At 44.0% G+C, this 72,089-nt stretch overlaps 1 protein-coding gene across 1 annotated transcript; it reads right to left on the reverse strand.

Annotated features, from left to right (window-relative positions):
* Positions 1-3,386: 3,386 nt before the first annotated feature.
* Positions 3,387-49,683, reverse strand: Aco1 (aconitase 1). The gene is made up of 21 exons (XM_005078868.4): positions 49,528-49,683; positions 34,088-34,206; positions 33,165-33,333; positions 30,537-30,674; positions 26,114-26,183; positions 25,811-25,994; positions 25,237-25,376; positions 22,952-23,123; positions 21,773-21,873; positions 20,812-20,928; positions 19,594-19,753; positions 18,203-18,338; positions 17,438-17,522; positions 16,581-16,737; positions 14,654-14,778; positions 12,810-12,914; positions 11,637-11,779; positions 10,219-10,366; positions 7,015-7,137; positions 5,475-5,660; positions 3,387-4,174 (listed from the first exon to the last, which is right to left on the reverse strand). The coding sequence occupies exons 2-21, from the start codon at positions 34,182-34,184 to the stop codon at positions 4,061-4,063; spliced, it is 2,670 nt and encodes an 889-aa protein (XP_005078925.2). The 5' UTR covers positions 34,185-34,206; positions 49,528-49,683; the 3' UTR covers positions 3,387-4,060.
* Positions 49,684-72,089: the final 22,406 nt, after the last annotated feature.

Here is a 72,089-nt window from a genome sequence, read left to right on the forward strand (position 1 = left end):
ACAGAGGATACATTTAGATAGACTTAAAAGGGCCACATTCCAGAGTCAAAGCCATAAGAAACTTCCCTCACAACCAGTGTCTTAGTCCACACAGGCTGTTACAACAAAATCTCACAGCCTGGCTAGCTTAAGCATAGAAATTTCTGGAGCCTGAGAAGACCAAGGATCAAACACCTTCTCCTCCCAAACTGCCAGTCAAGAATATTGTTCCTAGAACAGCTGTTCTTCTAAAATGAAGAACGGATAAAGGCTTTCCCCACATACGATGAAGAGCCATCTCCAACAGACCTGTCACGGGAAACGCCACAGGCAGCACTTCAATCTGAAGTTACAAACGAGAAAAGACAGAAAAGCACAAAACTCACAGGGGAAGAAGGTATACACCCAATTGAGAACACTGCTGTGTAGAATGTAACACCCAATGGAGCACATTGATGTCTGGCATGTGACACCCAATGGAGCACTCTGCTGTCTGGCATGTGACACCCAATGGAGCACTCTGCTGTCTGGTATATAAACCCTTTACTACCATTTACTTCCACTCTAAAGGTTTAAAGACAACACTATTAAAATGTCAAACTGTCACAACCATTTGTTAAGAGATGCACAATATAAAAACATGTCAAGGATGGCATTAAAATACAAAACTTGGGAGGAAGTTTTTATATGTGACCAGAGTGTCACTCATTTTTAAGACAGCCTGCAGTGTCGCATGACCCGTGAAGGCCTCTTGGTGAGCACAACTCCAGGTATCTGGAGGCCTTTTAGAAATGTGCAAAGAGCGTATACATATCATATTCCTCAACAGCTAATGAGTCAAAGGAGAAATTAAGGAAATTAAATTCCATGCAGTGGAAGAATTAAAGCTATTAACCTGTCTGTCCTAACCCCATGATCTGCAGATTCAATGCAATCCTATGAAATTCCTAATGCTATTTTTTTCCCAATCATGTTTTTCAAGATGTAAAAGCAACCTTATTACGTATATAAAACCAAAAGACTCCCTCCAGTCAAAGGCATACTGAGCATAAAAACAACACTGGAGTTACTACTGTTATCTAACTTCAAAAGATATTACAAAGACATAGATAGCAATGAAAATAGCAGGGGGCTAACATAAAAACATATGGGAAACCCAATGTATAACCCAATGGAAAAGAACAGAACCACCCCCAATAATAAACCTCAACAAGGAAGCCAAGAACACACATTGAGAAGAGTTGTCTCTTTAATAAATGCTGTTGGAAAAAATGGATGGCTACTTGCAAAAGAATGAAGTTGGACCCTTATCTTACACACACACACACACACACACACACACACACACACACACACACACACACACAACAACAACTAAAAATAGATTGAAGACATAAGCATAAGATCTCACTCCATAAAAATATTAGATTAAACACATAGGGGGAATGCCATGGCATTGGTTATAGTAACAATTTTTCTGGTCATAACTTCAAAGACAACAGCAACAAAAATGAAAACAGGACCATAAAACTGCTTCAAACTAAAAGTTTTATAGCCAAGGAAATAGCAAGGGTCAGATTAACTACAAAATAGGAGAATATATTTGATAAATAGCTACTATCTAGAATATGTGGCATTAAAATTCAACAACAAAATGAAATAATTGAAATAAAAATGGGCAAAAGATTTGGGCATTTTTCAAAAGAGGCCACAAAAATGACTAACATGTATACGGAAAGACTCAACATCATTAGTCATCAGGGAGCTGCAAAGAAAGCCCTGAGTTAGCACTTCCAACCCATTAGTATGGTCACTACCAACAAGATGAGAGGTTAGTGCTGGCAAGAGCGTGGAGGATTGGGATGTGTGTACACACCTGGAGGCCATGTCCACGTGAAGACACTGTGGCGCCCTCTAGAAACTCAAGAAGAACACTATTATGACCCAGAAATTCCTCTTCTAGTTATGCATCCAAAGGAGTTAAACCAGTATGTTGAAGAGACACCTGTGCCAATATTCATTTCAGCATTATCCACAAAAGCTAAGATATGAAATCTGCTATTGTCTAGTGTCTATCCATGGCTGGATCAATAAGTAAATAGGTGCATGTGTGTACATGCAAATATACTATCTGTGGCAATATGGGTGAACCTTATGGACACTACACTAAATGAAAAAGTCACACACAAAAGAAAAATAACTGCCCAACCTCACTATGTCTATCGTTATATGCATGCAGCAGTAATTACAAGGGGCTGAGACGAGCATCAAAATAAAAGGAAGCAGTGAAGAGTCGGCTATGGAAGACATGGGCGAAAGTATTGTAAGCCATATATGACGCCATGGAAGGACTTCATTCAGGAGGGAGGAGCTTAGGAGCTCTGTGGTACAGCAAGGTGACTGCTGCTAATACCTGTAACACATATTCTTTCAAAAATATATTCTTGGAAGTATTCTCACCACAAAAAGTAACTATAAAAAGTTAGTCACTCTACAATGCTTACATATTTTAAAAAGTCATGTACAAAGTAAATATAATTTTTACTTTTCATTAAAAAAAATACTTAAAGAGACACAAGGCAGCCCCTGCCACAATGGAAATTTTAATCCCTAACAGAGGCGCTGGCTGGTCTCAGGGTTCAGGTAACACCCTGAGCTCTAGTTCTCATATGAGGAGGAAGCTAGGCTTACAGTGTGAGAGCCAAGGGAGTGGCAGCAAACCAGCCTCCAGGGAGAAAAGAAGGTGTGTGTGTGCGCGTGTGTGCGCGAAAGATGGATGATTTATAGTCTGTGGCATTTGTTACGGCAGCAGAACAAGGCATGCCATGAAATAATTCCAGTTATGAAAATGAGTGGACAGATCTTAGGTCACCAAGATCTGTTGCTGTGACCAGGGTAGAAGGACCTTTCTTGTCCTCTGCTCAAACAGACAGCTCACACACTGGCTCCTGGAGGTCCCCTCTGTCTGTTGTTCAGATACAGTGATAGAAACAGCAGACAGGAAGGCCTTTCAGCTGACACACTGGCTCCTGGAGGTCCCCTCTGTCTGTTGTTCTGATGCAGTGATAGAAACAGCAGACAGGAAGGCCTTTCAGCTCACACACTGGCTCCTGGAGGTCCCCTCTGTCTGTTGTTCAGATACAGTGATAAAAACAGCAGACAGGGCCTTTCAGCTGACACACTGGCTCCTGGAGGTCCCCTCTGTCTGTTGTTCTGATGCAGTGATAGAAACAGCAGACAGGAAGGCCTTTCAGCTGACACACTGGCTCCTGGAGGTCCCCTCTGTCTGTTGTTCTGATGCAGTGATAGAAACAGCAGACATGAAGGCCTTTCAGGGCTCACATGGCTTTCAGCATCACAGCACTGTGGTCACATTCCCAACAGAACTCAATTCCAAAGGCAACACATTTTCATGAAAATATATTTAATCTTATCCAAATTAGAAATCCCGTCTCTCTCCCAGTTACTGTCAAACAAAGGCGCCCTCTCAACAAATGTTGAAAATGGTAAAAGGTGATCTCTCTCATGCTGATTGGAAGGTACATAAATCACATACTTTTGATGGTTGACCTATCCACCAGGTCTTGGCTCATCTAGAAGGAGAGGATGACGTCACTGCTATGATTTGAACATAATGAAGTTCTTGCTATGTCAGTTAACACTGGTGTAATGTACAGAGGAACAGGTTCTCTGCGGAAGGTTTCACTGAGCAGAGAACAGAGAAGAACAATACAAAGGGTAAGAGACCTGTTTGAGAATATTGGTTAGTGTTCAGTTGAAGATTAGTCAGGGTGAAAATCAATGTCCAATGATCAGTATCTTAAAGACAAGGTAGTTTTCTTCTTGGTATTACCGACCTTCCCATGATTCTAGATTTTAAATTATAGAAAAACATGAAGAGATTAACAATCAAGAATGTAGAAACTCCTGGCTGTGTCTCCAGGAATGGCAGTGCCCCCTTGCTCATCTTGGCAGCCCCTCCCTAGAGGTAGAGGTGACTGCGTTACCAGGCCTCCGCCAGCTGGGGCCTGGTACCTCGTTGGGTCTAGCACCAACGGTGGGTCTCCTGAGAGGCCAGTACCTACTGGGCCATCTTGCGGATCATGTAGTTCAGGATGCCTCCATTATGGAAGTAAGTGAGTTCTACGTCAGTGTCGAACCTCATCACGGCCTGGAAGGTCTTCCCAGTGTCCAGCTACAAAGACAAAGAGGCACAGAGTTGCTGAATCAGGAGACTCCACTTGGCTGCCCACGAGCCTCAGTTAGAGTGTGGCCCACATGGCAGCAGGACCAGCAGCATAGGACGGGTCTTTTCTACACTCAGCCAGACCTACTGCATCAGCATGCGCATTTCAACAAGACCCCCGGGGATTCATGTGCCCACTGAAAGTTGACAAGCTGCAGAATTAATGCTGTGGGTGAGAGGCCCTGGGAACAAGGCGGCCTCCCAGGACAGCTGCGGTGAGCCACACTGTGAGGCTTTCTCCTAGTCTTTTCTGGATGTGCTCTGGGCAGCAGGGACCACTGAGGTTGCTCCTTTGGTAGCTCATCCAGCTGCTCACTGGGCTCATCCTGGGACCCCAGCAGCTGCCTCTGTAGTGCTAAGTCCCCCTGGGACTCTGGGGCTGGGCACTCTATTTTTGCCTCCACTAAGGATGTGTTATCACCTCTGTTAGTTTCTTCCTGCTGCTGTGTAAACTGCTGAGACAAAGCGCCTTAGAGAAGGAAGGGTTTGTGGCTCCAGGGGGGGAAGGCATCAGGGTGGAAGGCATGACAGCAGATGGCAGGAGGCTGAGGAGCAGGAAGCTGAGAGCTCACCTCCTCACCCACAGTGGAAAGCAGAGGGCGGGAATTGTGATGGTGACTCTGCACTCTCAAACCCGGCCCCAGTGACACACCTCCTCAAGGCCACAACTGAACCCCCCCCCCCCCCCACATCACCACCACCACTGGTTACCAAGAGTTCAAGGGCTGGAGACTAAGGGACATTTCTCCCTTAAAACACAACCCTGGGGCTAGTTAAAGGATGAGGTTTGCGGAAGGAGTGCACGAAGGATCTGCTGATCATATTTTCATTAAAAAAAAAAAAAGGAAAATTTTGGATACCAGGAAAGTATCACCTCTGAACTTTCATCACTATTCTTCAGGGTGAAAGAGACTGAGAGAAGGGGGCTGGTTGGGGACAGGAGTTCAAAACGGACTGATAAACACTATGAATTAAGACAAATATGATGCCAGGTGGTGGCGGCGCACGACTTTAATCCCGGAGGCAGTGGATCTATGAGTTTGAGGCCAGCCTGGTTTACAGAGTGAGTGCCAGGATAGGCTCCAAAGCTACAGAGAAACCCTGTCTCAAAAAAAAAAAAATCAGCAGGTATTACCGTATGCCGTGAGGAAGGTGGACAGTACCAGTAGGCTTCATATCTAGTGTCACCCCCAGTTAACTCCCCTCCCTCCACTAATTTCTTCCTCCTGCCTGCAGAAGCTCTGCTTACCTTTATTTGAACCTTCATGCGCGGCTTAAGGTTTTCAGGAATGTTGATAGTATACCGTTCTTGCCCCGTGAGTCCCAGAGAGTCTGCAGTTTCACCGGGGAGATACTCAAGGGGGATCACCCCCATTCCGACCAGGTTACTGCGGTGAATTCGCTCGTAGCTCTCTGCCAGGACAGCTTTGATCCCCTGATGTGCCAAAAGAGAAGTTTGGAGACAGCTCCATTTTTTTCTTTAGGAGATACACAAAAACTTACAAATTCTTCAGAAATTCTCACAGCCAGATTCTAAGTACCTGCTAGTCACTTTCACCTAAAACGCCGTCTTCTACTCACAATTAACTTGGTAGTGGGTCTGATCTGATTGCCCACGACCCACCAGCGATCTGTCAGCATCACTTGCCTTCTAGCCTGCTGGCGAGAGCGCTCAGCGGGTAAAGGTGTTTGCCATCAAGACTTAGGTCCCACAAGGCTAGAATCAGCACAAGTCATCCTTCCTCTCACTGTGGCTGCATGTGCTCTCATGTGCATGCACCTGTGTATACTCCGCTCCGGTGACATACTAAATACATAGGATTTCGAATAAAAGCGCCTGCTCTTGCTTTAACCCACTTCTAAAGGAGCCCAGCTCCTTACTGCCCCCTTACGGTTTGCAGTGCACTCCTTACATCCGCCGAGGACAACAGTCTTAATAAACCATGTGTCGGAACCTGGAGTCATGTGAGAGTTCTGAGTGCCTGTGAACACTCCAAGAAACCAGAGTCTTGTGACCTCAGTTTCTTTAAAACATGGAATTGCTCTCGGAATGTGTTCTGTGCTCCTCCCCGGTGTAGCAGATAAGAGTGAGTTTATTTCAGATTACTCATTATTGCTTGCTGTTGTTATTCAAGTCAATTAAATGTTTAAATTATCCTTTATAATCTCTATGGTTTTGCCACATACAGCTTGTCTTTGTGACTGTACACAGCTTGAACTCATGTGATCTTTCTTACCACAGTATAAATTGTCTGAGGCTCTGAATAAAGTTGGCTATTGCGTGAGGCTTCAGTCCCCCTCATTTATTGGCTTATTCTCCCAGGTTCACTGCCTCTAGAGGGTGACAATTATGAAAGCCATGCAATTTTTTCTACATATTAAAAAAAAGATAGCTGAATATATATTTCTGAATGTGCTAGCCCTCACAGGCTTTCCTCCAAAGCTAACTACAGATACCTACAGAGCTGATGGCTGCCAGTCTCGGGAGCCAGCTCTCCTTTGAATTGATGCCCTTTGAGCAGAAGGAGAAGCAGGCTGGGTGAGTATCACAGACTTCCTTCAAAGTTAACTACAGATACCCACAGAGTCGATGGTGCCAGTCTCGGGAGCCAGCTCTCCTTGGACTGTTTCCCTTTGAGCGGAAGGAGTCTAGATCCAGACAAGCAGGCTGGGTGAATATCACAGGCTTTGCACAATCTGCTCTCCCCTAATGTTTTAGACACAAAGCCACAGCATTTCTTCCCAAGCACCTTCCCCGCTCCCACAGGAAGCCTCTGCCCCATACACACCAGCAGGAAGGGGCCCTTGGCTGCCCAGTCTCGGGAGCTGCCCGAACCGTACTCTTTGCCAGCCAGAACAATCAGGGGAAGTCCAGCTTGCTGGTACCGCTCAGCAGCATCGAACACGTCAAGCTGAGGAAGAAGAAACACAGTTAAATCGATGAAAAACTAAAATTCTGGCCATGGGCTTGGTCTGTAAGTCCCCAGTTAACTCTTCTGCTCATTTCCACCAAATTGAACTTACTTCTGACTCAAATGTAACTGCTGTGCAGTTTTATAAATTCAAATCCTAGGGCATCAGATGAAAAAAGGGAACTACATTCCATTTTCTTTTCCTTCTCTTGCACTGAGTAACCATTTGAAACTTAAAAGATAAAGCACCATGAAGTCTGGGTTCTGGCCCAATACTAGAGGCCCAGTAGAGGTAGTAAAACGGGAGATGGTATGTTTAGAAATGATATCAAATGCAGTCTCCTTGCCCCTCTAATGTGCAGGCCAAGACAGAGGCAGCAGCAGTATGCATGGAACATGAAGCAACAGGCCAGGCAGGGTCAGCTAATTTAATAAACGAAAAACATCTTCCACAAACAAATTTGCTTCTCACAAGATATTCTGCTGAGCTGAGAATTCCCCAGACATCCGATAGCTGGATCACTGGTGACTGAAGAACAATTATTTGTCCACAGATAAGCAGATCAGAAAATAAAGGTCCTAAAAGGGAGTTAATTGAAGGAGCTCAACAAGACGTTAGTTAAGCTCTAAAATGGTCTTTAACTAAACATGTTTATATGCTGGTGGGTGGGTGGTGGGGCTGGGGGTCATTTCATTTGTTACCACCTGAATCTGGAAAGTTTCTATGTCTTGGTTAGTCAGAACTCATGGATATGGAAACTGCTACACTACAGGAAGTGCCTTCCCTTGCCCAAGCCAACAGGCTGGATCAGAAGCAGATAACCTACCTGCCACCACAGTGCTTGCTAGCTATGTGAATTAGCAGAGTTTGTGTCTCGAAAAGTGCTTTCAAGATTGTAGCGCTCAGAATCCCCCAGGGAAGCAGCTCCAGTTACTGTAGTTCCTGTGTTTGTACGGCTTTTCCTAATTTCTATTTTTCTTAATTTCAAATGTTATGACTTGGCAATCATGTGGCTAGTGTTCACTGGGCCTTTTCAAAGCATATTCCTTGTGTTGTTTAAGTAATTTGGTAATTTCCTTTCTGTCTCTCTCTTAAAAGATGTATTTAATTTGTGTGTATGGGCCCAAATGTATGTATACCATCTTCGTAGAGCTGCCTGTGGCAGCCAAGAGGCTTCAGGTCCCAGGAACTGCTGTTGCAGGTGGCGGTGAGCAGCCTGATGGGGGCGCTGGGAACACCCTCTGCAGCAGCCAGCCTCAGACTGCTGAGCCTTCTCTCCAGCTCCCATTTTGTTTGGAGGTCCTCCCAGGAATCAGATGCTACGCTGTGTGAGTTCAGTCCCTCTTCTATATTCCCAGAGGTTTTCCAAAGAGATTAGCCTTGCCTTTGAATATTTTAATGCTTTCTTCGTCTTTTTCTTTAATGAACAAAGATCTTGGCTTGTGATTGTTATTGCTACAAAAACTTGTTTTGTGGTGATGATTGTTTTCCTTCCTTCCTTCCTTCCTTCCTTCCTTCCTTCCTTCTTTCCTTCCTTCCTCCCTCCCTCCCTCCCTCCCTCCCTTCTCTCCCTGGTTTATTGATGGTTCTGCATGTCATGCAGACACCACCCAGAAGTGGACAGCTACAGCACTAGTACCCCTTTTGAGACAACCATGAAAAACACCAGGGAAGGGAAAATCTTCACAGTACATATAGTCATACCGTTTGGTAGGAGAAATGGCCAAATGTGCAATTGTTCACTGATTCATGGGCAGTAGCCAATGGACTGGCTGGATGGTCAGGGACTTGGAAAGGACATGATGAAAATTGGTGAGAAAGACATCAGGGAAGAAGTATGTGAATAGATCTCTCCAAAATGGGCAAAGTATGTGAAGATACTTGTGTCCATACGAATGTTCATCAAAAGGTAACCTCATCTGAGAAAGATTTCAGTAATTAAGTAGACAGCATGACCTGTTTTGTGGATAGTCAGTCTCTTTCCTCAGCTATCCCTGTCAATGCCCAGTGGGCCCATGAACAAATGGCCACAATGGCAGAGATGGGATTATTTTGTGTCAAGTTGGCCTGGGCTGGATCCGTGTGAGCACAAATGTGTGCATCTCTGTACTTATATGTGTTTGTTGTGATTTTTCTTCTCTTTGTTTGCTTTTTGAGACAGGGTTTCTCTGTGTGCCCCTGGCTGTCCTGGAACTAACTCTGTAGACCAGGCTGTCCTGGAACTCACAGATCTGCCTGTCTCTGCCTCCCAAGTGCAGGGACTAAAGGTGCTACCAATGCTTGGCCTCTTTGTGTGTTTTGTTCTATTCTGATGTGCTTGTTTTGTGGATCTGGATGGGAGGGGCACTGGGAATTCAGAAGTTGTTGTTGGGGAATTGTAATCAGGATATGCTGTATGAAAAACAATCTATTTTAATTAAAGAAAAGAAAAAAGAAGGCAGCTGGCAGGCCATACTCCTTGGGGATCTGCAAATGTGCTACTGTCCCAGATCTTACTGTCCATCCCATTTTGTTTTAAGCCTTGAGCCACGTATGGCTGGTGTTATTTCTAGGTCAAAAATTTGTAGGAAGTCCCAGAGAGGTAAATAACTGGTACTAGGACCCCAACTCAGGAGGCTCTGAGTACAGAGTCTACCTCACACACCCACATCCAGGAATAAACAACTCCAGCATACACACTAGCCTCAAAAAACTCCTTCAGCACTGGGCAGACCTCAAAGGGCCACCATGGTTTTTCCTTTTGCTTCAGATGCAGTAGATTAAAACAAATACCAGTGGGGACATACCACAGATCTTGATAAATACCCTGAATAATCTGGAATTTAGTCTTCAAGTACTTATAGTATATATGAAATTACACTGAGAGATTTCTTTGAGCACAACTTCCATGAAAGGAGACTTAGTTGAACCACGGTACCCAACTACTAAGCAACAAGAGGCTGTAATCTCCATCATGATAAATGGCACACCAATGGACGCCTAGCAAGAACTGTAGTTAGTCAGATAGGCTGCAGCTGTGAAGAGCCAGGCTCCTAAGTCTGACAGACAGTGGTTTTTAAAGGAAGAGAGGCTGTACTCACACTTTCTCCTGAAGGAAAATGTACAGTCTGAGGTGCCTGTTTGTTCAGAAACTTGTTCAGTAAGCGAATGTTTGCAAATGTTCCCCGTGCCATGATGGCGTCATTTCCTCGGCGGGAGCCATAAGAGTTGAATTCTCGTGGCGTCAGGCTAGTAACAGAAGCAGGCAGAGCTCTTTACTGATGTGAGTAAAGAAAACGTAGCTTACACACAGACGAGAAAATGCCATAAACCCAACATGTTACTGAATCTGCCAGCTACTGCCAAAGCTTCAACTGGAGAGCCGGGGGCGGAGAAGGGCAGGAATCAGCACTCTCCAGGGCCAACTCAAGAGTCTTTCAGATCTGGATAGAAAATTAGAAGAATTCTACAAGGCGTTTATCCTCTTAACTCAGCAGGAAGCTCACACAGCTCCATGTAAGATGAAACAGGGAGGCCAGTCAGATGGATCGGAGAATGGAGACAACTAAATATGTTCCATAAACTAACCATAAGTAGGCCTGAATTTGTCCCTGAATAATCAGGGCCTCAAGGCAAAAGGAAGCAACACAGTGGCAAATAACACACAACTTTCCAGAGGAAAGAATCACGGCAGGGCTAGAGGCACAAGAGCAATGTCTGTTCCTGTATCTTATGCGTGAGAACCAATGGGAGGAACTTTGTGATGCCGAGGACAGCTTGTTCCAACAGGCACAGTAGCCAGTTCACTGGCCTGCTATTTACAATAGCGGGGTGAATGTTAACACTACTAAATAATTAGACCTATATGCCTCAGAACCTCTGAAATCCTATTCAAAACGTTTCAGGTTTGTGCATTGGGAGTAGGGGGACATTATATGCTTGCACTCATTTTCCGAAAGAGCTCCTATGTCAAGCCAATCACCCCCTGAGAAAATTTGCTCTGCTTCTCAAGTTTGCTCCAAGTCCTCTCTCCAAGGGAACTGATTCAAAAGGGTGGACAGAAATGAGGAATTTTTGAGTCTCATCAGACCTGGGGCCCCAACCCATCGTCTGTACTCAGCTGGCAGCGGGCGATGCTGATGTGCCTCCGACACTGGCATGAATGGGGCTGAGTGGGGAGTGAGGCACAGTCTGGGGGCGGCTCTGTCCACACTGTGTCAGCAGGGCACGGTAATGAATGCCCGGTTATACCACTGCTGGGCCTCACACAGGCTCTGCCGTGCACTGGGACAGGGCTGACACCGAGCCTAGGGCATACATTTGCTTAGGAAGCTGTCACTCCTGGACACTTGTGATTCATGAGCTCTCCTACGGTGCTAACTAGGCAACAAAAGCAGGAAAAGAAACTCAGTAAAGAAAGAAAACAGTGTGATCCCAAAGGCATCGTGCGAAAAGAAATGCCAGATTCACCGTGTTTCCTCCCTCTGGCTCCAAGTCTTTCTGTCTCACCCACACTTACCCTCTGTTGGTCAAGTAGCGAGCAGCAGGACTGTTTCTTGCAATGTTCCCCGCCGGAGAGATGTGGTCTGTTGTCACGGAATCTCCTAAGTTTAGTAGCACATAGGCGTCCACTATAGACTTGGGTGGCTGGAGACCTAAAGTCTACAGAAGAATACACAAGCTAGCATTTGCCAGGTTTTCCAGACAGATCACCAGGTGAGCTCAACCAGGTGGAGCAGACTGAGAGCTCTGCATCAATGCATGGACACTTCTAGTTTACCGGCTTACAGCCACGATGCTGACGATTAGAGTAAGTAAACATTCGCATCTGAACCTTGGAGAGAAGGTCAAGTGCCGGCACCGACCCTCAAAGGCCATGGGAATGCAGCTGCAAGGACATCCTTCTGCAGCTGCATGCATTTCTTTAGATGTCAAGGACGGCTGGGATTCTGACTTCTCCTCCCACCCTCTCCACAGCAATCCAGCATGCAGTATAAGATTTAAATAAATATGGCAAGTCCTGGATATTCTCCTGGACCAGTCCCGCAGACCTTAGCTGGTCTTCATCTAGGTGGTGTCTACTCACTGGAATGTCTCTGCACAGTCACACAGAACCTCTGGCCAGAGAAACAGTGCCCTCCCACAACATCCCCGGCATTATCTGCTTGAGGATGCAAAGATTTGACTGTGATGGGCAGCCAGCACAAGGCTGTGGGGTAAGATTGTACAAGGAAAAACAGCTTTCAAAGCACTTATGTTAAAAATAAAAAGCCAGGGGCTGGATCGACGGCTCAGAGGTCAGGAGCACCAACCGGTCTTCAATTTCCAAATGGTGGCTCACAACTGTGTAAACTCAGACACCTTCTACACTCCCTCACACACACTGTACACACGTGGTACACAGACACACATGCAAGCAAACTACTCATACACAATTAAAACAAAAACATGTTAGCCAGTAAGACAGCTCCAGATAAGTGTTCTTGCCACCAACACCAAGCCTGGTAACCTGAGTCTGGTCCTGGACCTCACTGTGGAGGGAGAGGACTCAGCAAAAATTGTCTTCTGTATTCTGACGTCCACACCTGCGTCATGGCACACCTGTGCCCATGCTCACACACGAACATCACAGATGCACAACAATAAATACAATTTAAAAATACATGACACCAAGCACAGTGAAATATCATACCAAGTTTTCGAAGAACGGCGGTGACTTAATGTATGTAGACTTGGGGTCCCAGGCGTACAGCTTCTCTGATGGGGCTGCTAGAGCGTTCCAGCTTTTGTTTACCGTCTCAAATAAAAAGGGGATCAGTCACATTCCAGGCCAGGAAAAACTTGGTACACAATGCAAAACATCCAAAAGAGGGCTACTAAAAGCCACTTTGATTCTAAGCCACACACTAAGCGGTTCCTGGTTTGTTTGTCTTGCTGAGTGACGGGACTCTTAAGCAAGCCCTGGCAGACAGGCAGGACCCTAACCCTGCAGGCAGCCCCTCCATGAAGACGCCACCTTCTTACTGTTGCTCTGATGGTAACTATCTACCATGATCAACCGTGAAGGAGCCGTGGAGGCAGTGCTGAGGGAAGCCTCCAGCTAAGGGCCAGGGGGAATTGGGGACCTCAGTCCAATCCCCAGGGTGGCTCTCAGCAGATGATGTCACCCCAGATGGGATGACTTTTGCTTGTGCAGGCCAAGGCTCCCACTGGCTCTGCACACATAGAAACAAAATGCTTTTGCTTTTAACTTGCTAAGTTTTAGTTACATATATTCCAATATATGGGTATATATATATACATATTCTTTTTTATGATGTCATATACAGGAACACAATGTCCTAGGGCATACCCCCCATTACCCTCTCATGTCCCCCTCCAACTCTGACTGCATTCCCTTCTTCCAACCTAATCTCCCTTCTTTTTCATGCCTTTTTATCTCTGCTGAGTTTAATTAGCATTGCTTGTGTGAACATGGATCAGGTGATTTACTTATCACTGGATACCTTACCACTGACTTCACTATCAAAGGAAACGACTCCTCTTCCTCAAGCAACCATTAATTATTGCCAATTGCTCCTCAGGAAGGGATGGAGCCTTGTGAGTCCCACCCCAGTCCATGATGGGGCCAATAGATAATGAATATATATATTTATTCCAGGTCACACGGATGCTAGATAGCAAAATGACAGTCACTGTGTATTTAAGTTGGCTTGAATTTTTTTCATGGATCCCTTAACTTGATCTTTGCAGAAACATACTCAATCAGATGGCTGACAAAGCTTCTAGATACTATTTCCCAGTGAGTAGCTTGTGGAGGGGGCAGTGAGAGAATTCTGTGCCGTGACCCCTGTCCTACAGTCTTGTTCTCATTTCAAACTACCCGCCTCCCCCATCAGAAGACCCTGGCCAGCAGGGAAGGCTGTAACTGAGGCTTGGAAAAGGGACTCAACCCCAGTTATTTCCTCCCATTTATTTATTTATTCGTTTATTTATTTTGAGACAGTGCCTCACTATGTGGACCAGTCTCCAACTCCCAGAGATCCACCTGCCTCTGCCTCCCAGTGCTGTGCTGGGATTAAAGGCGTGCGCCAGCATGCCTGACTTTTCTCCTATTTTAGAATGTACAACTTTTTGTTCTCATTTCAACAAGTTGACACATCATGGTTTTAATACTTTTTAACATTCAGATGATTTTTTTGAGAGGTATTCAATCAACGGACTGCACGCGGTGACAAAATACAGTGACCGCCATGGTCTTCAGCACAGGTGACATTCCAGGATGTCTGAAAAGGGAGTGGAACTACCAGGGAGATGGCCCTAAAGACTGTCACTGAGGCCGTGTGTCACATCCCTGGCCCAAGCTGCATCAGTGGGTTTTGTAGAAAGGTGAGTTATGGAAGCAGAGAAACCCTAGCCCTGCCCCAGTCAGAGGAAGAGATAAATGTCTCTCTCTGGTTCTTGCTCCTGTTGGCCTCAGGGCGGCAGTGATGACACAAAGTGAACGGCGCATTTGTGCACTGTGATGTGACTCACCTCTATTTTCTGATATACCTCCTTGAACATCCCAGGGATAACATACTGCCGCTCCACCGCCTGGATCTCATCTCGAGTTGGCCAGATATCCTTCAGAAATACTTGCTGGCCCTGTGCATTAACCCCTGGGGAAAACACGTTACTAATGAGAAGTTTCCTCTAACACCCATTTTCATTATTGCAGTCAGGTCTGTTCCTCCAGGAGCTGTGCAAACAAAGACCAACTCTCTTCTTCTGGGTCACATTTCCATCAACTGATTAACACATGGCCTGGTCGTACATGCTCTCTTATTTAAGACAGTTATGTATGGACAGTTTGGCCTCCAACTTACAGGTTTTGTATTTGTTAACTCAATTGACTATAGACTAAAACCAGAAAAAAGAGAAAGTGCCTGCATCAAACCTGTATGTTCCCTCTCATTATTCCCTACACAGCATGTATGTAGCACTGACACTGTCACAGGTGTAATGAGTGACTAGGGATGGTCTGTCTGGGCACAATGTGAAATACTTCGTTATTTTCTGTTAGGCACTTGAGTCACTGGCAGACTTCAGTGTCCTCAGAGGTTCCCGAAGCCGGTGCTTCATGGACACTGGGGAAGGTGTATAATTCTGTCATTAACTGGGGACTTGGAGCCAACAGCACACTAATTCGTAACTGAATGAAGCATGTGCCAGTGCCAGGGACATCACAGGTTTCTTGTGTAGAGAACACTGGGCACTGGTTCAGTATTAAGCTCCAGGGTAATCCAAAAAAGCAAAATCATCACAAAAACTACACAAAAAGTAAAAAAAAAAAAAAGACACTAGCTGGACTGTGAGAAGCGCATTCGTTTACTTACAGACTAGGAACAAGAAGGCAGAGGGATGCTTTCGTCTGTGCCACACTGAATGTGTACTGTAACTCAGCTTCCACCCTGTGCTCACCCGCGAGGGGGCCAGGGCAGCACTAGGACACCGACTGTAAGGGATGCCCTCCACGTTATCCAATCTCCTTGCACTGGACCATCAAGAGCAAAAGCCCAGACGAAGCAGAGCTTTGAACTGAATTTGACCTGGAGCGTGCTCCTATAGGGTCCACAGTGAAGTGAAGCCTATCTCAGGAGTCCAGGAGGCAAAGGCAGGCCCTCCAAAGACTCCAGAGTGGCAATTTGCTAATACGTTTGGACCTATATCCTTTTTGCTACTTACTGCCCCCCGCAAAAGTCTTTCCTTTGTGTTTTGGGTGTACACTGAAGAGCAGTAAAAAGATGTCTCTGTCTCCTCTGTGAGAGCCAAAATTACATTTTAATTACTAAGCCTTAGAAAGCTATGAAGCAAAATGCCTCTGATCTGCAAGCCCCTTGCCCAAGGACAATTAGTTTCTGAAGTGCTGGAGGCTACTGTTTATGGGCGATAACAAGCCACAGGTTTTCACTCCCCTGAACAAGTGTGTTCGACCCATCTGCACGGGATGTGCTTGATCACATGTAGACGGTAGGTGTACATCAGGATGTATGCTTGCCCCTGATTGAACCTCATGGGAAATACTTCCGCCGCTGTAAACCAGGACTCGGCCATTTTTTTCTGGGAAATCAGAGATGGACCTGGCCAGGGCCCATTCACTCGGCCAGTATTTAATTAAAGCTTGCTTCAAATTTGGCTTTAAATTGTGGTGGTTGTCTTATTCTCAACCTGTGGGCTTAACACTCTCTGGAATCTTTGTTTTTAGAGACAGGGTCTCACTGCGTAAACCCTGGCTGGCCTAGAATTCCCCTCTAGAGATCTGCCTGCCTCTGCCTTCTGAGCACTGGGAGTAAAGACATGCACCATCATCACACCCAACTCTCAAGATCCCACACTTCATTTTGTACTAACAAAAGCAGTAGCATCTTCCTTATAGTCATATTTTACAATTCTGGAAAGAGTTACGGAACCAAAATCTTACCCAAAGGCTCTTTCTCAAAGTCAATCCTGATGGTCCCAGCGATTGCGTACGCTATTACTAATGGGGGAGAGGCTAAGTAGTTGGCCCGGGTGTTGGGATGGACTCGCCCTTCAAAGTTCCTGTTCCCAGACAGTACTCCAACAGCTACGAGGTCTCCCTGTGTGAGGCAAGAAAACTATCACTTTACAAAGGAAGGCACTGCCTGGTCTTCTCACGTCAGACCAGTTTCCACGTCACGTGGACAAAGCCCTCAGACAACCTTCCCTCAGTCTCCTGATGCAGGGAGGAGAGAGGGGAGGGTATCCCAGGGCAAATGCAGAGTAGTGGTCAGTGATTTCTGGTCCTGAGACAATACCAGATAGGTCAGCATTTAATATCACAGATTTTGCTGCTACAGTCTTAGACCAGGTGAGCCCACCAGAGGCTGACAGCTGGAGAACGCCATACCGACAGATCAAACGGTGCTTTTCAAGGCTACAGATCTATGGCAACAGAAACTAAGCCAATACGATGTGGTTTTCATTCATTTCTAAGGAAATTTGGTTAATAAACAGCAACAAACACTTTAGCCCTTTGTAGTCAAAGCCAGAGTGCACTGAACCCCTGCGTGGGCTTAGGTACTGCTTAAGGCATTTTATTACCATAATTCTCAAAAACGGCTGCTATCACCTCCCGTTTACAGGTGTGGAAACTAAGGCACAAACTAGCTAGTGTTACACAGCTAGTGATTTCTCCTTGTGAATTTTGGTTCTGAAGACCATGCTCCTCTTACCATATCCCGATTCCAAGGCATACAACTTGCAGAATTTGCCATATGTTATACGAATGCAAATAAGAGGCCTGCAGAAAGCCATTACCTGAGTGATCGCCTCCACCACAGGTTCAGGAAGGGGTCCACTGTTGCCAATGCAGGTCATACAGCCATAGCCCACTACATCAAACCTAGGTATCAAACAAGGCATAGGAAATGGTTACTCTCAGTGAGCCTCTCTGCTGGAATACTTCCCAGAGCCCACAGCTCATAGAGCAACAGCAATGGAGTGAGTTTAGGACAGGGACATTTTTAAACTTGTAACACAAGGAGCTGAATAATCTAGAATATTTAAAAGCTGAAACTAGATGTGTCATTTAATATCCCCATCTCCTATTATTGTGCATTTCCAAAGACTTTTGAAGGTTATGAAACTCATGGAGAAAGCAGATGTTATACAAACTAGTAAATAAAATGGTAACTGGAGGAACTGTCATGGTGACTAATCACTCATCTGTCTCAAGGACTAGAATGTCTGCAGTCAAGTACTTATTTTTGGGCCCACAGGCAGACTCAATTGTCCAGCCACACCAGCCCACGGTTTTTCTCAGTAAGTGAGGAAAGGTGCCCTCTTCTGGGGAAAGGAGGGAATGCCACACGGGAAAACAGGGTTCACTCTGATAAACAAGGGCAACCATCCCAGGAGCCTCAGCAACTGGAAAGCTAGGGTTTAAGTCTATCTACCACGTGATAAAATGCTGTGAAAGAACATAGGATCAGATAAGGAGACAGCTGCACACAGGTGCCAGAGCACTAGGACAATGGCTGAGGCATGAACGAAACAAAACAAGCAAACATAACCCCTCCTCACCCCAGCTGGGACAGGTAAGGCATGACTCCGCTCTCTCGAAGGTAGTAGGTGACCACACCACTTCCGGGAGACAGGCTGGTCTTGACATAAGGCTTCACACTCAGCCCCGCTTCCACAGCCTTCTTGGCTAACAGTCCTGTGAACAGAGACACAGCATGAGTGGTTATTTATTCAGGCGTTAAGAACACTTTAGGGAAAGGCCAGGTTTTTTTCCAGTTACACTTCTTGACCAATAGGTCAAAAGTTCACTACCCAGAGACAGTTCATGTACACAGCAAACCCAAATGAGTCATGGAGATGAAGCAAGACACAGGTGGGCTTTTGTTCCCCCTATTAAATAAGCCCCAGCCTGGCATGGTGGCGCACACCTTTCATTCCAGCATCTGGCAGGCAGAATCTTTGTGATTTAGACCAACCTGGTCTTATACAGCAAGTTCCCAAGACAAAACCAACCAGCCAAACAAAAGAAATAAATCCCAAACTACTTAGGGATATCTTATGAGCTTTTAATTTTTAGAGGGAAAATTCTCTAAAATTATGTTTGGATTTAGATGGAAATTATAAGTGGAAAGGCCTTGTCTGAGATACACGAACTGTGTCCCGATTGGAAGGGAGCATAGCCTATAGCACGTCTAGACCACAGATATTCCTAAAGCAAAGATCAGAGCCTGGGTCCCCGGTCAGGACTGTAAAGGAATGGTGCACGCTCTGACTTAGGAAACATGACAGCTGAGGGGAAGAAATGAGAGGAAGGAACAAGGCAGCTGCTGGTGTTTCCCGAGAAAACGGGTTTGCTCCAGTTAAATATGGAAAGTTTAGTGGTAAAGATGAACTCTACAAAGGTTTTTCTTACAGGCCATTAAGAAAGAACTATTGACCCTGGTCTCTGGACCCAAGGGGCGCTCTCAAGGGCGATTAAACATCAGAACTCAGGGGATCTTTTAACACTGGACTCTACATGTAACTATTAACTACCTCACCGCATTGCTCAACAGGCTGGCGCACTGAGACTCAGCAGCCAGTGACCTGTGCCCTGGTGCAGCTGCAACCGCCAATGAATGCACAGGACAGTGCAAAGTCTCACTGCTAGGGGCTTACAGGCGCAAGGTCTGTGACAGGACAAGAGGTTCGTTTCTATTCTGTCTCAGGTAGGATCCAGATTCTGGTGTTGGCAGAAACCCAGCTTCCTTTGCTCCCCTCTGCTTATTTTCTGTGCTAATTACAAAAGAAAAGGCTGTCTGTCACGTGCTATGAATTCTACTTCAAATATTTTGCTCTGGATGCTTTTGGCTGTGTAGGAATTCTCTGGGCCAATCTGTCTGTACATCTGGAAATGTAAAACTCTCCTCCCACATCCAGGAGACCAAGAGGACGGAACCAGATGCCCTCACCTGCTCCTAACATCACGGATGGATTGCTGGTGTTTGTGCAGCTGGTGATGGCAGCAATGACCACAGAGCCATGAGCGAGGGTGAACTCACTGCTATTGTAGATAAATGTCTTCTGGTCATTGTGATGGTCTGGAGCAACTTGGAAACCTTTAAACCCTTGCTGTGGGAAGGGAAGGTTGAAAATAGATGAAAACTGGGCACACACAATCTGCTACTAAAAAGAAAAATACATGTGATCAAAATTTTCACTTTGGAAGAAGTCTGATAGTAATTTTAAGTGCCAATTGTTAACAAAATAAATACTCCTATGAGTAAACTTTGAAATAATCCAGAAATTTTAAATGTCTTTTTATTCTTTTTAGATATTTACAAAGGCAGCCTTGAGTCCTGAATCTTGCTCAGCAACAAAATCAGTAACAATCACTTTCTTCCCTTCTTAAGAATAACAGACTAAATCTATTAACAGTTCAAAGTTAGCCTGACTGAACTATGGATTCTGATCTCATGGAAATTTGGAGAGAGGTGACTTGTATTAATATCAATTTCAACAACTCTAATCAGTAATGTAAGATACAGCTGAACATCTGGTATAATGCTGATGCCTCATGGATAAACTCTACCTCACCCTCTCATTTGGGAGAGATTCACTGAAAATTTGAGTATCAGTCATCACGCTGGGAGCTCGTGGGTAGCAGAGTGATTATGATGCAATTATAATGACCTGTACCTTATGCTCAAAGGTACAGGTCAGTAAGGGAAATCACACATACGCAAAGAGCTTCAGGCCCCATGCCATGGATTTCTAAGTGAGGGAAGATGACTTCCTGCCAGAGGATGCTTGGTGCCATGTTACAGAGAATGGTATCTGAGCAGAACTTTATGGATTTGGACAGAATAGGATGTCAGGGATGAAGCAGACACATGCACACACAGAGAGGCATGAACAAAAGTCTGGGGACTTAAAGAGTCTGTGTGAACTGGGCGAACCACACTGCAGGAGGTGGGTTTTCACATGAAAAGGATTTATGCATACACACGGGTTGTTTTTAGGCAGGTATGTGCTATAGACAAGCTGCTGGGCCCATAGCTAATGGGAGAGTCATGAAGGAGTTTAGGGAGGAGAAGAAATGCCCCTGCACCAGGCTTCAGGAAGACCCATCACAAGGTGGAAACCTGGACACAAAAGAGCAGGGTACAGGGTGGAGTCCAGAGACCTACCTTGGCCCCAAGGCAGCTTTCAAAGTCCTTTCTCATGTCAGACACGGCCACTTTGTCCTGGGGTCTTTTCGGTCCACTGCAGCAAGGCACAACTGTTTTCAAATCTAGCTCCACAACCTGTTCACCCAAACCAAAAGCAATTATAGATTCTGTAGAGAAATAATGCAATCACACCATACACCTTCGAACATCCCAACAATAAGCAGCCAAATAAACAAGCTGGCTTGTTCTAAATCAGGGGCGCCCGCAATGCTTTTATCACATCAAAAATTAATTTCCCAATACTAACATGGGCACCGGAGCAGCATGGGACCGGCAGGACTCTTGGTTGCCTTGGAGACAGGGCAGACACCGGCTGCCTGCTCTCTTCCACTTGCTGCTCTGTAGAGGAGCTAACACATGGCTTTTAGGTTGAGATGGGCTTCCTACTGAGGGATATAGCCACAAGCCATCACTGCAGAAGACAGCTTTCAACTCAGTGAGTACTTCCTTCCCTTGAGGTACATGAAAACTGGGACCCCAAGTCTGGGTTACTCTCTAAATCTTGGCTGCTTATGAAAACATGGACTCAGTTTGTACCCCTAGAAAATAAAGCAAATCATTGGGTAAACAGAACCACTGACATGTTCATGCCTTCATTTCTTTCCAGGACTATAACGACAATAGGCATGGCTTTTAAATAGCAGCAGCTGTCTAACAAAGCCTGCCATGCCTAAGTGTCAATCAGTAGTTGGGGGAGGGAACACTCAATTCACAAAGGTTAGGGTAACAGTCACATTAAGAAGTTACTTTGATATGTTATGTGCTTAACCTTTTCATTTTTCACAATTTACCACCTCATTACCTTATAAAGACAACACAGTGATTCTTTTCCCACAATTGTTTTAACCATAAAGAAACACAGACCACTGCAACTGTATCCTCAGAAAGAAGAAACAATGTTTAGAAGCTGCTTTTATACCTGAGTGAAGTCTGGGTCTTGAGAGGAGTCATTGAAATCTCGAAACATTCCTACAGCCTGAAGATACTTTTTAATGTGCTTTACTTTGTTCTCCTCACGACCTAGATGACATTAGTAACAAAGGAACATGTTACTATTTCTGGGTTAAAGACTATAAACCGAGAGCCCACCTGCAGCTCTGTAGGTCACCATCTAATGTGCATACACACCAACACCTCTGCTCCTTCAGCTTCTGGACTGCTTGTTATCAGGCACCATCTGCTCTGCCTACCAAAGCAATGTGCACAGACCGGATTCTGGCTCTATGTACAGACCGGCTTCATCTTTTTGGTGAAGCCCTCATTCAAGAGGATCCTAAGCCTGAGCCCACTGCTGAGTGCTGAAGGGCACCCATGCATCTGCCCTCAATTTGCCACAGTCACTCCTGGCATTACTTTGTTAAAATAATTACCAACCACTCACACTTCTGGCTCATAAGCACTCTGGTGTGCCTGGAAGTGGGTGCTAAATGCTTCAAATGAATTACTTCTAACTCTGGTCTTTTATCATGATCCCACAAGGCATGCACTATTATTATTTTCATTTACTGATGAGGAAATGCTAGTGTAGGAAAATTATTAGGTAACTTCTCTAAGGAATACAGCTAGGAAATGATAGAACAAAGAACCAAATTTGCACCCAAAGTCTAAAGTCTTAATCCTCAGTGCGCTATTGCCAGAAATACAACCTGGAACCCACTGCTGTGCTGAGTACGATGGCCACAGGCTTTAGTCTTGGGTAATTACACTGCTCTGATTCTGGGTTTTCTATCCTATTATTTAATCAAGTAATCCATCAGTTTATTCTATCAATGCATGAAGGGGAAGAGGGTAAGCAGATACCAGTGCCTGGTACCCGACAGGCCCCCCAGAGACAACAGTTACCATCACTAAGATCTCTTGTGCTAATATACAACAAGCGGCAGTTGAAAAGCAATGTATACATCTGGGTTGTGGGTACCAGGGAGAGTTTTTTTTCCCTCTTGGCTATCACTTAGTTCATTTCACACCTCCTTAAATCCAACTACATACTTTGTCTCCACAGAGAGGACAAGTAAGTCTAACACAAGAGCATGGTGTGGGCAGAGGCAGAAGGCAGGGCTGGGATTCTCAGGGGCTCTGCTCTGGGCCCTTCACTTACCCGTCTGCAGCAGGTACACAATGCTAACTTCATCAACGGGGAAGAAGGCTGCAGTCGCGCCATACTCGGGGCACATGTTGGCAATCGTAGCTCGGTCAGCAATGGACAGCTGGGCCACTCCCGGCCCGAAAAACTCCACAAATTTGCCCACAACCCCAACTTGCCGGAGGTGCTGTACAGTAGAAACAATAGGGAAGTTGGAGTCTTGACAGCCCATGTTTAAAACAGAACTATCTCTTTGCAATGCTCCCTAAAAGGACTGGATTCCAGGATGGCAAAGGGATGTAGCTATGAGTTCTGTACCAATGTTAAAAAGGCCATTATGGGCTGGGTGCTGGTGGCACATGCCTTTAATCCCAGCACTTGGGAGGCAGAGGCAGGTGGATCTCTGTGAGTTTGAGACCAGCCTGGTCTATAGAGTGAGTTCCAGGACAGGCTCCAAAACAATACAGAGAAACCCTGTCTCGAAAAACCAAAAAAAGAAAAAAGAAAAAAAGGCCGTTGTGACGTGAACAAGGAGACTGAGAAGTGGGCAGGTTGGTACCTTACTAGTTCTCCACCAACTTACTATGCATCTGAGAGTGCACCAAAATAACTCTTATTTCTTAAAAAGAGAGAAAAAGAATGCCACAAATACGAATTACACCAAGATTAGCAGTTCCAAATGATAAACATTCAGAATGAAACACTGAAGGCATTAAAAAATTACATTCTTTCAACTTAGATACACTTAGTTCTTACACAATCAGGGTTTAGAGTTGATTGCTTTTAAAGACAATGCACACACAGTTCTTGCTGTCACAAATCCCACAGACTGCCATCTCCCGTCTTCTCCACACGAGCCACCAGCCAGGGCTGACGCTCCGGGACTGGCCCGTTAACTTTACAAGGAGGGCAGTTTCACAGACAGCTAAGTTCATGGAAAATCCAGTCGGTTACGTGCATTCTTTCACACATTTGAGGTGAGTCCTGTTAGTCCATTTTTGAAAACTACTGTGACAATCTGTGGTATTAATAAATCCAATTCTAAATTCCATAAAAATCAAATCAAAGACACACTTGTGGCCTTTATATCATGAGGCCTCTACAAAAGGCCTCTATACCAAATGACCAGCAAAAATTATTTAAAATAAAGACCATGAAACTACCTTTTTGTTTTATTTTGTTTTTCAACACAGGGTTTCTCTGTGGATAGCCCTGCCTGTCCTGGAACTTGCTCTGTAGACCAGGCTGGCCTTGAACTCAGGAATCTGCCTGCTTCCGCCTCCCAAGTTCTGGGACTCAATGCTTGCACTAAAACCGGCCAGGTGAAAGTACCTTTTTTGTAAAGCAAGTGAATCAGACACAAACACAAAAGGATTCTTGCAAGAGTTTAGGAAAAAGCCATAATAATAACTTCCAACTTGTAGTTACATCTGTTGCAATAAAGTAACTTACAATAAGAGAGAAAGTTAAAATAATTCATGGAACTAAGTTGCTATTTACATATAAAAAATCCAGGTGGGGCCAGCAAGATGGCTGGGTTGGCAACTTGATGCCTGGAAACCACAAGGTGAAAAGATAGAACCAGCTCCCAAAGGTTATCCTTGGTTCCCCACATATGCCATGGCATACCTCAAGCACACACAGAGGTAAAAATGCAATAAAATTCAAAAGAAAAAGAAACACATGGAAAAACTGTAGCAAAAGTGTAAAATATGTGTGGGACTAATTTTCAACCTTAAGACAGTGGTTACTTCTGGGAAGGATAGGATCTTCTGATCAATACATACATGCTAATTCTAGAGATACTCACAAATTATAAATGTACCCTAATTAATAAAAACAGCCTCGGAAGCAAATCTGACAGGACATTCTCAATCTTGGTGACAAGACCCAGGCAAGAGGCAGAGGCAGGTAGATCTCTGTGAGTCTGAGGATAGCCTGGTCTACATAGTCAGTTCTAGGACAGCTGAAGTTACACAGAGAGACCCTGTCTCAGAAAAAGAAATGGTGACAGGAATATGAACATGATTTTAATTTCTGAGTACTTTATGTCAAAACTTTAAAAATTAAGGAAAAGAATAAAGATAACCACCATCTAAACTCAACCACAACAACCCTTTTTAATTTCATTTTATTTTTATAATCTATCAATATACTGTAACTTAGGCTCTCTAGAGCACACCCACTCCATTAAGTTTATTCCCCGTTTGTCATTGGCTTTCCAAGAGGGTGTGTGTGTGTGTGTGTGTGTGTGTATCATTTTATATATATATAAAATTTACATATACATATCTCATTACCTTGGTGATGGTGAGCACGATGTCTGTGGATGTTACCAGAGGGTGGGGCTTCCCCATCATCCTGTAGCCGATCACCTGGGGAAGCACCATGCTGATGGGCTGACCCAGCATGACAGCTTCTGCTTCAATGCCACCTACACCTGCAGTGAACGCACAGCAGAATGTTCATAGCCCTCACTGTCCCTCAGTCACAGACTCGAGAAACCCAGCCCGCACGCTTACCTGGTACACAGCTGTACTTCCCTAAGGAACACTCGTTTTTCTCTATTCCCTCTACAGAGTGCCCTCCCCCAGTACCTGGACTAAAATCTTTTCAGTGCCACACTCAATAGAGAGTAGATTTAGGAGGCTCTGCTGTTAAGGAACACCTAGTGGATTTTTACTTATGCAAATGTCCTTGAATGTAATTCAGTTTATTTTTCCAAATAGAAAGTCTTGTTTTCTAGGCACTGAAAAATACAGCAGTAAACAAAGCAGACAAGTGCAGCCTCCCTGTGACAATGTAAACACGTGCAGTGAAAGAGGAGTGTGCCCCAGAAGCGCATACGTGACAGGAACACGGGACAAGACTCACCCCAACCAAGAACTCCCAGACCATCAATCATGGTAGTGTGTGAATCTGTGCCCACGAGGCTGTCCGGGTAATAACATCCATCCTGATCAAATACTACTCTTGCCAAATACTCCAGATTCACCTGGTGAATGATTCCTGAGCCAGGAGGAATAATCCGCATATTGCAAAAGGCCTGGGAACCCCACTAGAGTTGCACAACAGAAAGAACACAGTGAAGACATTTTAACTTGGTCAACTGCACACCTCTCCTCAAGCCCCACACACATGGAAAACCAAATGGTGAAACCAAACTCTGGCCCATACCTTTAAAAATTCAAATCGTTCTCTATTTCTTTCAAATTCTAGGTCTTGATTCTTCTGTAAACTGTCTGCCCTGTCAGAGAAAAAAAACCAAATGTATAAATTGCAAGGCTTCACATGTCACCCCTCCAATCTGCAGGTGATGAATCAGCCGAATAGCTGGCAGGCTGGTAGACACCGATTACCAGCTGGAAAACTGAGCTAAGCTGTAAAAACGTAACAAATCACCGGGTTCAAGTGATTCCTTCAAAGCCCTCAGGCACAGTGGGAAACATGAGCTGCATTCCACTGAAAGTTAATCTCCAAGTCTGAGGCTCAGGGACAAACTCAAGACATGCGTGACAAGAGCGGCAGAGACAGTTCAGGAACCCCTGCTCTGCACCTGCTTCTCATCAATGGCCCCATCAGTTCTCTCTGGCGAGCCGCACATGGGTGGCATGCTCATGGGCTTATGCTAGAGACAGAAAATAGCAAGGCCAAGGCCCATTGCTTTCAGAACCTCAGTCTATGTTTCAGACTGGGGTTTACGAAGATGCTGCTCTCCATGAACAACTGTAAACCCCAGATTACATGCAGAGGTTTATTCAAATAAGTCAGTCACAACTTTGCAGGTTTAGAAGTGAGAAGGCACACATAATCTGGATATAACGGATTGAGGAAACACTAAATATACAGCTAAGACCTAAGCCAAGCTCCTATCATTACCTACTGACATTTGTAGGAAACAGCTACTATTCTAACTGCTTGATTAGTTGTCTCATTGAGTCTATATATCTTGAGCTGGGCACTACTCATGAGCAAATGAGATTCACAGAAATTAAGGAAGCTGCTGAGCATTACACAGCTAGTAAATGGTGAAAAGGGAACTGAAATCTAGGTCTCAGAGTTCACACTCTTTACTTTCGCACAGTACGGAGACTGGGGCTGTAGCTACAATTCTGCCACAGTAACAACAGTAGGTGCTGAGGGCCCAGGCTGTCAGCTCTATACCCATAATGCCACTGTGCTATCACAACTCCCTTCCCTCCACCTGCGGAAGCAGCAGTGATGGCAGGGAAGCTGGGTAACTTGTCATGGTCAGAAACTGACCAATTACAGAGCTGTCATCTGAAACCGAGTGTGACTGTCCTCGAGTCTCCCTTTCATACTCAGCCCTTCCTTTCACTTACAAGCCAGCTACTGGAAATGCAAAGGCTGCATTTTCATCGGGTGGAGCTCAGGGCCAGGCGGGAAAGAGAAGGAATCAAGTAATAAACTAGCTAGTATACTGGCCAGGCTGCTTTTTCTGGATCTCCAGTATTATTTAAAAGTGTGCTTGACTGCAAAAATCCTAGGGCAAAGGACACTGAAATTTCTTTTTTTTTAAAAACAATATTAATTTTCTTTTTAATTGTGTCTCAGCGTATGTGTCTGTGCGTGTGAGTGCACAGAAACCAGAAGAAGGTGTCAGCTCTCTGGAGCTAGAGGTGCTGGGTGTGAACCTCCCGAGATAGGTGCTGGAAACTAAACAGTAAGAACTCTCAACATCAGAGCCATCTCCCCAGCCTCAGGACACAGACATTTCTAAGGTCTCACTACATATCGCTTTCATAATTTCCAACTAATAGCAGTGCACATAAGTGTTTCCCTCATGCTAATTTAATAGTTATGCTTTAATCTTAATTATATTGATAAGAGAAAATGGTATTACAAACACTTATTTTACTTTCTTATTATCTGCGAGGCTGAAAAAGCTTTTCATTCTGTTTGCCTCTTGCATTATTTTTTTAAAGCGAGAAACATATATTGTTCTTTGTGCAATTATCTGCTGAGTCTATTTTTCTAAATGGATTACATATTCCTTTTCTTTTCTTTTTTGTTTTTGAGACACAGTCTCACTATGCAGCACTGGCTGGCCTGGAACTCCCAGAACTTTGCCTGCCTTCCAAGAGATTATATATTAAGATATAACCTTTACCTTTTTTTTGCAAATAATTTATTAACTTTGAAGTCACCATAGTCCATAGATGCCCTCGTATTTTCTTTCTTTGATTCTAAATTTAGAAGTCTTTTCTAGTCAACACATTTAACACATCCAAAATTATTATTTCATTATAATTAAAATTACTGTATACATCCAATTAATTTAAATTAAAACTAAAATACAAACTGCTGCCCCTACTAAATGCATAGTAGAATGTGGAAAAATTCCTTCTCCACTTACAGATCTCTGCGTGCAGACATACTTCTGTCGATGCCAGCCTCCTTACACTGATAGCTTCTGTACGCCCAAGTCAACCACTGTTCAATAACATTCCCTAGCTAGTTGCCAGCTTGACACAAGCTAGAGTCATCAGAGAGGAGGGAGCTTCAACTGAGAAAACGCCTCCATAAGATCAGGCTGTAGGGCATTTTCTAATTACTTATTGATGGAGGCGGGCCCAGCTTACTGTAGGCGATGCCATCCCTGGGCTGGTGGTCCTGGGTTCTATAAGAAAGCAGGCTGAGAAGCCATGAGCTGTATTTTGTACCCTGAGTTTTTGACTCAGCCACATCACCCAATCATGAGCACTGTGAACAGAAGTGGCTCTGTAACTACTGAGTGAGCTTTATGAGACATTTCGAGTTTCTGCCCCCCAAGCCTGAGAGCATCAGCTAACTGCCTTCTTTAGCCTGCCTGACAAAGAAACACAAGGGAATGAAGCTGTCACAGCTGCCCTGCATTTTCGCATTCCCAGTCCAGCCACTGCCACATGAGACAGAAGTGCCCAACCACCCTCATCAGGGTCAGCTCGCTGTCCAACAACCTACAAACATGTCAGAAAGATATTCTCATGTTGCCTGCCACTGACATACTGGAGTTATTTTTACATAACAGCTGAGGTTTTTTTGTTTTTGTTTTTGCAGTTGTTGCTTTTTTATTTTTTTTTTCAGGACAGGGTTTCTCTGTGTAGCCTTGGCTGCCCTGGAACTCACTCTGTAGACCAGGCTGGCCTCGAACTCACAGAGATCCGCCTGCCTCTGACTCCCAAGTGCTGGGATTAAAGGTACAACCCGGCAGTTTCAGATGCCCTTTGGGTCCACGATGTACCAAACCAAGTACACTTCCTGGATTCTACTATGGTACAGGTTGGCTTTCTGCACCTTCCAGTGCATCATAAAGGGCCTGGAAATGTCCAGTAACGTTTGCTATCTGGATGTCATCTAGTCCAAAGACTCACTCATGATGACGAGCAAAGGCTTTTGGAGAATGAGAATGAAGACTGAAAGCTCAGTAAAACAAATAGCACAGGAATACTGACCATCACCACTCGACTTGTAAACATAAACCTTGGTTACGCGTATAACAAGCTAGGATTATAAATAAATAAATGCTACACATATTTTGCTTAAGAAGTATTCACTTTTTAAATGCTTATTAAGATGACAGATGCTAAGTTGTGAGTTTGCAACTGTAAAGACATATGCTCAATTTCTTTATAAAGATATTTTACTACCCATACTTTTGGATGCCAAGCTAGAGAGACAGATGAAAAGAAGAGACTTAGTTTGTCCCCATGTAAAGTTATCTCAGTCATGTTAACTTAGCTTCTCATTTAACCTAGGGACAATCTCAAGGTCATCTATTTTAGTTATGTGAAGTGCTTATTACATGCACAGCTCCAGTCTGGTTAACCAGGCAACTCAAGGTCCACCCTAGACAGAGTCTAGCAAGATGATCATGACATCGGCTAGACAATGCGGGTTTCTGACTTGTGGGAATGTAAGCTGGGAGAGAGGGCATGGACTTTGGCAGGAGAGAGTGAGATGAGGACATATCCAGACAGCAGAGACAGAGGGCAAAACTAGCGTGGGCGTTATGCTAAGAACAGTTAGCCACCTGTGATAAAGACAGGAACAAAGCGGATCAAAAGCACCTCTACTCTTCTAAAGGCAGACATGCACTTGCACTGACAAGTTCTCATGGCAAAATGTACATGTATACTTTAGTCCATTCTTCAAGCTAGAGTCAGGCTAGGTCTGCTAGATGCAGACTACTCCTATTCAAAGCAAACAGACAAGTTATAACAGTGTTTACATAATCCATTTCTCCCAATATCATTCACTGGAAAGTTAATTTTCTGGCAACACCTTTAAAGACATTCTTAAATATGCACCCACATTAAAAACCTGTTTTATATTTCCTTATCTGTCTGTGTGTGGGTATGCGTGGGCATGAGCGTGCCATGGCACTCGCGTACATCAGGGGACGACTTGTGGTAGTTGGTTCTCTCTTTCTAACATGTGGACCCCAAGGATGGAACTCAGGTCCTCGGGCTTGGCAGCAAGTACCCTGACCCGCTGAGCTATCACTGGCCCAACACATTCACACACAATTTTTTTAAATGTGTATTCCAATATTTTTCACAAAGAAGAAAACCAAAGAATCCTTCTTAACCATCCTCACCTTCTGTTGAAATCAACCTGGATGGAATGATCAATTACAAGGTCAGCGGGACAGACAGGGTTTATTTTCTCTGGATTTCCTCCCAACTTCTTCACAGCATCACGCATAGCTGCAAAATCAACTACAGCTGGCACGCCCCTAGGGATAGAAAGAAGTAAGCAGAAAACAGCCATAAATGCATGTGACTGGGTTTTGCAGGTTTGCCAATGTTAATACCGACAAGGGACCATCTCATCAGAGAGGCTAGCAATAGGTGACTTAGAAAAGTGTAAGTTTCTAAGCATATTTCCTTGAGCAGAAAGCATGCAGGTGCTAAGTGGTGTGACTGTGTAGAATCTCCTTGTAGAACTCCACCAGGAAATTAACTGGAATACAAAAACACTACGGTAAATCCAGGATGTTTATTTTATGCTCAAGAACCCTGACCAGAGTGGCTGCTTCCCAGACCACCCCTGCAACTGTAGACCAAACTTGGAGTGGATATATACCTTGGAATAAGACTAATCAAAGTGGTGAAAGGTCTCTATAAAGAAACATCAAGACGCCAAAGAAAGAACCTGAAGACACTAAGATGGGCACACTTTCATACTCATGGATTGGCAGAATCAACTTTGTTGTAGATATTACCAAATCATCTACAGGTTCAATGCAATCCTCACCGAATTTTTAATGCATTCTTTACAGAAATAGAAGAATACAATAAAAAATCCACATGGTCACATAAAGACCTCAGGCTGCCAAAGCAAACCCCCTGTGTCTTAGCTTCTTTTCTCATTGCTGTTATAAGTTATTGACAAATGTCACTTATTCAGGGAGAAAGGGCTTACTGTAACCCATGGTTCCCTTGTCTATGGAATGGTCCTACCCACAATTAAGATAGGTCTTCCCTGTCGTCATCATCAATTAATATGATCAAGAAAACCCATCACAGCCATTCTCAGAGACCTATGTCCCAGGTGATTCTAGGTTCTTTAAAGCTGACAACACTAAGCACCACACTGAGCAAAAAGAGTAATGCTGCAGTGCAAAGGAGACTTTCTCCATTTAGTCCCCACACCACTGGAGGTCTCATCAGACTTGACTTCAAGTTATACTGCAGGGCGATGGCAACAACCCTGCCCCCCAAACGACATGTAGATCAATAAAATAGAATGGGAATCCAGATATAAACTCACAAAGTACTGCCTCCCAGTTTGGGAAAATGACACTTTACATTGGAGAAAAGACAAACAATATTTGGAAAACTGGCTATCTACATGCAAAAGAAACTAGAACACGATATCTCACTTTGCACAAACACCAACTCCAAATGGATCAAGACCTAATGTAAGACCTCAAACTCTGACACTGTTAGAAGAAAAGTGGGGAAAACACTTTAAGATGTAAGTGTGGGCAAGGCATGTCTCAATAGGATTCCAGTTGACAAATGAGAGCTCATAAAATGAATAGGCTTCTGCACACTAATGGAAACAGTTTATCAAGTCAAGAGGCAGCTTACACAATGGGAGAAAAGCTTTGCTAGCAATACAGCTGAAAAAAACCTAACATCTGGACTGTACAAAGGTCTCAAAAACTAAACAAGCAAACAACCCAATCAATAAAAAGAACAATGAAACAAAAGACAGTTCTTAAAAGATGAAATATAAATGACTAATAAGCACACTAAAATGTTTAATTTCTCACTAGTCACCAAAGAAAAGCAAATTAAAATTACATCGGGATTCTATTTCACTCCAGTCAGAATGGAAGTCATTAAGAAAAAAAAATCAACATATATGAGGACATGGACAAAGGGGAACTGTAGACACCATGGTGGGAATGTAAATGAGTACATCCACAATGGTATCAGTACAGGGGGTTCTTTAAGAACTCAATGATTTTTAGATGTTCCGTATAACTCAGGCATGCCCTTCTGGTATTTATGCAAAAGCTCCAAGTCAGCACGTCATAGAGACACTGCACTTCAGTGTCCACTGCAGCCCTGTCTCTAAGTTAAGCAATCAGCTAGGTATCTATGAAAGAGCAGTGGATACAAACAGTATCACACCACACATAGTATGAAGGCTTTTAGCCTTAAAGAACAAAATTAAATCATGTGCAGGAAAATGAATGCTACTGAGATGAGAGGTACACACAGGCGTAAAACCAGTGTTTGCAAAATTTTATATATATGTGTGCGTGCATGCGTGCGTGCGTGTGTGTGTGTGTGTGCGTGCGTGTGTGTGTGTGTGTGATTTTCTTCTACATAAAGAAACTGGGTCTACCAAGGGAATGGGAGGATATGTCTGAGCAATTGTGCCATAACTGGCAGCATGAATTCCAGGCGCAGCAGGCTGTGAGCTGAGGCTGGCAAGCAGAGCCTCACGGAGCGCCTCCCGGAGCACCTCGCGGAGCACCTCCCGGAGAACCTCGCGGAGCACCTCACGGAGCACCTCACGAGCACCTCTCCTCTCCTCTGACAGTGCAACTGTGCCCAGGCACAGAAGCCTGCAACAGGCACGGAACACTCCACAGAGCGCTCCTGCATGCTATCTTCTACCCACCCCAGCAGGGACAACAGTTTTGTTGAAGTAAAACCCTTCCTGCGAGGCTGACGAGGGAGGTGGGACAGAGCAGTGAGAGGCTCACGTAAAGTCTTGCAGGATGACACGGGCTGGTTTAAACGGCACTTCTATGTTCTTATGCTGCATGACATTCCAGTTCAGGATATTTTCAATGTCATTTTTCTTCACCAGAAACTCATCGCAGTTTCGAATGGCTGCCTCCAGGAGGACTCTGATAGAAAATGGTAGGCGTCCTAGGAGAAAAGGTAGAAAACATTAAAAACAAACTGCAGGGCACCTGTTGTTCAGAGTTCCTTTGATAAACTTGATACAAGACATTGTATTATTCTTCCAGCAAGGAAAGAGGGTAAAGTGATTGGTAAGTTTAAAATGTATATATGGTGAAAACTACATACAGAACATGGATTTAAGAGACATCAGTAATTGAAAACACTCAAGGAATGGGCTAAAACAATTAGTTTATTTATTTATGTTAAATGGTTGCTTATTTTGAATTTAGTAACAGAAAGAAAAGTTCCCATTAAGTCACCACAGTTCACCATCAGTCTAGACTCTCACTGTGTGGTATTTGGCAAGCAATATGAATTTTTATAGATATACAGAATAATATTTCTTAAGAAACTAATACTCAAGAAATGAGAAAATGACCCATTTACAATTAAACACCCTAAACACAATGTAGCATGGCCACTGTATATAACCAATAATTCGTTAAAAAGAAATCTATTTTATTTACAAAACCAAAAGTCTATCTTGAAATACATGAAAATTACTACCACGAACTAGAAAAGATAATAAGATGCTTATTTGGAAAAGTACGTGTGTGCGCGTGTGTGTGCGTGTGCGTGTGTGTGCGTGATCTACATTCATTCATTGTCTTCTATGAGCTTTTCCAATCCCCCCAAGGCAAATCAGTTGCATAATCAATTACACAAACATGAAACCAGTTGCTAACAGAGCAATTACATCATAGGGTGATGTACTCACCATATCTTGAGTCGTCCAATTTATTCAAATTGAAAAATCTCTTTCCTGGTTGTGCAGGGTCCAAGGGCTCAGCAAGATGTTCAAATGGGTTCTTCATGATTATTGATGGTCACGTGTCCCTGAGGAACAAAATAATTGGGAGGGGTTAGGTGGAGAATAAATATGTCCAAAACACTTCATAAAATTCTCATGACTTAAAAAAATAAATCTTAAAATAGAAGATAATTTTATTTTGGAAGCTAGGCTCTTTGTAGAAATTATGGAACACATTTACATAAAAAATCAATTATTAACTTTTCAAAATAGAAGGTGGAATGGGACTTAAATCAACATTAGAATGACAGTCCATCTGGAGATCCCCCATGGAGGGCCTTACCCTCCCAGGGGAGCTGGGGAGGCTGGTGGGGGGCGGGGGGGAGGAAGGGAGGGAGAGAGAGCTGGGATTGACATGTGAAGCAAGCTTGTTACTAATTTAAATAGAAAAAAGATTTAAAAAAAAAAAAGAATGACAGTCTCAACAAAACTCGTTTCTTGTGAAGCTACCACGTCTGAAAGCCAGAATTTGCTTTTCAAACAGCAAGCAGCTGTTTCTTCTAACAGTCTTCCACAAACTTTACATAGGAAAGGAGGAAACCAAGATGTATCTCACAGAGAGTCTGGGCTGTATGAACAGACCTGGAATCTGGACTCATCTTGTAGCAGTCTCCAGAAGGCCACGAGGTGAGTTTATGCATTTGTATCAATCTACTGATCTTTCTGCCTCTGCCTCAGCACAGCCACTACAACTGTGGGACTATATATATATATATATCAATTGTGGAAGTAGGGACCGAGAGCCTGTTTTCTGAAACTGTTCTATGTGTTTCAATTTTTAAAATCTCTGCAGCACTTTCAATAATCTTGAATACTACAGTAAGAAGTCTTCCTGCTTTGTCTTGGCATCTGATGGTGACCCCTCTCTTGTCCCCCCCTTTTTCTTTGGGGCTTCGGATCAGGCTCCAACCCCTACATAAGTTCGCAGGGGACCAGCTACCCCAGCTCAGGAAGACACTATTCCTAGGTCACCACACATATAAATGGTGCTTTCATTTAACAACACAAATGACAGCAAAACACACAGTGGTGGGTCTCACCCTTCAATCCATCATTTTCCAATATTTTTATTTACTTTTATTTTATGTGTATGAATGTTTGCCTGCATGTATAAATATATGTTCACCGTGTGTGTGTGTGTGTGTGTGTGTGTTGTGCCAGAGCGGGTGTCTGATCCCCTGTAATTGGAGTTAAGGCCAGCGGTGAGCTGCCATGTGGGTGCTGGGAACCATATCTGGATCCTCTGCAAGAACAGCAAGTACTGTTAACCTGTAAGCCAGTCCCTCTCCGATATCAATTTAAATATAAAAATGCTTAGCATTTCCCCTGCTTAATCTCAGGGTTTCTATGAGTAAATATTGTTTATAGAGTGATCAATGTGCCAGGATGACATTACTGCATAGGATAAATAGGGCAGGCACCAAGCTGAGTGTCCCTAGCTTCTCAACAGTGGGTGCAGCTCAGTATGGGGTCCTATAACTACACGTGGGGGTCAGGAAAATATTAATGCAACCACCAAACAAGGAATCAAAATCAAATTTGCAATGACTCTGAGGTGTTTCTGGCAGTCTTCGCCCATGCTGCCTTGAGGGACTTCTCTGCAGCCTTGGCTCTGAACACACGTGTGTACACTGCACCGCGTATGTCATTACATCATGCAACACCAACCAATGTGCCAGTACCTCAGCTCAGGTTCAAGATTACTGTATATTATGACCTGCAGACAAAGTTTTCTGTTCTTACTGAAACATAAGTGATTTAATTACGGAAAACAAAGACTTCATTTTTTCTACTTTCATTCTTGTATCAAATTAGTATATCTTTGGGTTGTATTAAAATGTTTGATTTTAAAAAGTGCAATTTGATTGCTAACTTGAGTTTCATTAAAAACAACCATTAAGTGACTTTTGGATTGGGATTTTTAGAGTTTCTTATGTGTTTACCATTTTATACTCTTCATTCATGTGAAGCAGTGTTTTCAGCATCAATGGTTACAAAATCAGAACACAATGAACTCTAAATTCTGCAGTTTCAAGTATTCAGCTAAGATTTAATTCTTCATATAAAACAAAACAGAGTATCTACCCCATTGCTTCTTTAACAGATACCAAAAATTTATATACATACACATATATGTATATATATAATTATAATTAATACACATAACATCAAAGATTTGTTTTAAAGTACATTTCTTTATGCTTTGGTAAGAGTTTGGAGTCTATGCCTTTTTCTACACCTATACTCGAGAGGTCATGTAAAAAAATCCCCCAAGCAAAAAGGGACCTGGAGGTAGCGATGTGTAAAGAGCCCCTTGTTCTGCCTTCTGCAGTCCTGGAGAGGGCGCCAGCAGTGGAACACATCGTCATTCCCATTTCACAAATGCAGGAAAAGATGGCGCAACATATCCATCATTGGAAGAGGCAGAGTGAGGTTTGAACTCAGGCTGTTTCCATTGCCCACTGCATTTATGGGGGTGAGGACTCCTGCTGTGACGGTGACGCTGGCATGACTGGGCTACCCACCTGCTCCTAGCTGAGGACAGCCATCAGGAATCTGAGGACAAGCTCAGTGTTGAATGATGGAGGTACTCTTTCCTCTGGCACCCACTCTGAGCGTGTTTTATTACATGTCCCTGCCCATCTTTACTGAGCCACAGGTCAAAAACCAATAGTAACTGTTACAGCAACTAAAAACTGGTTTTGCTTAGAAGTTGGGAAATAATCCCTCTCCATAAACCTGGAGGACTCAAGAATCCAGGGGCACTCCAAGGCTACACCCACATTAACACTCTTGGTGCAAACCTACTCACAGGAGGCCTCAGTGATTTGGTAATTCCTGGAGAAATCCCCAAATGACCGCATTTCAACGAGGAAGGAGGGAGAAGACCTTTGGCTTGGGAATAGGTCCAGATCTAGCACAGACTCTAGGCATGGCCAATGCTTTTTAAGTCAGCCCCTCTCCCTGGTCAAACTCTAACCCATTCCTAATCCTCAAGCATTGCCATACTCTCACAAGCTCCAAAACTGCCCCAAGATCTGCAGCTTTGTCCAGGAAGCCCAGCAGCTACCTAGGGGGCCCTACAACTTTCAAGCAAAGCAGGCCCCGGCTTTCTTCTCTGTGCTCGTTCCCCGTTCCCCCATGGCTTTGTTCCAGTCTCTTTTCTGTTTTATCTAGCTAATCTGCATGTGGTAACTTGGTGAGCCAGGAATGAACCCAGAGTGAACTGTGGATTTGGGGGCAAGGCCAGCACATTATTTTAGTTTCTTCTGTTGGGGAAGTGGAAAAGTCAGCACACAAGGTAGCATGTTTACATTGCTGCCTTTTCGCTTTCACAGAATAGGGTGATATTAGAGGCCAGAGGAAATGCAAACAAGTTAAAAAGGTGAAAAAGGGCTGGAGAGATGGCTCAGAGGTTAAGAGCACTGACTGCCCTTCCAGAGGTCCTGAGTTCAATTCCCAGCAACCACATGGTGGCTCACAACCATCCGTAATGAGATCTGGTGCCCTCTTCTGGTGTGTAGGCAAACACCATGCAGGTAGAACACTGTATACATAATAAATAACAGAATCTTAAAAAAAAAAAAAAGACTGGGCAATGCTATCTTTAAGAAGAAAGCTAAAGCAATCATTTGGGCCCCCCCCCCTCCTTGGAGGCTTAGCTGAATACTGGGGACTGTGGAACACTCACCTCTGGCAGTTAGTCAGTGAAGGCACTAAGAGTTCTTATACAACAGGGTTTTATGAAGGGATGCAGGGAGGCTTGCACTAAGTGGGAAGCCCTTCACTGTGCACATACTCTGAAAGTAAAGATGACTATCTGGTAGGATGGTGGTTCAAAGCTAACCTTCTGTGAAGTGAGGCTGTGTGAATCCACAGCTGACTCTGCACAGGAGAGTAGAGTGTACAATACAAACCCTGAGTTTTTAGAGGAAATCACAAAAAATAAATAAACAAACCCTAAACATCAGGTAAAAGTAGCCGGATCTGAAGTAGAAATAGAAAGAGGGAGCCATGCAGGTGAGGAGCTCTGCGTCTGGGCTCCACAGTCCTGCTGGTAGCTGCCCTGTGGCCTCAGTAGGAGACCTGTGGGGTCTAGAGCCTTCGCTTGTGCACATCCACCGTGGGTTAACCGTCCTCACACCCTAGGCAGACCTTGACTTTGGCTATTTGCACACATTGCCAAACAATGCTGCACCTTTGTACACAGAGCTTTAGCAGGCCCCTAATCCACTTAATAAATTGTTGGCTGTCAGTTTCCAGAAGTAGGACAGCTATGTGAAAGGATCTGTATGTTCCTGCCTTTGCCCAAGTGCCCAGGAAAGGTTGTATTAGTTTAATGATCCTTCTCTGGAGCAGAGAATGGAGGTGCACAAACCAGGCCAGATAACTGTTCCTACATTTCACCAAGTTGAGAGATAAAAAGCCAATCTTTACACTTCCTTAACAGCTAGTAAAGTTGTATATTCCCCATTTGTCTCTTCTCTGTATGAATTTCTTCATTTGTAAACTGCTTATCTAGACTGGGCATGGTGTTGCACACTTTTAATCCCAGCACTTGGGAGGCAGAGGCAGGTGGATCTCTGAATTTGAGGGCAGCCTGGTCTACAGAGTGAGTTGTAGGACAGTCAGCGCTATACATAGAGAAGCCCTGCCTCAAAAAAGCAAGCAAACAAACAAACAAATAAATAAATTGCTTATCTGCCAGTAAGGTCAAACTGAGTGACAAACTGAGATGGCCTCTGGTGACCAAATGTTCTCATCTCCAAGAAATGCAATCAAGACACTAATGTGGGCCAGAGTCAGTTCTGTAATTCCAGAGAGAATGGAACTGCCTTGCTCTCTAACTGGACTTGAGACCCACCTGTACGTAAATGAAGCTCTAAAATGTGTTGCACAATTGACTCTGTCTCACTGCCTACAGCAAGCTAAGAGGCTCATCAGGTTGAATGTGGGCAAAACGCCCAGCTAGGACAAGGTGCTTTGCCATGTGTGGCTCCAGACTAAACTTCCATAGTCAAGCAGCAATCTTACAAGAGGGCTGTATGAGAGCACTGCTTTAATGGAGGCCAAGCCATCACTCCTAGCCACAGTCTAGGTAGCATCAGTACCAAAGGGTGCATGCTATTTTTGTCCACCAAAGGCACATTTGTTAGGAATAGGTGATGTATCAGTTAACTGGCAATTGTCAGGGTTTAAAAAAAAATAGCAGCTGCTTCTTCTCACTCTGACTTCAGCCTCCAGATTAACTAGGCCTATGTTACATCTCACTATCAGAGTAGAATCCTGTCAAGATGCCTCATGTTTAAACAGGCCCTACATTCAACCCTGTACTTGCACCCTTGGAGGAGGAAGCAGAGAAGTAAGTGGTCCTGCATAACAGAACCCCATTAGTAGTGGGGTGAGGGCAGCGTTTGGGGTTTTTGGTTTTTGTCCGGGGGCAGTGCACCCACTTCCTGGGAGCTCCACGCTCTGTACAAGCCTGATAGTGTAGGAATCACCCCTCTGGAGTCTGAAGCACAGACAGCACCCTAGGATTGCTCACTTGGGACACCCAGAGAAAAACAAGAACAGATTCGAGATTATTAAAGTCTATGTGACAACGGGAACAGGTTTCTTGCTGTGTGGCTTCCTCTCTTCCTAGTCCTTTCTAAACGCAGACAATCTGAATGTTCACAGCTCTCAATTCCAAGGTCAAAGCCACCACACGTCTTGGGTTTACTTCAGTTCACTGGAAGGACAGCTATGCCACCGCTGTCACTCCTTCTTTTTTTTCTATTTAAAGAGAAATTAATTGGTCCTCCTTCCAAACTGATGGTTCTGTGTCTAAACATTATGCTACTTATGAACAGCTTTTTTTTTTTATGTTGTTGTTAAAGGAAAGATTCCAAGGATGTCTACGTCAGAATAACGGGTCAAATGTCTCCAAGAAGATTATCATGGCTTGTCCGGGCTCTCCCACAAGCAAAGCCCTGGAAAGGCTGTGTTGTTCCATGTGTGTGGGTGCCTATGGGAAATGAATTCTGTGAGGCAAGGCAACTCTGTCCTTCCAGCTGTTTGTAACAGCGATTTCAACCAAACGGAAACCTTGTAACTTATAACTAAAACCTTGGGCCTGTATGACATTTCTAACTAGATAATTTAGAAAGAAAAGCCACAGTGGAGCAGACCCAGTCTTGGAGAACGCAATGGCTCTATAACAAGTCAGCTCTGAGGCAGAACAGAGGGCTCAGTAGTTGAGAGCATTTGCTACTCTTCCAGAGGTCCTGAGTTTGAGTCTCAGTACCCATGTAACTCCAACTCCAGCCAATTTGATGCCCACTTCTGGCCTCTCATATTTGCATACCAACACACACAAATAAATCATAAAAGAATGTTGGGTATAATGGTGCACATCTTTAATCCCAGCACTTGGGATGCAGAGGGAAGACTAAGAGAAAAGGGATGGTCAAGGTCTAGGTTTGAGTATACACTGCAGATAAGGTGTTTGAGGCTTTTAGGCAGCTCCTCTCAGCCATGATGCTACCTGGTGTTAGGAAGGCAGGTGCTTTTACAGTCCCCAAGCTTGGAAGAGAGTGTGTGTGTGGGGGGGGGGTGAGAATGCAGGAAGGAAAGATCCAGGAGAGTTACAAAAGTAGAACAGGGCAGGTGAGGGCAACTGAGGGGTCATTACTGTCCCTTTATTTGGTTAAAGCATGAGAGCTGGCTCAGCAGGCTGGGAGCCCTGGAGGTGGGTGGGGTCAGGACGGAAGCTGGGAAGAACAGTAAGGGCATGTAGCATTACAGAGCAGAAGCAGCCACTGCCCAAGATGTGTGGGTTACCACTACAGCACCAGGCACCTCCCAAGTGCTGATAAACTCTTCAGGCAACACATCCACAAATGCACCACTCTCCTATTCTATAGGTGATAAGTCAGTAAGAAGCATCAGGTTACAAGCTAGGAGTTGGTCTCCCCATGCCACAGCCAACTCTCCTGCACCCAGGGTGCAACCCCTCAGCTACAGGCAGAGTCCCTTCACATACAAATATCCAAATTAGATAGTGCTTAAAAAAATCAAACTCAGCTGGGCAGTGGTGGTGCATGCTTTTAATCCCAGCGCTTGGAAGGCAGAGGCAGGTGGATGTCTGTGAGTTCAAGGCCAGCCTGGTCTACAAAGCGAGTTCCAGGACAGGCTCCAAAGCCACACAGAGAAACCCTGTCTCGAAAAACAAAAGCAAACAAAAAATCAACAACAACAACAACAAATTAAACTCACAAATAATCTTACACTCAAAGGCATCTTTGTGAGGAGCAGATAGCCAGCCTCAATTTCCCTAATATGTCCTTAATTTTTGGCAAAATTTGTATACTATCTAACTTTGAAAGGATGGGTTGAACAGCAGCGCTAGGGCAACTGATGCAGACGACGACACCATCTTGAGCCCCGAGGCTGGAGACGGGCATGCGGAGGGACTCTCAGCCTTTCTTACGTCTCCCTGGTGCAACTCTCATACATGGTGGGTTCTTTGCAGTTCCTGACCAAGGCTATTCACTGCTCCTCTTCTCAACCAAAGGTTCAAGCACGTGAGTCACCTAAGAGGCCAAGGTAGGGTGACGCCCCTTCTTGAACCATGCCACAACCTATAACCTGCTCTGTAATTCTATAATGGTCTCAGGAAGGATGAGGAGGACAAGAATAATTAAGTGTTCTGTACAAGTCACTTGGAGCAATGGTCCAAGGCAAGTCATACAAAGACAAGCTTGCCCCAGTTGTTCACAGGTCAGGAGAGACCGAGAGACAACCGGAGTAGGAACATTCACATACGCCTAAAGTCATCAGAGTACTTAGGAAAACTATTGACAGCAAAGTCTGAGAAACAGCTGGCTCAGAGAATGAGACGCCATTCTGTGGTTATAATGCACTCAGAGGTAAGAACCAGTGCTGAGTCACCCTGACACACGTGCTCAGCACAGTGGTTTCATGTCCATGCAAATTTGTAACATTTAATCCCCAATTCTTTGGTTTCTAATCTGCACTTTAGTCTGATTGTCCTTTAGGGCTACTGACAAGAATTCTTTCTAGCTTGTTAAACATCGCTTTTTTCTTTGCATATTTAAGGTGGAAATGCCTGCCTGTCCATCTTTGCCCACATGGCAAGGGGTGCTGGGATAACAAAGTTAACACACTCAGCACAGTGCATTCTGGGAACTCTATGACATGAGTGACAGTATTTGATGAGATTGTTACCCCTTACTTCACAGAGCTGGGTGGGCTAGAAAAGGAGACGATTTCTCTTACTAAAGAGCTAAATCTATACTTTAAAACACATTTATTAAGCAGAGTCAAGAAGACTCTTACTCAATAAGAGTGGCCCAGTAATATGCATTTTTATTTTTTTCCTGGGATGGGAAGAAGCATTATAAGGCTGGATAGACTTAAGGCTCCAGATATAGACGTTAAAAAAAAAGTTAAAAAAACCCAACTCTCCAAAACAAGCAAACAACTGGTTTACCACAACTTTTTAAAACTTTCAAAAATCTATGCAGATGAGAGACACTTTACTTAGCCATCGGTAATGTCCAAGAATGTATCTTTCATACTCATTTTTTTCATTCAATGGTTCTTTTAAAATATACCTTTTTATTCTGTCTGTCTTTCTACTTACCATTTATTCATTTGGGAGACAGGGTTTCTCTGTGTAGCCCTGGCTGTCCTAGGACTCATTCTGTAGACAAGACTGGCCTAGAACTCAGAGATCCACTTGCCTCAGACTTCTGAGTGTTGGAATTAAAGGTGTATGCTACCCCTGCCCTGCAGAAATATTTTTATGTAATGTATATGGGTGGTTTTGCCTGCATGTATGTACGTGCACTATTTGGGTGCCTGGTACCGGTGGGAAGGTCAGTAGAAGGCATCGGAACTGGAGCACAGATATTTGTGAGCTACTATGTGGTGCTGGGAACAGAATCCATGCCCTTTGGAAGGTCAGCTTGTGTTCTTAAACTGCTGAGCCATCTCTCCAGCCCCCTTCCAAGGAGTCTTGTCAACTTAGTTTGGCATGTATTTCTTGAGGATCTTCTTTGCAGTAATTACTAGGTACCACAGGAGAGAAGATAAAAAGACACACCTTTTATATAAGGATTACAACCTAAGAGAAAAGACTAACAAAGACACACATTTAATTACAGTAAGGGCCAGAAGAAAGATCAGCAGATAAAAATAGCTACAACCGGGATTTGAGGAAGGCTTTAGGAAAGCCAGAGTCGACTAGAGCAGAGGGAGAGCAAAGGCAGAAACTGAGAAAGGCAAGCGGGGCTCAAGGACTTGTGGAGGCCCCACCTGGCTCACATTAAACAGTTTAACAAACAAAGGGCGACAACACACACACACACACACACACACACACACACACACACACACACACACACACACACAAAGAAAAGTGGTTTTTTTCTTGTTAATTTAAGTAGCTGAAAATGCAGACAACAACTTCTAGCAGAGGAAAAGGAGGAGAGGTAGGCTGCCAACAGCTAATGTTTGGAACCTTAGATGCCAAGTCACTTTCTCCTCCATGTACTTGTGCCCCAAATTTCTTAATAAGATAGCTAAAAATGAGAAAGAGAGTTAATGGGGGGGCGGCAGAAAGAAAGGGAGAGGGAGGGAGGAGGGAGGGGGGTCAGGGGAGAAGGGGAGGGGAGAAAGTCACCTGATTGACAGGAAGATGGCCAGCTGCTGGCACTAACCCGATGAAGATCCTCTAACCAAGTGGACATAGGGTCGCAGCAGACTCAGGGGAAGTCCACACTGCACATGTGACCCCAGCAGTCAGTGTGCCTGCTTTCAGTTCCCCGTGCCCTGCTCTCTTATTTCTCCTCTTCCCACTGGGAAAAAGATCTGCAGAGCTCTGCTGCCAGGCAGGCTGGTGGTAACTCAGCAGAAGAATGGGGGAACATTTTCCACGGTGTTTGTGTAAACACTGCAGAGGGTCGTTTTAATCGTAAGCAAGTTTAGAATCTCCGCTGGAAAGCACTGAGAAGCAAGGCTGAGGAAAATCCAAAACCCAAGTTAACCACATCACCAAAAGAAAAACACTCAATATTGTGGCAAACCTAGTTTCTTTACCCAGGTGAGTATGAGCGTACATGCATGTTCACCACACACACAGACACACACCCCCACACGCACTTGAACACATACACCCATACATGCATTCACATATACTCACATTTCCTCTCCTCAGAAACAATCAAAGGGAAACAGTCTTTTTAGACCTTTTATTTTAAAAACCATACACCAGATTTTCGCAATATCAGTGCAAGAGTTTGCATACGGGCCCATCAAGGAACACTTTAGTTTTAGGACTTCTAAACTCCCGCAAATCTTAAGGCAAACACTAGGAATATATAATGAAATATTTTGACTTGAGAGGGTTTGCTCTGAATATTTTGAGTTAATATATACTAGTATTGCATACACTAGTTCAGAAATGTGACATGACAATGTCACTTGATGTGGTGATTTAATAAGAATGACCCCCCCCCATAGACTCCTCAAATTGGATGCTTGGTCATCAGGGAGTGGCACGATTTGAAAAGATTAGGAGGTGTGGCCTTGACGGAGGAAGTGTGTCACAGGGGGTGGGCTTTGAGGTTTCAAAAGCCCAAGCCAGGACCACTGTCTCTATCTTCCTGCTGCCTGAGAATCTGATGTAAGACTCTCAACTACTTCTCCAGCACCATGTCTGCCTGTGTCCACCATGCTTCCTGGGAAACTAAACCTCTAAAGTTGCCGTGATGGTGTCTTTCCACAAGAATAGATACTGGTGGTTTGGTGGGGGGTATGTAACGGCTCTCCTACCAAAGAAATCACCCATCTCTCTTTAAAGGCATAGGTTGTTGGGATTTAGTTTGTCTTTTAAAGTTGCAAAAACAACATATGAATGTTACAGGATAGATGGGTATCTAATATTACAAAAAACAAGAAGGAAAAGGTTCCTGACTTTGTTTCACCCGACTCCACTACTCAGACATGGTTACTCTTAACAGTTTAGTATTTCCCTTTTACATTTTTGAGGCAATTTTAAATTCATGAGTGTGAGATCACACATGAATACAACTTATGTGTGTATACAGGTAACGAATACGAATATATCTACAGCATGTGTACAAATATATAACACATATAATAATTATTACAATATACACATGTGTAAGGAAGATTTGTCCCTACCCCTGAAGTCAGCATAGGTGCTGGAGATGGTACTGTTTTGTGCCTACAGTCAGAATCCACACTGTATTAGGAAACAGGTTTATCTACCCCAGTATAATCAGACACATCTCCAGAGTCATGAGAAAAGTTTCCCACTCACTGTGCATGCCATGTGGTCATTCTGTGAACAACGTACTTCAGATTCTTCTTCCATATATTATTGATTTTAAGTCTTCTGTAGGTCCTACTTCCATATATATCCATGTCGGAGATTCCAGTCCCAGAATACTAAAGAATCTCTCAATCTCTCTCTCTCTCTCTCTCTCTCTTTGAGATCCTCCTGCCCCTGCCTCCTAAATGGTGGGATTAAAGGTGTTCATCACCATCACCCCGCTGAATCTCCTTTTCTTAGAAGGTATCTTTGAAAAAAAGGTTCCTCTTTATATTCTAATACAAAGATCTGTAAACTATGGCCCCACATCTGCTTTTGTAAATAAAGTTTTATTTGAACACAATCATGCTCTTTTACTTGTATTTTGCCTATGGCTGCTTTCACACAGCAGCTTAAGACTGCATGGTTGTAATTTTTGCTATCTGCTCCTTTACACAAGAAATTTACTGATCCATATTAGTATATTCTAAACACAGTTTTATTTTTTCTTCTACCAAACATTTTGTAAGACCTAGTATCTTTGCTTAAACTAAGGGGTCTAGTTTTGCTTTAAAAAAAACAAAACAAAACACCAAATGCATCTTGGCTCTGACCACAACTGCAGTATGCAGGTAAATGTTTAGCAATTTGTTCCCTAGGTAGGAAAAAACTCAGACACAGAGTGCTTTGGATGATTTCCATGGCATAAATATTCCCACCATGGCCCATTTCAAGCTACGGAAAGGTAACACTGCTGACCACAGAGTTGAGAAGAAATATACATAAATGCTAGCATAAATCTCTTTCAGGAAACTATGGGTGCTTGGGATAACCTACTAACAACAGCCCATGTGAAGTCAGAAACACTAAGGTTCTAAGAGATGAAGTGTCTTCTACAAGGCTAGTCCAAGAACTAATATCAGGGTGGAAAGGGTTTTCCTATCCAGACTCTAGCTGCCTCATGAAGAGGTATTTTCTCCTAAGAGACAGAATGGACAAAACAAGACAAAAAGATATTATTTGCCAGGCACGTGGTAATAATAAATATTGGTTTTAATTGCCCTCTTCATAGTGCAGGCCTCTGGTTTCCTTTGCACATGCTTCTGAAGCACACTTTACTAGGGGGTATTGCTCTTCTCGCCGGACCATGTTTCACGTACACATGAACTCATGCACAGGGGGAATCGTCTCAATTGACCAGTCGTTACCTCTTGATTACCTCTTGACTGGAAGTTCAGACAGGCCCTGCATCTTTTACACTTATAAATTTCCCAAGGTGCAGAAGAGTTGGGAATGAGATCAACACCTCAAGGGATGAATGGGGGTGGAGCTCCACCATCAATGTGGAGTCATAGACAAAGACCACAAATGCTGAGAGTTTAGATCCTAACCCCTTCTCTCACCTGTGGGAACCACAGCTCGTGCACAAATCATCTGTCAACCAAAGTGCTGGAGCTGCTCCATCATAACACGACAGCCTCTTCGGGTAGAGGACAGGGAAATCTGTCTGCTTTGATGTATGTAATTGATATGTATACTATTCTGTCTCAAGTTTGCGTAGACAGAATATAAACCAAAGGAAAGAATCTAATCAAGGGTGCCACGCATCACACAAACACGAACACACTGGACAACTTCTTTCTAGCGGGGCTGAGAGAGGACTGTGTGGGATATCAAGTTAAGGCATGTTATATTCGTTTATTCTGTGGAATATTTGTTTAATGATGCAGAGATGTGTTACATTTGTTAGAGTAAGTAAAATGAACCTGTGATCAGGAGACTGAGCAACAACTAGCTGACAGGAAGTGGTAGGGAGGAATAATGTGTAGCTAGGGTTCTTAAGTGGGGGCTGAGTAAAAGGATGCCCCATTTGGGGGGAGACTTGAGCTAGGAGAGAGGTTAGCCACTTGCTAGTCAGCTTCTCTGAGCTAGCAGGATTGCACCCCAACCTTTGAATCCAGAGTTCTTTAGAGAGACAGACACGCAGATAAAGTTCACTTTAGTGGCTGTGATAGACCAGTACCTGAGGGAATAGAATTCCTCCCTGACTATGGCCAGTGTGGCCAAACTCTTATTGGTAGCTGCAGAATTGCAATTGCCGACTAGGACAGCAGTTGCTTAAGGGGCAGCTACTAAGTTTTTAATGAAAGGCAGCAGAGGACACTGGCAGTGACAGCCAGGGATGTGGGAGTGAGAGACATCAAGGGCTGGGAAGCCTATCTCAACAAATCCAAGTCTGGAGACTACAACAGCACTGAACGAGGGGGAAGAGTCAAAAGCCTGCCACTCTGATATCTTATTTATTTATTTATTTAGGTGTTTCGAGACAGGCTTTCTCTGTGTAGCCCTGGCTGTCCTGGAACTCACTCTGTAGACCAGAGCTGGCCTGGCATGTGGTCTATGGTTGCTTTCACACAGCAGCATAAGAACTGCAAATAGTTGTAGTTTTTGCTGTCCAGTCTCTTACACAAGAAATTAGCATATTCTAAGCACACTTTTTTGTTCTTCTTCTATCAAACATTTTGGAATACTTGAATAACACACCCCACACCCAGTATCTGGCCTCAAACTCAGAGATCCTTCTACCTCTGCCTCCCAAGTGCTGGGATTAAAGTTGTGCGCCACTGGGCTCACCACCCTGACACTCTAGAAATGACCTCTCAACTACTTGGCAATCTTACACCAATCTCTATACGTTTGGCTTGGTCTCTCTCTATACACACTTCTCAGAACCCACTGGTCCAGTTTGCCACATCAGTCCTGCAAGCCTGATGCTTATGTGGTCAACTCAGCAGCACAGAAACAACCAAGGCACACATGAACACCACTGAGTTTGCAGAAGGCCGAAGTCACCATCAAGTGTGGGGATCTAGTACTTAGTTCCAAAGTGAGGTTAAATGGTCCTGCGTCAGAGGAACACTTAACACTCTCCATGGTGCTGGGAGGAAGGTTCATAAACAAGGCGGAGAACCCGTGAACTAAGCCTCCGAAGCATACACTACCCCAACGGTTGGTTCTGAGGTGTGGTGCAGAGAACACTTAGGTATCTGCAAGGTCAAAAACACTTCCAAACAATATGAAGATGTTACATTTTCAGGAGTGTACTTCAAAGTCTCTAGAAGCTACATGGCATGTCATACCACAATGCAGAAGTAGATATAAGAATCCACCTGTCAGCAGGTAGTGGTGGCGCAGTCCTTTAATCCCAGCACTTCTGAGGCAGGAGGATCTCTGTGAGTTCGAGGACAGCCTGGTCTACAAAGTGAACGAGTTCCAGGTCAGCTAGGGCTGTTACACAGAGAAACCCTGTCTCGAAAAAAAAAAAAATCCACCTTTCTTCTTTTAAGCAGAGATTTGCAGAAATGTAAAACAATGCCACTCTTAATAACTCTGTTTTGGAAAATATAGGATTTTAGAAAGTGTTATGTTAAATATAACTGGTCTGTTCTTAATTACTAAGTATATTTAAGTGTCTATAAGCTTTATTTAGACACGGCAAATATCAGTAGGTACAACCCATATAACAAAGGTTCCTTAAGCATGCAAACGGTCCTAAGTCCAAAAGTTCAACAACTTCTGCTTAGAGGCTGTCATGAGTGCTGCAGGGAGATGTGTGGTTCCAGTGTACAGCCCCGTTCTCCTTGGGTTTCTCAATCAATCACCACGAGCTCTGAACCCGACCATTCCATTGAGGGGGTCTCTCGCCCTCACCCCACTTGCATTCGTCGCCTGTTGGCTGGCTCCTACTCTGCCGGCCACAATCGCAGCCTTCTCTATCCCGTAGGCCAGGCCTGGCACACTCCCCGGCGCGGCTCGCACAGCCAAGGCGAGAACTCCCGGGGCGCCGAGCAGAGCCACTCCCAGTCCAAAGAGACGCAGGCTGCGGAGCGGGCGGAGAGGTCACCCCAGGAGCGAGCTCCGCGGCCTCCCCCAGCTCGTCCCGGGTGGCCGCGGTCTGCAACGTGAGAAGGCCTGCACGGACGCCCCGAGGCCGCGTGGTACTCACCGCTCACAGTGGGGCTTTGCTAGCACACAGCCGGGAGCTACCGAGGACCCTGGCCAAACTCCGCGCTCCCCGGGTAAGCGGTCCTCCGGACGCTCCTGCAGCGAGGCGGGACCGCGAGTGAGCGGGCCGGAACCAGCTGCTGCCGTAGAGGGGCGGGGCCGGGCCTCGCCACGCCCAGAGGGGCGGAGCCTGAACGCCTCCCTTCAGGAGCGGCGGGCCACCGCCGAGGGGCGGAGCCTCGACCCCCACCCTTCGGAACCTAAGGGGCGGAGTCCAGGGCCTATTCCGCCCCGAGGGCCTGAACTTGAAGCCGCGGCCGAGGGACAGAGCCTGGGACACCTCTTCTTTCCAGAACCTGAAGGCAGGCCACGATCGAGGGGCGGGGCCTGTGATCTACCCCGCCTCTGGAAGGAGTTAAGTCCAAATAGCGGAGCCCGGGCCCGCCCCGCCTACTTCGTAGCTGCTGAGACTCTGGACCCCAGGCGGGGGCAGAGCAGGGAACTGCTCCTACCCGCTCTGTACTGCCCAGGCCCAAGAGCCTGAAGCTGAAGGCCTAGGAGCTTCGGCCCTAGATCCTCCCGGATCCGCCCCCTAGGCGGGAGAAACTGGACCTGGGCTGAGACCAGCCTTGCTAGTGGCTCAGTCCCAGGAAGTGGATTGCTGACTGGTAGTCTTTCCCTTGTGGGGAGCACCGGGGATGGCTGACTGCTGCACACGTGGCGCAGGGTGTGATGTCTAACCGTCTGACTGGCGCAGCGAGTCCGAATAAGACAGATGTCTTTCCCCGACCTTTCTTTTAAAAGCTTGGCGGCAAGTGCTGGCTTCATTTTCTGAGTGCCGCTGTACACAACACGATCAGTCCCTGCCTCCAGTTCCGCCCCTACCCCTTGCCCTTCTCTTCTTGTTCTCACCCCAATTCTTGTTTTGTTTAGGGTTTTTCGTGGGGTTTCAGTTGTGTAGGGGCTTAGGTATAGTGTTGAGAAAGAATCCTATGGGATCCAGGCAGGCTTAGAGCTCACTGTTGATGGAACTCAGTCTGACCTTGAACTCCCCGCACTCGCTTTTAAAGTGCTGGGATCGCAGGTGTAATCGTGCCCAGTCCTTTTACAAAGTCAGTTCCCTGTTTTTAGTTGGACAAACCATGGGAAGTGGACACCAGCAATATTCCCTAGAAATAGGACCTCAACATTTCTGTGGTTTACTCAGAAAGGCAATATTTCTATGTATAAAACTTTTTTAACCTATTGTGACCCTTTATAACACATGATGTGAGCAGTGAAGCTGGGTGGGCCTTCCGTATGTACTTTACATGCAGTTAGCCTCTCAAGTCCATGTGAGTTCAAAGATGTGATCAGCTGGCTCTACGTGGAAGGTGGTAAGGTTTTCCTGCCCAGGTTAATTGGAAAATCACTGTAGATTTCTACATTGAGTTAATGTAGTGTTGCTTGAATGAGCAACATATAGGGTGAATGACTAGTAACTAATATGTCAAACACCTCACTAGGGATGGAGGCTGTGCTGTTGTAGGTTGCTCCCTTAGTGTTGAAAGCCCTGAGTTCCAGGGACTTACAGGCTGGGCTTCAGTTCCAAGCTGCCAAAGCCTGAGGCTTGTTGTTGCTCTAGGTACTCAAGGCAGAAGCCTGCTATTCAGGATGTAGAGTGCTCAGCATGCAGCAGGTAGTTACAACGCTTGAATTTCAGTGTAAGGACCCTTGATGTCAAATAGACCAAACAGTCCCTACTTTCTGTTCTTCAGAGTCCTCTTCTCCCTGCCCTGGAAACCCTTTGGCTACTTACTCCCTAGTGTTATAGCTCAGAGCTCATGGAGGACTCTGGAATCTTAGCTGCTTTCTGTGTTAGCTCTGTGAGCTTTGGCTGTCGAGTCCCTAAGCTCTTGGTGACTCTGGAGCACTTCAGTTGCCTCCTCCCTGCCAGTGCCAGTGCTACTGCCATTGCCGTCAGATGTGAACGTTTTCAAGTCTTATCATCCCTCTGTACAACCTGCCTAGCTTGATAAAGACCATAAGTAGGCAAAGAGATTTTTTATGAGGTGCTATTACTGTGCCTAATATTGCAGTCTCAGGAGGCAGTACACAGGAGAGAATCCTTGCAGACTAACAAGACAATTAGGGGAAACAATCTGCTTACAGAAGAGGGGCATGGCATGCTTGTGTATGGATTGTAATCCCACCAATTACAGCCCTGCATATGCATAGTTCTAGCATTCACAAGTGCTGCATTAACAAATGAAAACGTCTCTTAGAAGCCAATAGCAAGCCTCACATTGCACCTGTCACAGTTTTATTTTTCTTCCGGAGTCTGTAGAGAGTGGAGAAAGAGCACCTTCCCAGGGGCAGGATCATATAAGTTTACTGCCTTTGTCTTGCAGTCTTCCAAAGCACGTGCAGTTTGCTGGAGAGGTCTTGACTAGAGCAGGTGCTCCCAGAGCAGATGTCTTAACTGCCATTGGTTGTAGTGCTCCTTGCCGCTGGGGAATGTTTAGTAGCAGTGCCCTCACAACCTTGCACTCTGGAGGGTAACTTCTTACCGTATAAGCTATAAAAGGGTTGGTGGAACAACAGGGTGTTGTAAGACAGGAAGATGAAACACTCCATCCTGCAGGGAAGCTTCTTAAGACAGGAAGTGACTCAAAATAGAGTCAGGAAGTCCCTGAAACCGACCAGATTCACCCTCCCCCAGGCATGTATAAGCAGTAAAAACTGTTCAGAGTCAGTCTCAGACAAGCCAAGCTTCCTGGAAGAAGCAAAGACAAGCTGAACTGCCTAGAAGAAGCAAAGCCCAGTGAAGTTGCCTGGAAGAGATTCAGACCAGCGGAGCCACCTAGGAGCGATGCTGAGCGATACTCTCCAAACCACTGAATTGCTGTAGGCTGTGCACTGTGCTCCAGACCTCGGCTTTGTGAGCTGTCATCCATGGCAGGGTGAGATTTGGTCATGCAGCTGCATTTGCGTCATTTCTGCTCCTATAAGAAACCCCTCACATATTTTTGTAAGACAAATAAAATTCAATTGGTTTATCAAGGTGGACTTTGACAGTATCTTTACTTTGATCTCTCATCAGTTTCCTATGTGGAGCGAGTAGACGTTTGTTAGTATCCCCATTTTCCCTTGGCATCTATGGTGCATTTAAAGCAGCCACAATGCCCTGATGAGAGTCTTGCCAGTTGCCAAGATGAACTCCTTGGTGGGGAGATCCAAGGAATGTGTTTGACAGCTGTCAATCTAAATATCAAGCCTGTCTGGTCCCCAACATGTTAACCTATTAGGAGGGAAACACAGCATTTGAAATGAGTTTGCAGTAAAGTCCTAACATCTTTAACCTGTTTAGTCTCTAGCCAGATATCCATGGGGAAGAGTTGGTTTTTCTCACCTGTCTGCCAGTCTATACAGTAACTAAGGGGGACTCCCACACAGTGGGGCTCCCTCCTAGGCCCCAGATTAGGCACAAACCACAACCAAACACTTGTTTTCTCAGAGAGAGCCTTTATTAAGCAGGGAGGAAAAGTTAAAGTGGCTGCTTTCTGACTCTGGCAGATAAACAACAAAAAATGACCTTGTAAGTGTAATTTTCAAGAGCAGAAAAAAGGGGGGGGGGCTGTGTTAGAATAGGCCAGTATATGGTGGTAAAGGAGCTAGAGGAGGGGGGGAGGGCACAAGGGAAACGGGGGCGGGGCATTTGTCCCAGGCAGACAAAGACGGCCTCTGACACAGAGGAGACAGACATGGCACATAGACAAATGGTGGTTTATAAGGTAAAAGGGGGAATCCCATGTTAGGATGTATGTTAATTAGGTGAGCCATTGATTGCTGGACCGCAATGCTCTGATAGCTGGACCTTGGTAGTCAGCCTCAGGAGGAACAAGTGGCCAAATAGACCTTGGGGGATAGCTCTAGGAATGTAATCTAATGTTTTGTTTTTAGAAAGCAGAGGGAATTGGGGTGAAGGGCAAGGCCTACCAGAGCCACATGATCGAGTGGGCTAGTGTCCCTTCAGTAATGCTGTTACCATGTCCTATTCACCAGAATAGAACCCAAAGGTTGAATCTTTACCTGTCACTCAGTTCAGCTCTTCCAACTGTCCCCGAAGAGTTGGCAGGTATGAAATGTGCTGCAGTGGATTCAGTCCTCAGCACCTCCGACTCTCACGTTCCTATATATGCCTCTCCCACCGTGCTACCCAATGTTACCCGGATTTAACTGCGAAGAGGAGGTGTAATTTTCTGTGTCCCAACAGAAGAGGAGACTTTCCACCCACTTCCCAAATTCCATTCACATTCAATGAACAATTTTTCTTGGATGCCCACAATATATTAATGTTCACCACAAACCCTGAAAGAAAATAATATTAGCATCCTCCTGGGCATTGAGGAAGATATGAGTAAGGTTAGGGTGTGCAGAAGGCTGGGAGTAGGGTGAAGACAAGTTCAGCTGACTTTGTCTAGAGGCAGCCCTATCTTAAGGTTCAGGGACAACATGGATAAAACTGATAACCAGTGAAGAAAATAATCCAGTCACAGATGTGAAGAGGAAGGTAAGCATGCCTGGCAAAACCTGGAGGAAATGGTTCCCACACCCTTCCACTCGCTGCTCTCTGACATGCCATCAATGACACGGCATTTGCCATCAATGACATAGCATTTGCCATCAATGACATGACATTTGGAGACATAGAGGCCTCTTTTCCATGCCGTCCTTGCAGCTCCTTTGTGGTATTTGACTGTGGTGATCAAGCTTAGAAATTTTAATTTCCTATAAGCTTTTCCAACTCTGTGTTTTCACGATTCACTTCTCATTTTTGGATCCTTTTTTTTTAAGGCTTATTCTTGTTTTCTTCTTCCTCTTGAGTTACCTATTACTTTGTAAGCTCATAAGTTCTCCTTTGTTACTGGGGAAGCTCCCTGCTACCTCCCGTTGAAATCTGCTATGTCTCCATTATATTAAATGTATTACTGAAAATGAATTTTAATCCCTGCTCAGGCTAGAATTTCTTACTCGTTTATGTCACTTAGCCTTTGGATCCCCACACTCTATTTCTAGTCGCATGTGCATCACCGCCTGGATGTCCCAAAGACACCTGGTGTTCATCATATCTCAAATGAGAGTTTAGCACCCGCTCTTCTCTGTCCACACACCCAGTTTCTGGGTCATCCTGAATTTAAATTTCATGGTTCATTGAGAAGCTGAACACTCAGGGCTTGAGAACCGTATGACCGTGCTTACAGAGTCTGCGGATTAAATATTTCTGTCATGGTGCAAAAAAGTCCCAGCACCCTGGCAGAGCATAACATTTTATGGCTTTCTGAGATGACACTACTCAAGTGTGAGTGCTCAGTTCTGCTTTATTAACCAGCAGCAGAAGGGCCTTAAGAAGAGGTTACCCTATTGAGCTAGAAACATTACCTTCCAGAGCCTTCTATAGGAGAAGAGTAATAAAGATTTTGTTGGTGTCTTAGTTTGATTTTTTGTTGCTGTGACAAAACACTGACCACAAGCAAGTTGGGTAGGTACGATCTGTTTCATCTTACCCTTCTAGGTAGAAGTCCATCACTGAGGGAGGTCAAGGCAGGGACCTGGAGGTAGGAACTGAAGCAGAAGCCATGAAGGAGTGCTGCTTATCGACTTGCTCCCCATGGCTTGCTCAACTTGCTTTTTTATTAAACTCAGGACCACTGGCCAATGGTGGCCACAGTGGACTGCCCACCCTCATCAATCATTAATCAAGAAAATGCTCCCACAGCCTTTCGTAAAGACCAGCGTGATGGAGGCTTTTTCTCTCATGAGGTTCCGTCTTCCCAGATGACCCTAACTTGTGTGTGCAGGTGACAAAAGAGTGAACTAGCACAGTCAGAGACCCTTTAAGCTTTCAGGACTGCCTCTTTCTGTTTCACACTGACTTCACTGCAGTGACATGTGACTGGGGACACATTTTGATGAAGGCGTCTCTAGGTTCTCTTGAACATCAGTAGGTGCTACAATGGTATGCAGCCATAGTTGTATGATAGTCTCTGAGGATTAAAGCCCTACAAGGCATTACTGGGCATGCTGAAAAATCCTCAGAACTTTATCTAACCGGCTTTGTATCATGCTTTGCAGTTTATAGTATACTTTCGTACCCCTTTCATAGGAAGGAAGTGGTATCAGAGAAAGACGGTATGCACTGCTTTTCAAGCCTCAGGGTGCCCTGAAAACATGTATGCTATACTCATAAAGGGGCTGACTTTGACACAAACGGCAGTTAGAAGTTCACCTTTTGAGAAACACTGATGGTATTTCTCAGAATCACCAGAGGGCACATTAAAAATACAGCTTCCCAGGTACCCTGTCCTAAAGTGTCTGATTCATTACCTCGGAGGTGGAATCTGTACTCAGATTCTGAGGAATCTAAAATTTTACCACACACTGCTCTATTCTAGCATATCCATAGGTCAGCACCGGGGACCTGCTACCTAGAACAGTATACCCATGAGGGCACGGAGCCATGTGGTTTTTTTTTTTCTGACACATCACGTGCCAGCATGGGTTTGCTGACTCTGGCCGGTTGTCACCCTCGCTTGCTTGCTCCTTGACTCCTCTTGGCTTGTACATTGTTCTGATTTCTCTTGCATAACAAAGAAGAATGAGACTTGTTTGCCAATGAATGAAGTATAAAGTAGTCCTCCTGAATTCCTTATTTGAGGGAGACTAGAATATTTAATATTTTTATTATGTACACCTTTTTCCATGCCAGAAAAATTGAAATGAATATTCTTTTTGTTTTTCTAAAACCCAAAAGGCTATAATCATAAGGACAGGCGGGGTTCAGCGTCATCTTTGCACCTATCAACCCCGCCTCCTATCTGCCGTGTACTTAATTTCCCGTTCTTTCTTACTAAGTGCCTGAATCCTCAAGAGGCCTTCCCAGAGTCCCCTGGGACTCTGATCATAGAGCAGCATTCCTCTCAAGATAACTAATAAAAGTGTTACTAAATGCCCATTCAAGCAGCAACTGTGGTTTTTAAACTTACCAGGGAAAACTGGGGTTCAGAGTGGCCATGTTAGTTTCTCCAGGTCCCCAAACTCCTAATGGCAATCATGGTTTCTCGAAGACTCATCTTACTCCAGAGCTCATGCTTTCAACATTTATGAAACAAAATAGTCAGATGCTCTCACGTTGTGAAGAATTATCACCACTGTTACTTACAGAAAGAGACAGGAATTTGATAAACTGGGAGTGAACCTTAGTGGCCTTGCCTTCGTGTAGCCTACGGTGCCTTGTTAACCTGTTTTCAGGCTTGTTCTCTGCAGGACAGAGATCCTAGCCTTAGCACCCAGGTCTTCGTGAGTGGTGGGGTGTTAGAAACCAAGGGCAGCTCAATTGTGAATCCACCATTGTTACATTGTTACTAAGTATCCAGTATTGTGATAATTTGTTTATGATTTAACATACAAAGCTTGCCTGAAGAGTTCAAAGCTAGCCACACTAGCTAGCCATAGAGGCCAGGCAGTGGTGACACACAACCTTAATCCTAGCAGCCACACTAGCTAGCAGCCACAATAGCCTTAGAAGCCAGGCAGTGGTGGCACACACCTTTAGTCCCAGCACTCGGGAGACAATAGAGGCAGATGAATCTCTGTCAGTTCAAGCTCACCCTGAGCTACACAAAATGATCCAGTCTAAAAGATAAACAGAGTTCACAAAAGGTGATCTCAGCACTTGGGACCCCACAACCTTTAATCCTAGTACTGGAGAGGAATATAAGGCAGGAGGAGACAGGAGCTCGGTGCAGTCCGAGGTTTGGTGGAGACAGATGCAGTCTGGGGATGCAGTCTGAGGACAGGATCGCCCTTTGGGTCTGAGCATTGGTAGAGTGAGAACTTTCTGGTGGCTGGCCGCTTTGCTTCTCTGATCTTCAGCTTTAACCCCAATACACAGTATCTTTCATGTATGTTGCTTTTTTTTTAAGTGGATAGGAAAATGTCAGGATTGATTTGTAAAATCTATCCACTGAAATACAATGCCATGACCTAAGGCAGCAGCCGCTGATTAATGTTTCCAATGAAATGATTTGGTAGCATTGACAAATGAAAAGAGAAAAACCAAATGAGCTTACCTGGCTCATTTCTATGTCCAGTTTATGAAAAGGACTTCTGGTTGGGGGCTGGTAGTGTAGTTCAGTTAGCAGAGTGTTTTTTAACACAGAAGAACCTTTTTCATCATTTTCCTCCTACAACAACTACAATACAGAATGAAACATCTTGTCTACTCTAGTTCATCCATGAAAGCACCAAGACTAAGTGAACGGGATAGTGGTCACCTGCTGCCCTCTGTTGACGGAATGTGAACATGCAGTAAACACATTGTCATGGGGAAAAACTGAGTTTTAGCATCAAGAGAGCAACAGTTAAGCAGAAACATTAACGGGAGCTGGAAGGATGCTGAAGAGTGTGTACTGCTCTTGCAGATGATCTGAATCCAGTTCCTAGCCCCCACAAGGAGTGGCTCACAAACCCCTGTGACTTCAGTGCCTGGGGATCCAACATGTCTGCCCTCTATGAACACATCTGCACTCAAGCATATACACATGCACCAAACTAAAATAATTTTTAAAGAATAAATACTAACAGATTAATTAACTCTCTGTCCCTGAAGTCTGTGTTCACTGAGTGTCCCAAAGGTCAGAGTAGAGATAAAAACATTTGGTCAGCAAATTGACCTTGTTAAGAGCTTGGTATTGTGGGTCCCAGGATGCTTATGCTGACATTAATTAGTACTTTGAGGTGCCTGGCGGATTCATTGCTGTTATTATCTTCCTGGAGCCTTTGTTTACCACTTTAATGTTTGCCCAAGCTAGGACAGTATTCATCTTGACATATCAAAATCTAGAGTTGATTGTGACTGAGTTGATTGTGACTTTTGCTCCTCCCCCTCCCCCCTCCCCCCTGCAAGTGTTCACACAACACTTGATCACTTTACTTCCCTTTTCATTTCTATGCTATTATTGCCTTGTATTTATGCTCTTAGATGCTAACTCTTCAAGGCATTATTGTTTTATGTGGTTAATATTAATTTGGACTTACACATAGACTTTCTAGCTGTGTTATTCTTCATTCATGCCCAGCTTTCTTCAGAGGTTCTGGGTTCCTATTCAGCTAATACAACTTCTTAACATTTTCTCTAATATTGGTTTGCTGCTGACAGTCTCCTACAAGGTTCCTTTGAGGAGAAATACCCTTCTTCCTCCTTCCCTCTGCCATCTTTGTTTTCCCTCGGCCCCTTCCCTTTTTCTGCTTCCACAGGGTTAGCCCAGGCTGGCCTTGTGCTCAAGATGTAGCCGAGGATGACTTTGAACCTCCAGCCCTGCATCTGCTTCCTTCGTGCTGGAGTTACAGGCATGCACCTCCATGCCCAGTGTATGTGATGCAGGGAATCAAACCCAGGGCCTCATGCATGCTAGGCAAGCACTCTACGAACTGAACTGAACTCCAGCCCCCAATTATTTTTTTCCCAGCTCTTAAAAATGACCAGACCTTCTGGCTACCATTGTGTTTGTTGATAAGTCCTTTGTTAGTCTAAATCTCCCTTCTCTGAAGGTTGATTTCTGTGGATATTTTAAGTGATGTCTTTTTTCCCTGATTAGTTTGATTTTTCTAAGAATCCATTAATTTTTCTGCTGGATTTCTGTCCTAGTTTGCTTTCTGTTACTATGTTAGAGGACTGACCAAAAGCAACTTGGGGAGGAAAGGGTTTACTTGGCTTACACTTCCATGACACAGTTCATCCCTGAGGGAGGTCAGACAGGAGCTTGAAGCGGAACCCAGAGAGAAATGCTGCTTACTGACTTGCTTCCATGGGTTGCTCAGCTACCTCTCTCAAACAGTCGAGGAGCAAGTACACTTCCCTCATTGGTCTGTGCCCTACCACATCTGTCAGCAATCGTGAAAATGACCCACAAACATGCCCACAGGCCTATCTGATGGGAGCAGTTTCTCAACTGTATGACTTCTTCCCAGGTATGTCTAGGTTTATGTCATGTTGACAAAATCTAACTATGACAATATTCATAAGGTTTGAAAATCTTCACAGTTGAGTATGGTGGTGAATGACTTTGATCCCAGCACTCAGAAGGCAGAGGTAGGTGAATCTCTCTGAGTTCGAGGCCAGTCTGCTCTACAAAGGGGGTTCCAGGACAGCTGAGGCTACACAGAGAATCCCTGTCTCAAAAAAAAAAAAAAAAACCAAACCTAAACCAAAGCAAAACAAAAATCTTCATGAAGACAGTGGACACCTGGCTGGACACACTGTTTGCTGAGTTCTCAACAATGGCCTACTTCCCTAAACATTTCCTAGGTTAAGGGACAAGACACAGTGATTCTTCAAAAGTTAAAAAAATCCCTATGCCTCTCTATAGTAGTTTCTTATTATAATTATAATGAATCGACAGGCATCTAGAAGTTCAGAACAATAGTCGCTGTCTTATGTTTTGTGAAACAGGGATGTGAAATGGACTCCAGTGGCAGTTGGCGGAACTATATTCCATTTAGAATGCGCAGGGAGAATCCATTCCCTTTTCCTTTTCCAGCGGCTCCTGGCTGTGGCCCCTTCCTCCACCTTCAAAGCCAGCAGTGGCCATCATCGCTTCTCTGACCTCGCTCTCTCCACGTGTTCTCGGACTCTGGCCATCCTGTTGCCCTTTTCTAAGGCTCTCTGGTATTGTACTGGGCCCTCTCCAGTGAGATTATCCTTATTCTTCACACCTCCTGATTTGATTTCGTCACAGCTGCATGATCCCTTTGGCCATGTTGAGTGTGGCCATCTTAGTGTTCCCTGCTGTGGCACAAACCCATTGTGTGTGTCCCTCCATTTCCCGTTGGGCAAAGGGAGCCAGTGTCGTAGGATACCCATGTTGTTTTTTTGTATCTTTCATATAGAGACTCCTATGACTCAGGCATCTTGTATCTTCTTCAGGATTCATGAAATAATGACAGGTTTCATCAATTGCAAGGGAGAAAATACCAAACCTTGATGGGTATCTGGATTTTCTTTCTTTCTTCATCAATACTTGAATATCTTTCTTTATTAACTACTTGGTTCCCTTTAGGTTTAATTCTTCTAGGAAAGAGAAAATACACAATTTATTTTCTCATCAGTCATATTTACTTATTTACTGCTAGTTTCCAGAATAATAAGATGGACCCATATGATTTGCAGAAGAGACCAATGTGTTCTTCTTAGTATGGTGCACACATGAACACGTGTTTGTTTCAAATATTGATTGACGCTTAAATTAACCTAGCTTTGCTCAGTGGGACTGTTTTCAGGTTGGCTCCTGAATCCTTTTGATGTAACAGTCACCTTTGATAACTTCTTTTCTTCACTTGTTTTGTCCGATGTATTCCCTAGACCTAGAACCTGCCAATTTTCCAAGAAGCTCCATTTCCCGTTTGTGAAAAATGGTCTTTAGAGACTCTAGTCTGAGCACTCTGAAACTCATTGCTGTCAGGTTGATCTCGGCAGACACAATACCTTCAGATTTTGCTTGTTCCTTTGCTTAAACAGAGTTTAACTCAGAGGTATCTGGCCAATAGAAATGTAGTTCAACACCAAAGTCAGGGTATAAAAGAATACATTGTATCTGAGAGGCAACAATTTAATCTCCACGGTAGAAGTCACCATATGAGCTACTGTTGTTTTAAATTTATAGGCAAAATAGTATATATTTATATATAAAACTATAGCCTAATGTTTTGATGTATGAATATAGTATACATAATGTATAGATAACTAAGTCACTTAACATAGATTCTTCATGTATATTTTGGTGTTACAAACACTTACAATTACTCTGATAATTTCAAACATGCAATGTATTATTATTAATTGTGGTCACCAAGACACAAATAGAACTCTTTAATTTAGTCTTCCTTTTTGTGAAAATATAGTTATGTCTTTGTCATAATTATTTCATATTTATTGGGAGTGCACCCAGTATTGGCATTTCTGGATCACAGATAGATCTGTGTTTTTTTGGGGGTGGGTTGGATACCCATACTATTTTCCATAATTGATGTCTATTTCTGCCAAAGGACTCAGAGATGTGGCTCAATGGTAGAATGCTTCCTTAGCACACACAACACCTGGGGTTCAATCCCCACTACTGAAAACAAAACAATCCTTCTAGTCTCTGCAAAGCAAAACACAAACATTTCCAATAAAGGTTTATAGGTATTTCCATCACCAATTAATGCTTTGTTAGCTATTAGATTTTTGCCATTAACCAATAGGTAATTGCCATGCATTTACACATGGCTGGGAAATATAGAATAATAACAAAAAATATAATAGTTTTTACTGTTCTTATATAATCATATATGATGGAATAAACATTAATTCTTCAAAGGTACATAAAGGTACAGCTGACAGAGACAAGTAATTATGAATTACTCTATCAGTGATTAAGATGGGCTAAGCCATCTATTGCAAAAGTGACAGATATACTTTCTGTGGAGTCGTGCTTTGTTTTTGATGTAAAAAGTGCAGAAACTTTTTGTAAAAATTTACTAACTAAAGACTGGAGAGATGGTCCAGTGTCAAAGAGCACTTGATGCTCTTGCAGAGGACATAAGTTTGGTTCTCAGCACCCATGTTGGGTGGCTCACAACTAGCTTAATGTACTGTAACTTTGAACTGTGGGCAAAACCAAACCGTTCCACCTTAAATTGCTTTCATTGCTTTTTTTTTAAATCACAGTAGGAAAATTAACTCACAGGTTACCCTGTCTTCAATCTGATATCCTTTAAAAGAAATATTTTCTTATTCTTAGTTAAGGAAACCAATGCATTTCACCAGACTTTTTCTTAAGAATCAAAACATAAATAAAAATATTTCTTAGGCATCACAGTGGTTCATATGTATCAATCTCAAAGAATATTTCCTGCTGAGGAAAATTATTCAGACGCATGCTTAACATTCTAGATGCATTACCCATTGGGCTTTGCTGTGTTTGATGGAAGCCTGTAAAGACTAGCTTACATATAAATAGCAGTGTTATTAACAATCACAAATTAATGAGACCAATAATGAGCTCAAATGTGTGAAATGCCAGAGTTAGCATAAGCACCACGATGCCTCTGCGCATGGCATTTTGATTTTGCCACAGGGAAAAGTCTGTGAGCTAATTCCCTAAGTAGAGCCAATACATTATTACTGCAATTAAACTGCTCATTATCTTAGTTGTTTTTGCAACTTTTAGAGAGAGCAAAAATGAAGTACTCTTGAAGGAGACATTTGTTGTTACGTAGTAAGTAAAAGAGGGTTTGAACCGAGGTGAAATTAGGAGCCATTCCACATAAGACTCTGATTGTCATTACAAGAGTAAAACATATGTACTGAAAAATGCTTTGAACACACACGCACACTGTTCAAAACTACACACAGTCCTATATTCCATCAATGACCTATGAGTGCCAAAAAGTTTGGTTCAGCCTGTCTCTGGAAGTGAGGAGCACATAATAGGGAGTTTTAAATAAACATAATGTCTTAGTTAGGGTTCTATTGCTGGGAAAAGACACCATGATTAAGGCAACTCTTATGATCTTATGAAAGAAAGCATTTAATTGGGGGATTGCTTAGCTTTCCAAAGCTTTAGTTCATTATTATCATGGTGGGAAGCATGGTGCTAGAGCAGTACCTGGGAGATGCATGGTGATCTGAGAGAGAGAGAGAGAGAGAGAGAGAGAGAGAGAGAGAGAGAGAGAGAGGGAGGGAGGGAGGGAGGGAGGGAGGGAGGGAGACAGACAGACAGACAGACAGACAGACAGAGACAGAGACACACAGAGAGAGACAGAGAGAGAGACAGAGACAGACAGAGAGAGACAGAGACAGAGATGGAGAGAGAGTGTCTGGGCCCAGGATGGACTTTTGAAACTTCTAAGCTCACCCCCAGTGATATACTTCCTCCAGCAAGGCCACATCTCCAATCCTTCCCAAAGAGTGCCACTCGCTAATGACTAAACATTCAAATATATGAACCTATGGGGGTCATTCTTATTTAAACCACTACACATAGCACCAGAAATTTTGGGTGATTGAAAGCTAATTGAAAACACATTTTTTTTGCATTGTAATGGTATGGGCACATAATAGGATACCACTCAACAAAGAAAAGGAACAAACTATTGGTACATGTATCATCATGAATGAATTCCCGCATAATAATTCAGCAAAAAGGCCCCATATAAGTACATTCTGCATGATTTCTTTTATACAAAATTTAGGAAATACAAACCAATCTGTAGTAACAGCAGCAATGTGTTAGTATGGAGTATTTGGGGGGGGGCAGAACACAACAGAAGCAGGAATTTCAGAGTCATGAAGATGTTTTTGGAGGTGATAGATAAATACATCTATCATTTTGATTATGAACTTTCATAAAAATTGTATACGTGCATGTTTCAGTTAGGTTTCTCTGTAGTTTGGCAAAACACTACCAAAATTAACTTAGGAGAAGAAATGCCTCATTATCTTTCAGCTCTCAGGTTATATCACTGAAGGAAGCCAGGGCAGAAATTCAAGGCAGGAACCTGGAGGCATGAACTGAAGCAGAGACCGTGAAGGGATGTTGACTATTGACTTGCCCTCTTGGCCCACTTAGTTTGCTCTCTTATGCAATCCAGGATCACCTACCTAGGGGTGGTACTACACTTAGTGGCTGGAGCAACCCACATCAATCATTAATCAAGAATGTTTGCCTACACATCAGTCTGTTGTTAGACTGATGCTCCTTCTTCCCAGATGGCTTGAGATTGTGTCAAGTTGGCAAAAAACAAACCAGCATAATTGTCTCTTTGTCAGCTTGATACACAAATGCATAACTATTAAACCATAATTTTCCTTGTCTATCTACAGAACTAAAATATTAAACACAATATAACTTGAAAAGTCCTCCAGTCTTTAAAACATTCAGACACCTTAAAGGTCAAAGTCTCTTAACCGCAGGCCCCTGTAAGATACAAAAATAAGTTATATTCTTATTCCAAGATGGAGGAACCAAGGAACAGTTACAATCAAAGCAAAGCAAATCCAACAGTGTAAATAGTTCACTCACAGCCTTGGGCTCCTGAGCCTTGGCAGCCCCTCTCCTCTGGCTCTACACTCACAGCACACACAGCTTGTCTTAAGGCTCAGGGTGGCTCCACTCCACACTATGACTGTCCTTGGTGCCATCCTGTGTGGCGTCTTCAGTATCTGGGGATCTCCACTGCAAGTGAGGCTTCACCTGCACCGTCAGCTTCTCCTAGCCTCTCCTGGGAGAGTCAGCTCTGGCACAGAATGTCAAACCCAGCTCCCGTTGATGACCCCTTGACACCTGTAAAGCCAGCGTACGGCAGGCAACTCTACGTTATTTGCCACGTTCTGTTGTCGGCTTGATGCAGCCTTGGCTTTCCTCTAGAGCACAGCTCCCGTCTTCTGGTCCTGAGAAAATACTTCTAGAAGATTTTAACTCAATGAATATGTACTCCTAGTAATCTCAGTTACTTCTTCAGCCTCAGCTGAGAAGAAATCATAGAGCCTTAATTAAACTATCATAACTCTGATATAGTCTTTGGGGAACTAAACTCTCTGAAATTTCAAAAACTAGGCCTCCATTGCCTCTATTTCTCTAAAAAATTACCTTGTGAGCTCCCACAGGATAGCTCATTAAGCACAGCACACTTCGCAGTTTTTTTCCAGCCCCAAATTCCAAATGCATCACAATCTTTACCAATACAATATGGTCAAGTCTGACACAGTAATGCCCCACATTCCTGGTGCCAGCTTCTGCCCTAATTTGCCATTATAACTTATATTCTGTCCTATATTGCAATTCTAAAAGATAGGAAAGGGTTTATTTGGCTGATAGATTATAGACATCATTGAGGGAACCAATGCAGAAATTCAAGACAGGAACTGAAGTAGAGGCCATGGAAGAATGCTCTTTACTGGCTTGCTCCTCCTGACTTGCTCAGCTTGCTTTCTTATACAACTCAGGGCTACCTTTCTAGGGGTGGTACTTCCCACAATGGGCTGGGTCTTGCTACATTGATCATTAATTAAGAAAATGCTTTCCCAAACATGCCCACAGATGGATAGAGGCACTTTTTCAAAGGAGGGTCCTTCTTCCCAGGTGACTCTATTTTTTTTCTTGTTCCGTTGGCACCCTAACTAGCACTGTTAGTAAAAGCAAGCATATAGAGTTTATTGCTTTATTATACTCTCTAATACATTTTAACTAGCTTATTTTAATTTCTATTAAGTTATTATCCTGGCCCTATTGCAGAAGACAATACTTACATATCTTTTTGAACACGGAGAAGTTGAGCTGGTACCTAACTAGAGTCTTCACTCCATGGACTACCAGCGGAGAAAGGTAATTGTATTGGCTGGTTTTATGTGCCTACTTGACCAAGCTAGAGTCATCAGAGGAAGGAGCCTCAGTTGAGGAAATGCCTCAATGAGAACCAGCTGTAAATAATATTTTCTTTTAGTGATCAGTGGGTGAGGGCCCAGCCCATGGTGGGTGGTGCAGTCCCTTGGCTGTTGGTCCTGAGGTCTATAAGAAGAGGGTTGAGCAAGCCTTGGGAAGAAATCAGTAAGGAGCCCCAATCCATGTCTTCTGTATCAGCTCCCACCCTGTTTTAGTTTCTGTCCTGACTTCCTTCAGTAATGACCAACAATGCAGAAGGGTAAGCAAAATAAACCCTTTCCACCCCAACTTACTTTTTGGTCATGGTGTTTCATTGCAGCAACAGAAACCCTAACTAAGGCAGAAGTTGGTACCAGGGATTGGGGTATTGTTGGGATAGGCCTAACCTTTTTTTTTTTTTTTTTTTTTTTTTTTTTAGGAATTTGGACTTTGGTACTTTGTGTTTGGAAAACAGTAGGCTGCTTTAAGCACTGCTTAATGGGCCATACTAGTAGAAGCATAGAAGACAGAGGTGCTAAGAGTTACTTGAACTGTGGGGGGCCCACTCAAGAGGTTTCAGAAGAGAGGAATTTTAATATGTGGCCTAGAGACTGCTCTTGTGACATTTGGATGAAGAAAGTGGCTGCCTTTTGCTCTTGTTCCAAGATTCTTCCTGAGGCTAAAGTGAAGAGTTTTGTATTAATTCCTTTGGCAGGAGAAATCTCATAACAGCCTAGTATAGACTCTGTCCTGTGGATATTAGTGGTAGCGCTAATGAAGATTTATAATGAAAAGTAGCAAGCTGAGCAGGGTAAATTACAAAAAGTAAGTTTTGAGGAGAAAAGGAGCACCAGAAAGTGGAATGGAGATAAATCCTGTGTTCAAGGAGATAAGTGGATTAAGACATGGAATAAAGGGAGTGGAAACCTCAGGGCAAGATCCCACCTAGCTAAGTTTCCAACTTTCAGAAACCAAAGAAAAGCTTAGAGCCAGGAGTGGTGGGGCACACCTTTAATCCCAGCACCAAGAAGGCAGAGGTGGGCAGATCTCTGAGTCTGAGGCTAGCCTGGTCTACAGAGCAAGTTTCAGGACAGCCAAACTTGGGCAGTGAAAGACAGAAAGCTGGTGAAGACGTAATTGGTTGAGGGGGTCATGTTCCAGCCTCAGGAAGTAGCAGAACTTGACATTTTCAGTCATGTGGTTCTGAATTTAGAGTTTAGAAGAATGGAGTTATGGAATAAAGCCTCTGAGGCCAGACATGTGTTAGGGGTGTCATGAATGGAGGCCTAGTAGAGAGGCCATTACTTGAAGCTGTGAAGTTGAATTCTGGATTGCCTTGAAGAACCCATGATGTTAGGAAGTCTCCCTTCCCTATATATTTTTTTGTTTTTTTATTTTTATTTTTTTATTTTCTAGTTTAAATTTAGATAAGAAACAAGTTTCCCTATATTTTGTAATGGTAATATATATCCTGTGCCATTATATGTTGGAAGTATGTGATGTGCTTTTTTTTTTTTTCCTTTTTTGGTTTTACGAGACAGGGTTTCTCTGTATTATTTTGGAGGCTGTCGGTCCAGCCCGGGTGATGTGCTTTTTGATTTTTATTTTTATAGGGGGATTATGGTTAAGAGATTGCATGACTCTCAGAAGAGACTTTGAGACAAGTTTGAGAGTGTTATAGGCTATGTGGATTTTGAAGCTGAACTGAATGCATTTTTCCCCCGCATTATGATATAGCTACAAGCCTTTGCAGGCCAGGTAGTGGAATATGCTGGTTTGAAAGAAAATGGCCCCCAAAGAGAGTGGAGGCAGGCTTTGAGGTCTCTTTTGCACAAGCTTCCCTCAGTGTGATGTTCAGTTGGTTTCCTGTTGCCTGCAAGATGTAACACTCTCAGCTCCAGCACCACGTCTGCCTGCACGCCGTCACGCCACTCGCCGCCACGCTCCCCATCATGATGATGTAACTGTAAGTGAACCCCCCAATTAAATATTTTCTTTGTAAGAGTTGCTGCAGTCATGGTGTCTCTTCACATTGATAAAATCTCAAACTAAGATGCTGTTTTTTGTTTTTGTTGTTGTTGTTGTTCATTTATTTGCCTGCTTGCTTTCTAGGGAGAGAGAGAAATAAAGGGTACGGAATTAAGAGAGTCGGGAGGTAGGGAGAATGTAGTTAAGGGAGGGAAAACCCTGTATGAACTTTTTTTTCCAATAAATTTTTCAGTGGTTAAAAAAAGTTGTAATCCTATCTTAGGTGACAAGTCCTCAGTGGGTTTTTCCTTCATTGCCATCATAATTTTTCCACTGTGTGCCTGGACTTCCTTCCCTCTTGCTGCCCATGGGAGATGACTTCTTGAAGAGCTCATAAGGGTGTACTTGCATATGATGATGTCATAGAATTATCATCAGTACCCAGAAGTCATGGGCTAATTTCTCAGACTTGTGGTGATATATTATTTATGATTTAATAAAGCTTGCCCGAGGGTTCAGAATGCAAAGCCAGCCACAAGCCATAGAGCCAGGCAGTGGTGGCACACACCTTTAATCCCAGCACTCAGAAGACAGGCAGATGGATGGATCTCGGTTAGTTCAAGAGATCTACACAAAATTGATCCAGTCTAAAAGGGAAACAGTTCACACAGAGGAGATCTCAGCACTTTTATTTTTTTTGTTTTGTTTTTTGTTTTTCCTCGAGACAGGGTTTCTCTGTGTAGCTTTAGAGCCTATTCTGGCACTTGCTCTGTAGATCAAGCTGGCCTCGAACTCACAGAGATCCACCTGCCTCTGCCTCCAAGCGCTGGGATTAAAGGCATGTGCCACTATCTCCTGGCTGGGATCCCATGCCTTTAATCCCAGGATTTGAGAGGTATAAAAGGAAGAAGTAAAGGGTCTCATGAGGGAATTAGTCTCTAGCTATGCTGGGGACAGGACATCTCTCTCAGCCTGATGTAGAGGTAAGAGATAGAGGCTGGCTGCTTTGTTTCTCTGATCTTCAGCTTGAACCCTAATGTATGTCTCTGGGTTTTTATTATTTGTGTTACACAGACTGATATTCCCCACACCCTGAGCGTGCTACACTCTGAGTGCAATTGCCTGAGGTGCTTCACTCTCTCAGGAAACTGCTGCTAATTGGATTTTGATGCTCAAATGATGCTCAACTCTTCATTTCGGCTTCCTGGAGAGCTTCCATTCTCCTTTTACTAGAACTTCACTGGACTAAGCCTGAAAGAGTATCCTTGCTCCCCTGCCCCCTGCACTGTATCTAGGCACTTTGAGTGGGAGAATTCAAGGCTTCTCACACCACCATTCTGACAGAAGCTCTCATTTACACACAGCATTCCTGTTGGCTTCTATTGTCAACAGTCCTTGGAAACCCCTGTTGTCAGGGCTGCAGTGACTTTATGTTGCCAAGTCTGCAGTCATCTCTCCTGCCTCTTGACAGCAGTGGCCTCATTTGCCTTCCAATTGCACTCTTCCTTTTGCATCGGTGGCATTGCCTCCGGATATTCCATTTACTTCATTGGCTATACACGATCAACCTTTGTACCCTCTTTCCATACACTCTGTTGTTTGAATTAAAATGGAGTTAATGTGTACCAACCCTAGCAAAATATTACAAACAAAGGCTGAAGGCCATCCTATAGCTGATAACAAGAAATATCAGAAAAGACTACTGGGACCATGACCTTGTACTAGACCGCAGTGCTACAGCACAAATACTACTGTAGGGACATCTGCCCAGCAGCTGTCTGTCCCTTCTGAATTGATGCCATCTTTGTTATTGATATTCATAGTCAAGAATGATTATTGCAAAACAATCTTTGTCTGTCTTAGTTAAGGTTTCTATTGCTGTAAAGAGATACCTTGATCATGGCAACTCTTGAGCATAGGAGACCCCAAAGGCAACCTCCACAGTGACACACTTCCTCCAGCAAGACCACACCTCCTAATGGTGCCATTCCCTATGAACTTGTGGAGGTCAATTATATTCAAACTACCACGCAAGCTTGTTACAATATAGTAATGCAAATGCATTTAGTTCAACTTCAAAAGTTCTGATATCACACTCTCAACAGTGTTTAAAAGTAAAAGTTTTAGTCTCTTCTGAGATTCACACAGATCACACACTTCCAACATATAACGGTACAGGATATACATTACCATTCCCAAACACAGGGAAGGGAGCATAGTGGGGAAAAACTGAACCAAAGCAAGACTGAAAACCAGCTGGGTGAACTCCAAACTCTGCACCTCCATGTCTGATGTCAAAACACTCTTCAGATCTCCAACTCCTTTCGGCTTAGGTGACTGCAACACACTTATTTCTCTTGGGCTGGTTCCACTCCCTGTTAGCAGCTCTCCTTGGTAGGATTCCCGTGGCTCTGGCATCTCCAACATCTTTCGGTCTCTGAGGCAATCCAGGCTTCAACTTCATGATGTCACACAGTGGCCTTTTCTACTAAGTCTCCACCTAGCAGGGACACCCCTGACACATGCCGGGTCTCAGCAGCTTTCCTTAGTTGCTCTGTGACTCTAAAGCCAGAACCATGTGGTCAAATCTGACAAGTTCTGCTGCCTGTTGGGGCTAGAACATGGTCCCCTTGTTAGTTACATATTCACAAGCTTTATGTTTTTGATTGTTACCTTTACTATCTAAGCTTGGCTGTCCTTAAACTTGCTCTGTAGACCAGGTTGGCCTTAGACTCAGAGATCTGTCCACATCTGCCTTTATAGTGCTGGGAATAAAGGTGTGCCCCACCACACCTGACTCTAAGATTTTCTTTAGTTTTCACAAGTTGGAAACTTAGCTAGGTGGGATCTTGCCCTGAGGTTGCCACCCTTTTTATTCCATGTCTTAGTTTGTTATCTCCTTGAACACAGGATTTATCTCCATTCTACTTTCCAGTGCTCCCTTTCTCCTCAAAAATTACTTTTTGTAATTCACCCTGCTCAGCTTATTACTTTTCATTATAAATCTTCATTAGAGTTACCACTAATATCTATAGGACAGAGTCTATACTAGGCTGTTGTGAGATTTCTCCTGACAAAGGAATTAATCCAAAACTCTTCATTTTAGTCTCAGGAAGAATCTTGGGACAAAGGCAAAAGGCAGCCACTTTCTTCACCCAAATATCACAAGAACAATCTCTAGGCAACATATTAAAATTGTTCTCCTCTGTAACCTCTTGAGTAAGGCCCTTACAGTTCATCAATTCACACTCAGCACCACTGTCTTCCATGCTTCTACAGTTTCAGAGGTTTTGCCCATTATCATCATAATGGGACATGGTGGCATGCAGGTAGACACGATGCTGGAGAAGGAGCTGAGAGTCCTACATCCTGATCCATAGGCAACAGGAAGTGGGTATAGCTTGAGCTTAGGAGACCGTCAAAGCCTGCCCCCAACACACTTCCTCCATCAAGGCCACACCTCCTGATAATGCCATTCTCTATGAGCTTATGGGGGCCAACATTGTCTTATCTTTAAAATCCCTGATTTATTTTGCCTCTTTGGATATTCCTGCATATGTTTCCATTACAAGATTCATTCTCAAATAAATGAATTGTGTTTGGAGATTCTCCCTCATTTGTTACTTAGATTGACATCTGCTTGGCCTAGTATTAGAGAAGCTTAGGGTTCTTCTGTGGGACATCTCTTCTCCCCTTCTCTTTCCCTGGAGATCTTGTCCAGAATATTTGTTGATTGCTGCCAAAATTATCTCTCCAGTTTAGACTTTCTTAATTTCCAAACCCATGTGATACTTTTCCTACCCGAACTCTTCTCACGGGAAGTCAAATCACATGCAAGTTGAATGGGTCCAGAGGAGAACCTCACACCTAACGTCTTCTTCTTCTGGAGCCTGTTTTTACTTCTCCCCAGCTTTCATTGTCTCAGGAAGCAGCATGACCCTTCCTTGCCTGAGCTGAAACCCTAGGAACCACTCTTGGCCCATCTGTTCCTAGAGTCCTACATCCTGTAGGGAAAAGGGACCAGTCAAAGAAACACACCCTGAGCAAAGCCAAAGAAACACACTTTGGCCCTGCAACCAGAACCAAAGAAATGTACCCTGACCCTGAAACCAGTGCCAAAAGAACACACTTTGTCCCTGGAATCAGAGTCAGT

This window comes from Mesocricetus auratus, unplaced genomic scaffold, assembly GCF_017639785.1.
Source record: "Mesocricetus auratus isolate SY011 unplaced genomic scaffold, BCM_Maur_2.0 Super-Scaffold_6730, whole genome shotgun sequence".
NCBI classification, from domain to species: Eukaryota; Metazoa; Chordata; class Mammalia; order Rodentia; family Cricetidae; genus Mesocricetus; species Mesocricetus auratus.

What these genes read in the sequence shown, in the direction of transcription:
- Aco1 (XM_005078868.4), bottom strand. Translation starts at nt 34,184, where the DNA reads ATGAAGAACCCATTTGAACATCTTGCTGAGCCCTTGGACCCTGCACAA. An exon ending in AACGATTTGAATTTTTAAAG is followed by an intron (nt 25,995 to 26,113) that starts GTATGGGCCAGA and finishes GTGCAACTCTAG; the next exon opens with TGGGGTTCCCAGGCCTTTTG. An exon ending in TGTGTACCTGCTGCAGACGG is followed by an intron (nt 21,874 to 22,951) that starts GTAAGTGAAGGG and finishes AATGTCATCTAG; the next exon opens with GTCGTGAGGAGAACAAAGTA.